The sequence below is a fragment of the Stenella coeruleoalba genome, assembly GCF_951394435.1.
Source record: "Stenella coeruleoalba genome assembly, chromosome: 4".
NCBI classification, from domain to species: domain Eukaryota; kingdom Metazoa; phylum Chordata; class Mammalia; order Artiodactyla; family Delphinidae; genus Stenella; species Stenella coeruleoalba.
The window spans coordinates 2618865-2689019 of record NC_137149.1 but is presented as its reverse complement, the minus strand read 5'-3'; the positions used below and the strand labels follow the sequence as shown (position 1 = coordinate 2689019).

The window sequence follows — 70155 nt, the reverse complement described above, 5'->3', positions numbered from 1 at the left end:
AGACCTCGGCCGTGCCCACCTGCCCTGGTGATGGGATCAGTGCCCTTGTAAGAAGAGATGGCAGAGTTTACCCCCTCACTCACTCTCTCCCTTCCTGAGGGCGCACAACGCGTGTCACACGGACACACGGCGAGACGGCTGCTGCCTACACGCCAGGAAGAGGCCAGAACCCAACCATTCCGGCCTCTCTGGGCCTCCGTTTCCCTGCCTGTGATGGGACCGGGCTGCATTGGGTACACCTTGATTTGGAACTTCCAGCATCTAGGACTGTGGGAGATAAATACTTGTTGTTTATACGCCTTCTCTCCTCCGGAGCTGCACGTAGCCGAGGTCTGCCCTTCGTCTCTCAGCGGGTCAGGGTGTCCTGCCCCACCACCCAAGAACCTTCCAATCTTGTAAAACAGACCTCACGTGGCCTAAGCAAGTCCAAGGACGGCCATCAACTGGGTGGGACAAGCAGGGCACACGGGCTGGGGGTCTGAAATGCCCCCGGGGCATCCGTGGGCACAGGTCTGGAGCTGGGGCAGCAGCCCACGTGGACACGCACACTGGGGAGTCCTTGACCACAGGTATTAAAACTCTGAGGCCGGGAGTGCAGATAGCTCGAAGGAGGGGTGTGATCCTAGGTGAAGACCGAGGAGGAAGCAGCTGGCGGGAGAGGGAAGAGCCAGGGAGCTGGGGGAGGGACCGCAGCTGGGGGTCCTGGGAACCAAGAGAAAAGGGCTTCGGGGGTGACGAGCTGCATCCTTGCATGCTGGAAAGTCAGGTGCTCAGTGGACAGAGAGCTGACCCGGCTCCTCGCCCAGAGCGGTGTAGGAGTGAGGAGACAGGAGGACACACGGGCGACCCGGCCCTGCACCTCTCGGCGTGCTGAACTGGGCGTTTTCCCACCAAGCGTGTCCTTTCAGCCTCGGCATCAGGTCACATTCTAATAATGATTATTATCAGAATGTTAATGAACACTCGCTAGGCGCCCTCCGCGGGGCTCCGACATCTCCGTGGCTTGAACATCTTTTTGATGAGCAGGGAGGGTCTCCCCGAGCTGGTGTGAGCCCGCGGCGGTGGCCAGGAACCCCACATGGGGCTTTGGGCTCCGGCCTGGCCGCCTGCCGTGTGTTGAGCGGCCCAGGGAGTGGTGAAGCCCAGGGGACCTGCCGGTGTGAGACCGCACCCCACACCCCACCACGGGGATCCCTGGCCTTCAGGGCAGGTCCCACCCTCCTTACACCCCGCAGAGGCCGAGCCCAGGGCAGGCAGAACCATTACGGTGGATTACGTGGTCCAGAGGCAGAGCTAGACGGAGCAGGGCGCTGGGTTTCTATTTCGAATACCTCTGGGGGCTTTGAGAAAAGTTTCTCATTTCCATTAAAAACGCCGGTGCCCGGGACGCATCGTTACCCCGCCCCGCGCTACCCAGCCTGACTTCCCACTTCCTCTGTGTGTGAGCTTCCTACAAATCACCCCCTGGGTGGTGTGTTGAAACAACACAGATTTAATCTCTAACAGTTCTGGGCGTCAGAAGTCTGAAAGCCAGGTGTCTGGGGCTCTGGGCAGGCATCCATTGCCTGGCCTCTTCCAGCTGCTAGAGGCCGCCTGCTTTCCCGGGCTGCCGGCCAGCGGCTCCCCAGCCTCTTGCTTCCGTGGTCACTCCCCCGCCTCTGGCACGTGTCCACTCCTCACCCACCTGGGTGGTCCCCATCTCAAGGTCCTTAATCACACCGGCAGAGTCTTGCCCTGGAAGGTGACATGTTCACAGGTTTTAGGCACTAGGACCTGGGCGTCTATGGGGCCGTCATGCAGCCCACCTCACTTCTCGGCCAGGACCCACGCGTCTGAAGGGCCGCTGTCCTGCCAGCTGCCCACATGCAAGTTCTGGATCCATGAAAACACGAGAGCTGGCCGCCAGGCCTCAGCTTTCCCAGGCTTCCAATGGGACTGACCAAAGCCGTGTGTCTTGGGGTTACCACGGGGATCAGAGGCGGGGGAGACTTGAAAACGGGGAATACAGGTCTCACCCACAGACGCCAGCTGCAGAGGGCGATGACACCAGGTCTGTGCAGGTGTCCCTGGGGTATGGGGCTCAGGCATGGGCAGAGGGTGACCGCTGAGCCCCAGCAGAGCCTCAGGAAGGTGCGTGCCTTGCGGGGAGCGGGGGTGTGGCTCGTCTGATGCTGCGTGCTGTGAGAGACCCTTTCTCTGAAATTCTGGATCTAAGGAGGCCCCTAACTGTCAGCCCCTTGATCAGAAAGCCCATCGTAGCATCAAATCAGCTGGGCACCTGAGAACGCTGAGCGGCCCTTCCAGCCTGACCCTCTGCTCGTCCCAGGGCTCCTGCCCCGACGGGGAAGCCATCCAGGCGAGGCCAGTTCCTCATGGGATCCAGGCTCAGCCATGGACGAGGTGACCTCGGAGCATATCCGCGTGGCCAGTCCGGCCAACCCCGTGTTTTCACCAGAGACGGATTGGGCTCAAACTCAAAGCAAATTAGTCAGACGTTTATTCCAGAACAAATCGGGGGGTGGGGGGCACATCTCCCCTTTAACTTCCAAATGCTCCTTGTCACTCTCAGAAAAAATTCCCAGACCCCTTGACGGGAACCCAGTGTTCCCCTACCGCATGTCCCACCCGTGCCCTGAGCGCATGTCCAGGTGACCATCACTGCTGGGCCACCAGCTTCCGGAGATGCTCTCCCTTTGGCCTGGACTGACCAGCTCTGGCCCCCTGGCCGCTCCTCATACAGCCTCCGGAGGCCATGTCTGACGTGAGAAACCCCGTGAGAAGACCCCTGCTGGGCTCCCCCAGCCCTGGGTGCACCTCAAGGGAGGCTGGGCTGTGAGAGCTTGAGGTCACCCACCTGTCCATCTTCCCGAACACGCCATGAGCCCCTGCGACGTCCACCCGTGTTGGCACATGGCCAGCATCCCTGGAATGCTCCTTAAACACCACCCGCAGTGCAGGATCGAGACCCCGTGCTCCCAGCCCTGGGCTCCGCGTGTTAGGGGCACCGCTTGCTCTATCCTCTCAACGGCCCCTTGGGGTACTAACATCCCCCCGTTCCACAGACGGGGAAGCAGAGGCTCAGGGGAGCCTTGCCTGGGCCACGGCCAGGAAACTGCAAGCCAGGGTGTGGCCTGTGTCTCGGGAATTGGGCCGTGCCCTGTGCCAGCCGTGTGTCGGGTGGATGGGCCTCGCCAGGTACCGGTGGTGCCGAGCACAGTCTGTAGATGCGGGCAGAGCAGGGAGCAAGCTCGGAGGCTGCCCCATCCACAGGGAGGCAGGGAGGACCGCACGGGCTGGGGTCCCTTGACTTGGTGGCATCCCTGCGCTAGCCCTGTTCGCTCACCAGTCGTCCCTGGAGTGAGCAACTCCTGGGCTCCTGGCCCCCTTTGGGGTATGGGGGACACAGAGGGGGCAGGCGAGCATCCCTTCCAGTAGGGCCCGGAGAAAGCGAGACAGGCTGGGGCCGATTGGGGCAATCAGGGAGGCCTGCTGGAGGAGGTGCTGGAGGAGGGTGGGAGGGAGTAGGGGGCAGCGCACCAGGGGAGCAAGCAGTGAGCAGAGGCTTGGGGTGCACACCCGAGGCCCGGGACCCTTGTCGTCGCTACAGAACCGGGGCGCACAGGTGGGCGGGTCAGCACAGGTCAGGAGAACCCTGCCGGCCCGGCCCAGGCGCTATGGTAGGATTGGCCGCCCTCCACAGGTACCTGGAAGGATCCGCACTGCCCCCAACCCCGCATACCGGCGGGGAGGGCAGACCTGCCCAGGACCACCTCGCTGGCATGAGCCGTCGGCTCTCGGGCAGGCGTTCCCACCAGGACTCACGCTGCTCCCAGGGGTCCTGCAGTCTGGGACAGATTGGGTGGGCTTCCCAGATGCAGCAGGAGCCTGGTAGGTCCCAGGGCCCCTGGGTTCCAGGGCACCTGGACAGGCCCCACCCCCAGACTCTGTTTCCTTGCCCATGATTGGGAGTCAGCGTGCCCACAGGCAGAATGACGTGTGAAGTCATCTGTCTGTGACTCCCACCAGGCTGGGCACACGGTAGGTGCTTAATGGCCCGGGACATTCCAGGGTGGGCTCCTCACAGGCCCTGGGTTCCATCCTGGGAGATGCTGACCTGCGTTCATATACTGTTGCTATATTTGTTCACTGTGTGACCTTGGGAAAGTTACTTAACCTCTCTGAGCCTCTATTCCAAGATCTGTTCAGATCTGTTCAATATCTCATCTCTGCTTCGCAACGCTCAGTGTGAGGGTCACATGAGATGATAATGTCCCCAAATCCCTCGTGAATGGTCACAAGAGAACCACGTGAGAGATGATGGCTGAGACTGGGTGGGGGTGGGCCGGATCCAGGCTCCAGGGCCATCAGAGTGATGAACCCATTACCCTGACTTGGCCATCAAGTTGGCAGCAGGCACTGGGCACTCAGCGCATGCCAGGTTTGAAGAGCGAGATCCAGCTGGCCTTGTCGCTCCCGCACTGGACACCTAAGCCCCAGAGGCACACGGTCTGGCGGTCAGCTTGGCCTCTGCCCAGTCCTGCTGGCCCCCATCACACCCCGGGCCTCTGCCCTCAGACCCTCTGATTTGCCTCGCTGGCCCCGGACGTGCTCTGACTCCAGGGTGCCTTGTGCCTTCCCTTCTTTCCAAGCTGCTTGTAAGACCACTGCCCACTTCCACGAAGTTTCCAGACCCTCCCAGCAGGGAGAACTGGAATGCGTCAGCCAGGGATGACAAACAGTGCTCCCTGCGTGCAGGTCGCTACGCCCCCTCGCCCTCACGCACAGTGAGGCACGTGCTACCCCATTGTACCCCATCTCAAGCTGGGGAAGCAGAGGCTGAGAGAAGCTGAGTCGCAGGCCTCTATCATTCCTTAGCTGTACCAGCTTCTGCCCCAGGGCCTTTGCACTTCCCAGGTAGGAGGTAGCAAAACTCAGGCAAACCCAGGCTCACTGATTCCAGCCTCTGAGCTCTTAACCCCTTCACTCCATCCTGGCTTGTCTACATGGGCTCGTGTCCCATGCACCCAGCTGCCCTTGGCCAGGCTCCTGGGTGTATGCATTCCATCCGCCCTGAATTGCCCCTCCAGCCTGGACCTCACCCAGAAACACCAGGTCTGCATATCTGGCTATCTTCCCTTGGTGGTCTAAGGAGCATCACTTAAAATAGTCAAACCTTTTGATTCCCAGCTCAACCCTGACCCAGTCTACCTCATCTGAGCCTGTGTCACCTCTGTTCTTCTACGTCCTGAAGCCATCCTTGATTCCTTTCTCTCTCACCCCACTTTCAAGCTGCTGGTAAATCCAACTGGCTCTGCCTTCAATACACATCTAGGGTCGACCGTCTCTGCTTCCCCCAGCCAGGTCCAAGCCACCTCCATCATGTCCCCGTGGTCTCCTCACCTGTGTCCTGATAAGCTCTTCTCCATGCTGCACCACCGGGAGACAGAAAGCAGAAACGTGCCACTCCTCTGCTCAGAACCTCCCGGTGAGCTCCCCTCCCACTCAGAGCCAGGTCCAAAGTCCCTACCATGGCCCCGAGGTCCCACAGGACATGACCCTGCTCTTTTCTCTCCTCCCCTGTTCACGCCTGCTATTTCTTGACCGCACAGCTTCTGCCCCAGGGCCTTTGCACCTGCTCTTCCCTCTGTCTGGACCTCTCCTGTGATGTCACCATAGCTCACCATCCCTTCCTTTAATTCTCTGCTCGAGTGACCCTCCACAGGGAAGGGACTGCCCCCGACCCCACTTTGCCCGGCACTGGTTACTCCCTTAGCACACGGCTCCTCCTGGCACACGCATTGCCAGCTTATGGTCAGCCTCTCTTCCATTCCTCTCTCCAGCTGGAATGGAAGCTCCAGGATGCAGGCATATGGCCCTTTGTTTCCTGCTGTACAGGACGTACAGACGTAGTACCTGCTCAAAACACATCTGTGGCACGAGTCCTCCTGTCCATCCTTCTCTTGCTAGAGACTCATGAACTTAGTGACAATTCATTTCAGGTTTGAAATTTGCCTCGAGGATAAATCTCTAGGGTTACACAAAGATCAGCAGAATTCATTCTCAAGGACCCAGATTAAATTTAAATAGAAAAGCACTATTTATCCAACCCAGGAAAACATTTATATAAACGTGCTTATATAATGCATTAAAACGTGCAGAAAAGCCGCCTGTGTGGTCACATTCCCATTTCTCACACAGACAGCGGCATATGCTAAAACCACTTAAATCCGCTCTGCACCTCCTCTCTTAAAGCTCTGAGATTAAACCGACATGGCTTTGCCCTTAAAAACATGTCCTTTCTCTGTCTTACTACGTGGCTGGAGGTTTTGCAATTCCAAAATGAAGCCGTCACAGGAGGTGGTGAGTCTAGATCTTTAGATAAACATCCTTCTTTCATTTCTCTCTAACTTGTGAAGACTCTGGCTCCACAGGGCTGGGGACACGGGGTCCCCAGAGGTCAGTCCAATTAGTCGGGTAGTCCCTGTGCCAGGAGGCGTGCGCAGGGGGACTCGCACAAGCCCGCGGCTGTGCTGCTTCCACAGGGCGAGGTTCTGTCCCTGGCGACAGCGCTCAGAGCTTCCTCAGCATCTTCCATAGGAGCTTCTGTTCTCGAAATAGCATGTGACTGACAATTTCTTCCTCCAGGATGAAAAATAGTTAAATGAATGAGACAGTCTCAGAAAACCCACATTTGAGCTGGGGAGTGGTGATTCAAACCCTGGAAGAGAAAGTAGTTTGATTTTTAAATGATGAAATCTGTATATTCTTTCTTTTTCTCTGGTATTTTTAAGATGGGTGACAGGGCTTCCCTGGTGGCGCAGTGGTTGGGAGTCCGCCTGCCGATACAGGGGACGCGGGTTTGCGCCCCAGTCCGGGGGGATCCCGCATGCCGTGGAGCGGCTGGGCCCGTGGGCCATGGCCGCTGGGCCTGCGCGTCCGGAGCCTGTGCTCCGCGACGGGAGGGGCAACAGCAGTGAGAGGCCCGCGTACCGCAAAAAAAAAAAAAAAAAAAAAAAGATGGGTGACAGAAAATCAGTGAATTTTTTTAAAAACTGAAATTGTTTTAAAAATGTACATCACTCGGGGTCTTCCCTGGTGGCGCGGTGGTTAAGAATCTACCTGCCAATGCAGGGGACACGGGTTCGAGCCCTGTGATGGGAAGATCCCTCATGCCACGGAGCAACTAAGCCTGTGCGCCACAACTACTGAGCCTGAGCTCTAGAGCCCGCAAGCCACAACTACTGAGCCCGCGTGCCACAGCTACTGAAGCCCGCATGCCTAGAGCCCACGCTCCACAACAAGAGAAGCCACCGCAGTGAGAAGCCCGCACACAGCAACAAAGAGTAGACCCCGCTCGCCGCAACTAGAGAAAGCCCGCGCGCAGCAATGAAGACCCAACGCAGTCAAAAATAAATAAATTAATTAATTTTTAAAAAATGTACATCACTCTGTGTGACAAACTGCTTTGTCTCTGGTTGCGTCAGGTTTTATTTGGGGGGGGATTTTTGGAAGCATAAATCCCGAGTCTTCCTATTCACTCTTTAGTGCCTCTCTGCTGGCAGAGGGAACTCTTCTGCCCTGGATCTTCCAGGGACCCGCTTACCTTGGGCTCCTGGAACTCTTTGTTTGTGACTCTATGTGAGGGGTCAGCTGTCTTCCTGGTGCTCCTGGGAATAGTGTGGAAACTGCCTTGGAGTCTGCTTGGTTAAAAAGGATCCAGAGGGTATAAATGACAGAAGGTTCATTTAAGCAGGTGGGGTTGATTAGAAAGGAATTTTAATCTTCGATGATAATAATAGGACCAGAGTGTCTGGAATAAAGGAGGTGGTCGTTCTGTTGCATCCTGGGTGGCTCGTACAGCCTTGGCAGTGTTGTAGTTGATTGTGGGTCCCTTTGGGTAATCTGGGCCTTGGCATGTTGAGCAGGTTGGAAAGGGGACCTGAGGCTGGGTCCTTGGAGGAAGGCATCCAGGAATCGGGGCTGCTTCACCAGGGCTCTGGGGACCTGGCCACTGTCTGTGATTTCTGAAGGGCTGTCGGGGCCACAGGGATTGGTTTTGTGTGGCCCGAAAGCTGGAGCCAGGACCACTTGGGGGTACTTTGGTCATCTACTGCTGCACACCAACCACCCCAAAAATCATTGGCTTAAAACGCCAACTTAGGGACTTCCCTGGTGGCGCAGTGGTGAAGAATCCGCCTGCCAATGCTGGGGACGAGGGTTCGAGCTCTGGTCCGGGAAGATCCCACGTGCTACGGAGCAACTAAGCCCTTGAGCCACAACTACTGAAGCCCGTGCACCTAGAGCCCGTGCTCCGCGACGAGAAGCCACCGAAGTGAGAAGCCTGCACGCTGCAACGAAGAGTAGCCCCCCGCTCGCCACAACTAGAGAAAGCCTGTGTGCAGCAATGGAGACCCAACGCAGCCAAAAATAAATAAATAAATTTATTTTTAAAAAACGCAGAACACTAATTTATCCCTATCTCCCAGTGTTCTGTAGGCTGAGTGGGGTCGGCTACGAGGCTCTCCCTCGTGGCACTGTGGGAACTTGGCCGGGTGGCGGTATCTGAAGCCTCGGCTGTCCTGGACGCCCTGGTTAGTCCCCGCCGTGGCTGGCAGCTGGTGCCGGGGCTGCTGACCACAGAGCCTCCACGTGGCCTCTCGGCGTGGCTGGGGCTTCCCTCGGATGGCGCCTGGGTTCTGAGAGCACGTGCTCCAAGACATCGGGCGGGAGGTGCCCGGCTTCTCATGACCCGGCTTGGGGGTCCCAGGAAGTCACCACCACCTCATACCACCGGGCGGGCTTGGATGGAAGGGAGGTGGACGCTGCGATGGGACAGTGGCGTGCACGTGCCAACGCCAGCTTTCGCAACGACGTTCCCCAAGGGGAGCCCCGGAGGAGTCCTCCCCCAGGCCCCAGGCCCAGCTGCCAACTGTGCCAGCCTGTGGGCCACACAACAGAACACCGGACCAGCGGCTTCAACAGCAAAAACTGTTGGGCCCGGTGTAAGTGAAAGTACAGGTCCTTCTCTCCAAAGGCAGGAAGATGGGGGGCCTCGAGGGCATCACGCTAAGTGGAACGTAGTAAGTCAGATGGAGAAAGACAAACGCTGTAGGATTTCACTCACGTGTGGAAGCTAAAATAGTAAACAGTCAAATCAACGAAAACAAAATAAATGAACAACCAAACCAAACAGACACAAACACATAGATAGAGAACAGAGCAGTGGTTGCCGGAGGGGAGGGCTCAGGGGAGGGAGAAATGCGTACGGGGCCAGCTATACACATGGCGATGGATGGAAACTATCTTTGGTGGTGAGCATTCTGTCATGTATACAGAAGTAGAAATATAATGATGTACACGTGAACATATAACGTTATAAATCAGTGTTACTTCAATTAAAAAAGAAATAGGCAGGAGAAAACCTGTCTGCTTTCCCTGACTGTCTCTTGACCTGTCTAGAGGTTTCCTATGCACTGACGCAGGGGCCTCTGAGGGGTGCGTGCGGACCCCAGAGCCCCACCCCAATACCGGGGACAACCAGGCCCTGCCCAGGGGGGATGGGGGATGGGGAGGGGTCACTGGTCGGGGCAGAGGGCGGGCCTCCAGAACCCATCCCTGTGAGGCCCAATCCAGGGGTGATGGGAGACAGGACCCACGTGAACTGGCCCCATGCGTGCTCCAGGTGCCAGGGGACTCCATTCACAAAACCACAGCACTCTGTAGTGGCATATATGGGAAAGGAATCTAAAAAAGAGTGGATATATGTATACGTACAACAGGTTCACTTTGCTGTACACAACATTGTAAGTCAGCTATACCCCCGAAAAAATTATATATTAGAAAAAAGATAAAACTGTTAGGACCGCAGAGCGCGGACCCCACGAGCTCGGGGACTGCACAGCCGCCCGGAGCTTCCCCCCGGGGCGTCCAAAGCCGAGAAGCGGGAGGACTTATTCTGCACCCACCAGTCCTGGATGTCGGCCGCCTGGTGGGTGGGCGGGGGGAGCTTGCGGGCCCTCCTGGGCACTGCACAGACCAAGAAGGCCTCAGCAGCCTGAGGGCCACCCTCCAACCAGGACACAGGGTAGCTGGCTCTCGAGAGGGACAGCGGGTGCTGTCCGAGTGCGCCCAGGGGCTCAGGATGCCGGGGTGCGGGTGGAGCTGAGGCGTGTCAGTCGAGGGGGAGGTGCAGTAGAGCTGGCGGAAGGGCCAGGCTGCAGCTCGGGGAGCGCCCCTGCCTTCCTGCCCAGTCCGTGCACGAGGAGGGCTGCGGCCCAGGGGAGCCGCTATTCTTCCATTACTGCCCGAGGGCGTCTGTTTTGTAGAATTGAGTGCTGGAAAGCCTCCCTTGCTGCTCTGTTCGCCCGCCTCTCTCTCTGGCTGTGGAGTCTGCAGCCTTCCCCCGTCAGACCCAACCCTCCCCGGCCAAGGTGCCCATCCCCAAGGCCTGGGCTGGGGCGGGGGGCACAGCTGTGCGCCCCCTCCCTGCTGTGGGGTGTCGCATGAGCCACATCCTCCCCCGCTGAGCTCCGGCGTCCTATCTGTAAAAAAGGAGGATGCGAATAACACTGACAATAAAAACTGTCCTCCCTGGGTCAGCCTGGGCTAAAAGAGGTGACGTGGAAACAGGGACATTCCGGCAGATCCGCGGAGGGAGGGGCTCTTCATCCCCTCCCCATCCTGTAGGCGGGGTGGGACCAGCAGCGCGGAGCCGGACACAGCGCCGCGGGGGCAAAGCGTGTCTTAACATGCAGCCCTCCAGCTGCCCGGAGCATTTCGTGCCACCCTGAGAGCAGCCCCTGCATAGATGCTCACGCCGGCCTCTCTCCTAACAGGGCCGCCAGATAAAAAGGGACTCCCAGTTAAATTTTAATTTCAGATAAACAAGGAAGACATTTTTAGTGTATTTCCTAATATTGCATGGAATACACTTAAGATCTAGTCATCATTCATTTGAAATTGGAATTTGACCGGGTGTCCTATATCTTCATCTGGTAAACCTGGCTTATTCCATCGTCCTGCTGGAAACTCAGGGTATCGGCAGGCTCAATCGCTGGTTCCCAGGGCGCCAGTGCTGAGCAGGGTCTCCATCTGGTGGGCAGCAGGGAGGTTGTGTTGTCCTGGACCGCCTTCTCTTGTTTGGACTAAATTCAAAGGCTGAGCGTAGGTTAGGGGGTGTCGAATTCTTAGGGTTGCATCCTGGGTTGGCCATTTTTGCTGTGGGTCTTTGGGCAGGTGACTCAACCTCTCTGGCCCCCAGTTTCCTCATCTCTAAAAAGGAGCACTGTTGGCATGAGCAGTGATGCAAGGATTGTTGGTGGGACCCAGCACTTGGCACATCTGAGGGCCCCTCAGGTGGCCTTTCCCACCCTGGTCTCGACTTTTCCTTGTCCCTCTGAAAATCCGGCATGATGATGTGAGCTATCTGTGGGGCCCTTCTAAGGATGGAATAAAGACATGTGGGTAATTACGAAGTCACAGTTTTGAATTGTCACCTCCAGAAAAAGAATGACATTTATTACGCATCATTCACGCCCGGTTCCAGGTGGCAAGCATCTTCCCCTCCTGGTCTTTTATTTTTTAATTGGTTCCTCTTCTGGCGACTCGTTCCTGGTTTTTCCCTGTGAGAGTAACTCCCTGCCTCTCTTGTCTCTGCCGTCCCCACCTGCACCCTCGCAGCCCCCGATGGGCTGGGTCTTCTCAGCCCAGGGGCGGTTCTCCCCGAGGAGGAACCCCCTCAGCTCCTGAGCCTGCAGCTCAGCTCAGACAGCTCTGCAATGATGCTTTCCGTCCCTTCTGTGGAAACACACACACACACACCCCACCCCGCTGCCGTGTCCCTCGTTGGCGGGAGAAGATGCTGGGGCTGGGGAGGAGGTGAGAGAGAAGGTGCCTGTGGTCTTACCACCCCAGCTCGGCTTTTAGAAACATCACTTTCTAGTTTTTTCTGTGTGCCATAGGCATTTCTATGAGTTTCTCCTCTTATCGACTCAAATTCCGTTTTTCTGATTGGTCGTCTCACGTGCTTCCCCATGGTTATGGCTCCTGACACCCCAGATTCCTCTGCATGGCAGCCCTGTCACTTCCTAAGCTGCCCTGCTGGAGCCGAGGGGACCAGGAGCTCCTGTGGTGGAGGGACCAGGCTCTGCGCTCAGCACAGGCAGCGTGGCCGGAACGAAGGAATGAATGAGCGAGTGATCTAAAGCCATTCTCTCATTCCTGGATAAGCCCCACTTGGTCCTGGTGTGCGATCCTTTGAATGTGCTGCTGGATTCTGTTCGCTAGTATTTCGTGGAGGATTTTCACATCTATGTTCATCAGTCATATTGGCCTGTAGTTTTCTTTCTTTGTGACATCTTGCCTGGTTTTGGTATCAGGGTGATGGTGGCCTCGTAGAATGAGTTTGGGAGTGTTATATATATGTATGTATATATGTGTATATATATATATATATATATTTTTTGCGGTACGCGGGCCTCTCACTGTTGTGGCCTCTCCCGCTGTGGAGCACAGGCTCCGGACGCGCAGGCTCAGCGGCCATGGCTCACGGGCCCAGCCGCTCCGCGGCATGTGGGATCTTCCCAGACCGGGGCACGAACCCGTGTCCCCTGCATCGGCAGGCAGACTCTCAACCACTGCGCCACCAGGGAAGCCCCCTCTGCTATATTTTGGAAGAGTTTGAGAAGGATGGATGTTAGCTCTTCTCTAAATGTTTGATAGAATTCTCCCGTGAAGCCATCTGGTCCTGGGCTTTTGTTTGTTGGAAGATTTTTAATCACAGTCTCAATTTCAGTGCTTGTGATTGGTCTGTTTATATTTTCTATTTCTCCCTGGTTCAGTCTCGGAAGGTTGTGCTTTTCTAAGAATTTGTCCATTTCTTCCAGGTTGTCCATTTTATTGGCATATAGTTGCTTGTAGTAATCTCTCATGATCCTTTGTATTTCTGCAGTGTCTGTTGTTACTTCTCCTTTTTCATTTCTAATTCTGTTGATTTGCGTCTTCTCCCTTTTTTTCTTGATGAGTCTGGCTAACAGTTTATCAATTTCGTTTATCTTCTCAAAGAACCAGCTTTTAGCTCTATTGATCTTTACTCTTGTTTCTTTCATTTCTTTTTCATTTATTTCTGACCTGACCTTTATGATTTCTTTCCTCTGCTAACTTTGGGGGTTTTTTGTTCTTCTTTCTCTAATTGCTTTAAGTGTAAGGTTAGGTTGCTTATTTGAGATGTTTCCTGTTTCTTGAGGTAGGATTGTATTGCTATTGCTTCCCTCTTAGAACTGCTTTTGCTGCATCCCATAGGTTTTGGGCCGTCGTGTTTTCATTGTCATTTGTTTCTAGGTATTTTTTGATTTCCTCTTTGATTTCTTCAGTGATCTCTTGGTTATTAAGTAGTGTATTGTTTAGGCTCCATGTTTTTGTATTTTTTACAGATTTTTTCCTGTAATTGATATCTAGTCTCATAGCATTGTGGTTGGAAAAGATATTTGATACGATTTCAGTTTTCTTAAATTTGCCAAGGTTTGATTTGTGACCCAAGGTATGATCTATCCTGGAGAATGTTCCATGAGCACTTGAGAAGAAAGTGTATTCTGTTGTTTTTGGATGGAATGTCCTATAAATATCAATTAAGTCCATCTTTTTTAATGTATCATTTAAAGCTTGTGTTTCCTTATTTATTTTCATTTTGGATGATCTGTCCATTGGTGAAAGGATTCTTCAATATACGCAAATCAATCCATGTGAAAAACCATACTAACAAATTGAAGGAGAAAAACCATGTAATCATCTCAATAGATGCAGAAAAAGCTCTCAACAAAATTCAACACCCATTTATGATAAAAAAAAAAAACCCTCCAGAAAGTAGGCATAGAGGGAACTTACCTCAACATAATAAAGGCCATATATGACAAACCCACAGTCAACATCGTTCTCAATGGTGAAAAACGGAAAGCATTTCCACTAAGATCAGGAACAAGACAAGGATGTCCACTCTCACCACTATTATTCAACAGAGTTTTGGAAGTTTTAGCCACAGCAATCAGAGAAGAAAAAGAAATAAAAGGAATCCAAATCGGAAAAGAAGTAAAACTGTCACTGTTTGCAGATGACATGATATTATACATAGAGAATCCTAAAGATGCTACCAGAAAACTACTAGAGCTAATCAATGAATTTGGTAAAGTAGCAGGATACAAAATTAATGCACAGAAATCTCTTGCATTCCTATACACTAATGATGAAAAATCTGAAAGGGAAATTAAGAAAACTCTCCCACTTACCATGGCAACAAAAATAATAAAATACCTAGGAATAAACCTACCTAAGGAGACAGAAGAACTGTATGCAGTAAACTATAAGACACAGATGAAAGAAATTAAAGATGATACAAACAGATGGAGAGATATACCATGTTCTTGATTTGGAAGAATCAACATTGTGAAAATGACTATACTACCCAAAGCAATCTACAGATTCAATGCAATCCCTATCAAACTACCACTGGCATTTTTCACAGGACTAGAACAAAAAAGTTCACAATTTGTATGGAAACACAAAACACCCTGAATAGCCAAAGCAATCTTGAGAAAGAAAAACGGAGCTGGAGGAATCAGGCTCCCAGACTTCAGACTATACCACAAAGCTACAGCAATCAAGACAGTATGGTACTGGCACAAAAAACAGAAATATAGATCAATGGAACAGGATAGAAAGCCCAGAGATAAACCCACACACATATGGTCACCTTATCTTTGATAAAGGAGGCAAGAATATACAATGGAGAAAAGACAGCCTCTTCAATAAGTGGTGCTGGGAAAACTGGAAAGCTATAAGTAAAAGAATGAAATTAGAACACTCCCTAACACCATATGCAAAAATAAACTCAAAATGGATTAAAGACCTAAATGTAAGGCCAGACACTATAAAACTCTTAGAGGAAAACATAGGCAGAACACTCTATGACATAAATCACAGCAAGATCCTTTTTGACCCACCTCCTAGAGAAATGGAAATAAAAACAAAAATAAACAAATGGAGGGCTTCCCTGGTGGCGCAGTGGTTGAGAGTCTGCCTGCCAATGCGGGGGACACGGGTTAGTGCCCCGGGTCTGGGAAGATCCCACGTGCCGCGGAGCGGCTGGGCCCGTGAGCCATGGCTGCTGAGCCTGCGCGTCCGGAGCCTGTGCTCTGCAACGGGAGAGGCCACAACAGTGGAAGGCCCACGTACTGCAAAAAAAAATAAAAATAACAATAAATAAATAAATAAACAAATGGGACCTAATGAAACTTCAAAACTTTTGCACAGCAAAGGAAACCATAAACAAGACGAAAAGACAACCCTCAGAATAGGAGAAAATATTTGCAAATGAAGCAAATGACAAAGGATTAATCTCCAAAATGTACAAGCAGCTCATGCAGCTCAATAACAAAAAAACAAACAAACAAATACAAAAATGGGCAGAACACCTAAACAGACATTTCTCCAAAGAAGATATACAGATGCCAACAAACACATGAAAGGATGCTCAACATCATTAATCATTAGAGAAATGCAAATCAAAACTACAATGAGGGGCTTCCCTGGTGGCGCAGTGGTTGAGAGTCCGCCTGCCGATGCAGGGGACACTGGTTCGTGCCCCGGTCCTGGAAGATCCCACATGCCGCGGAGCGGCTGGGCCTGTGAGCCATAGCTACTGGGCCTGCGTGTCCGGAGCCTGTGCTCCACGGCGGGAGAGGCCACAACAGTGAGAGGCCCGCGTACCACAAAAAAAAAAAAAAAAAAAAAAAAAAAAAAAAAAAAAAAAAAACTACAATGAGGTATCACCTCACACCAGTCAGAATAGCCATTATCAAAAAATCTACTAACAATAAATGCTGGAGAGGGTGTGAAGAAAAGGGAACCCTCTTGCACTGTTGGTGGGAATGTAAATTGATACAGCCACTATGGAGAACAGTATGGAGGTCCCTTAAAAAACTAAAAACAGAACTACCATATGACGCAGCAATCCCACTACTGGGCATATACCCTGAGAAAACCATAATTCAAAGAGAGTCATGTACCACAATGTTCATTGCAGCTCTATTTACAATAGCCAGGACACGAGAGCAACCCAAGTGTCCATCGACAGATCAATGGATAAAGAAGATGTGGCACATATATACAATGGAATGTTATTCAGCCATAAAAAGAAACGAAATTGAGTTATTTGTAGTGAGGTGGATGGACCTAGAGTCTGTCATACAGAGTGAAGTAAGTCAGAAAGAGAAAAACAAATACCGTATGCTAAGACACATATATGGAATCAAAAAACAAAAAAGGTTCTGAAGAACCTAGGGGCAGGACAGGAATAAAGATGCAGATATAGAGAATGGACTTGAGGACACGGGGAGGGGGAACGGTAAGCTGGGACGAAGTGAGAGAGTGGCATGGACATATATACACTACCAAATGTAAAATAGATAGCTAGTGGGAAGCAGCCGCATAGCACAGGGAGATCAGCTCCGTGCTTTGTGACCACCTAGAGGGGTGGGATAGGGAAGGTGGGAGGGAGACGCAAGAGGGAGGGGATATGGGGATATAGGTATATGTGCTGCTGATTCACTTTGTTATAAAGCAGAAACCAACACACCTCTGTAAAGCATTTATACTCCAAAAAAGATGTTAAAAATGAATAAATAAATGAAAATCAAGCCATTCTCTCCACAGAGCCCGTCTCGCCGACACAGCCGGTAGGGGAGAAACTGCGGGCGCGTTGAAAAGTGGCGGTTCCCACGGATCCTGCCTGTCAGCTGCATTCCTCTCTCCTTGCAGCTGAACCTGAGCCTGGCAGTTAAACAGGCACATTCTCCGGTGCCCCAAGCTTCATCCCCTGTAACAACAGGAGACCCTTGAGGGCTGCCAGGGACGCCCTCTGCTCCTGGCTTCCGGCCGAGCCCTCGGCGAACAGTAGGAGCTCAGCAGATGGCAACCTTGAAGGGGACACGCAAAGGCCCGCCCTTCACGTTCCTGGCCTGCCTGGTTTCCGACGTCTTTTCTCAGACGTTTGTTGCTGTCGCCAGCCCTGTGGGGAACGCTCTGAAGCTTGGTCTGCGGAGAAGTCAGGGAGGTAAAGCGACTTGTCCCCAGATTCGATTATTTGAGGCTCTGCCCACAAAGTAAAGCTAATCCTATTCATAGAGTCATTGCACATTTGCATAATTCCGGCTGGCACGCTATGCCCTTGCACTGTGCATGTGTGTGTAAACGGCTGCATCTGAGCGTGTCCCGGGGATGAGCCCGGGCAGGCCTTGGGGTCTGGTCCCCACCATGACCCTGTCCCCTGAGCCACGTCACTGTCCACTCACTGTTTGCACCTGGGAGCTGGGGCTGCAGGGCCCTCTGCAGAAAGGTGCCTTGCGGACGGAGCAGGGGCAGGCCCAGTGGGCGCATAGCCGGCTGGGGGCGGGGTATCTGGGAGGCCCCTGGAGCAGGGAGCTCGTCCTGCTGCCGCTGGTCCATGGCCTTGGCCAAACCTCCTCCTTCCTGGGCCTCAGTTTCCTCTCTTTCCAAACGGAGTCATAGAACATACCTTGCTGGAACTTTCTCACAGAAGCTGGGAGAGTGTGGCCAGGCCTGTTCCTCCAGGCAGGCAGTGGAGTCCTGCTCTTCCCCTTCTCTTTCTTTTCCCCATCCATTCAAGCACGTATTCTCCCTGGAGAACCCCTCTCTGCCTCTCTTGGCTCAAGGAGGGTTTCCAGAGAGATAGAGGGGTCTCCACCCGGGAAGATGGTCCCAATGACCCTCGGGAGACTCTCATACTTGAGATGAGAAAGGCATCCCCGGGGCAGCCTGCGTCTGAGTCAGTGAGTGGTCCCAATGGGGACAGGTCAGAGAAGAGAGAAAACTCATGGAGGGCTTCCTGAAGGAGGCGGCCTCTCAGCTTGCAATGGAAAGAACAGGACAGGCACACGATCACAGTCCAAGAGTCTCACATGGAGTTCAAACGGTCTCCAAAACTTCAGCTGGCACATTTAAAGCGTCTTTGCCAAGACTAACTGCCCAGGGACCTCTACGTGTTTCTGTGAAGAAACCATCCTTCCTCCAAGGGTCCCATCTGGCAGCTCAGTCCACAGAGGTCTGCCCCATGAGGTCTCCCAGACCCATACGTACAACCCAAGTCTAGAGTTCATATTGGGGAAAATTCATATGGGAGATAATTGTCTGATGACCGCCAGATTTGGACCAGCCTGGAGCCCAGTGGCTCATGTCAACAAAATGGATTTGTTTAGAGATGAGAGATGCTGGACAGCCCGAGCCCCTGGCATCGACCTGGCCTGAACTGGGTATTAAATGGATGCATAATTTATCATCTGCCCCGGACGGAGGCCGCTGCCCAAACCCCCCCGCACGCAGGCAGGATGGGAGTCCGGAATCAGAGAGCATCTTTAATTCGGGAGCCTGAAATCCAATTTCCACCCTGTTCTGGGGACTAAAAGCTTTCTGTAAACAGCCGCACCAGATTCACGGATCCAATTATCTACCGCCTGAGCCACTTGCCAAGAGCAAGGGAAGAAGCCAGACTTTGCGTGTCCACGGCCTCAGGCTCTGCGAAGCAGAAGCTGGGCCACCACCCAGAGGCGGGAACCAGCGCAGCACGGCTCCCTGCAGCCGCCTAGCCTGGCGAGCATCCGGCAGGTCCAAACCCCAAGCCCCCATGCCATCCTGTCTTCCAGACACACGCCCACCCGGTGCCCAAGGTGCCCCCCGAGCCGTACCTTGGCACTCCTGGTTGCCCTCAATCGTCCCCTCCTTCTTTAAAGACAAAGGCTCAGGTCTCCCAGCCCTGGAGCATTCTCTGCTCGGATACTCCCTGCCACTCCCTCAAGCACCCCCTTCCTCCCTCCTCCCCCCACCTCTGTCTTCTCCTCCCTCTTTCCTCCCTTGGGTCAGAATTTGAGGCTCCCTCCCACCCCCGAGGGCTCGCCCACACCCCCAGCCCCGGGCACCCCTGGTTGGTGTGCAGCAGAGGTGTAGGGCAGACACAGTGGAGACAGAGCAGTAAGGGTCCAGGGGCCTGGTGTCTTCCGGGGACGGGATGGTTGAGGTGGTGGCAGGTGGAAGGACCCACTTGAGCTGCACAGTGAAGGATGAGTGAGGTCACAGGGTGAGGGACAGCACTCCAGGTGGAGGGAGCAGCAAGTGCAAAGGCACTGAGGCACAGGATGCTGGCAGTGCTCTAGTAATACTCTAGAGAACTGGGGTGTCACCAGGAACCAGGGCTGCCCTCACTCCTCATAGCCACACCCATAATGCCCAACTCAGTCTTGCTCAGCACGTAGCACCTCTGCCCCCACTTCCTACTCCTGCCCTCGGCAGACATCACTAGTCGATTACGATCACGTTCCCCCACAGACCCCAGATGCAGCCTCAGATTCCTTGGCGTGGAATTGGAAACCTACTGAACAACCCGGCCTAACTCCTCTTCCATCACAGCGGCCCGTGACATTACTGTTATTATTTTTAATCTTTTGGCCACGCCGCACGGCATGTGGGATCTTAGTTCCCCGACCAGGGATCAAACGTGCGCCCCCTGCGTTGGAAGCGTGGACTCAACCACTGGACCGCCAGGGAAGTCCCCGTGACATTATTTTTAAACTGATTGTACGGCCATGAGAAGTCAGGGACAAAGGGAACGGTTTTCTTTGGATCTTCTCAGCCCGCAGAGGTGGCGCTGGCCCAGCTGGTCTCAGGAGAGGGGCTGATCTGACACTGCTTCTCTGTAAACCAAAGAAACAAAGAATTCATCCATATACAGGGAAAGGAGAGGGATGAGGAAGGTGGGAGAGCACCACGGGGTGCCTGTGCACGCAGATGCCAGACACGCGGGAAAAATCCGAAAAATCGGGAGAGCGCACATTCGCCGGCAGAGGGCAGTTGGCTGTACTGCGCTGGGAAGTTAGTGAGGCCCCCCTCGCGGTCGGGCTCCGTTTTGGCGATGCAAGCACCCTGCAGTTGGTTGGCAGAGGACGAAGTGTTTGTTTTGGTCGTTTTGAGAAAAGAGAAACTTGAAATGCTGCCTGCATCTTACCTCTGGATACATAACCTAAGGAAACCTTCATTTATATGAACGTATCAAAAGGCATGTCTGCACCCACACGCACGCCCACCGGGACACCATGCACACGCACGTGAGAGGCCCGCGTGCCTGCACAGGTTCTCCAGCCTCATCTGAGCTGAAACCCACAGCTGCCATCCTGCATGTCCTGTAACAGTCTCATTTCCTGTTGAAATTGGAGAAGCGGGATGTCCGAGAACGAGTCGCCCCCCCAAACCACCATCGAGGCCTGACCCGGGCCGGATGCTCTTCAGAAAGGCTTGTTCTGCGACCTCGAGGTCAAGAGGGGCCGGCGGCTCGGCTGCGGTGGACGGCCCAGCTGCCCTGCTGCCCCCTCACACCTATTTTGGGGGGGCTTCTCCTTTCATCCTAGTTCATTGGTCCACATGTTTGGGGTCCCCTCCATGCACAGGCAGCTCCTGTAAAGGGCGATGGGAAGTCCCGGGGTCTGGGAGCCCTCCCTCGGTGACCGTGAGCAAGCCCATCCCATCTCCTGGCCCCAGTGTCCACACTGGTCAACAGCGCTGGCCTCACAGGCTCGTGTGGTCACGGACGTACGGACCCTCCGGGTCACCGTCTGGCTGAGCCCCGAGATGCGGCGCCTGTGCTGCCCTGTCTGCCGCGGGGACCCGGCTGCCGGGACCCCCGCTGCCCGCCGCGCCTGCGGCTCCCACAGGTGCGCGTGCAGCCCACTCCTTCCTCGCATTAACCTTGCACACCTGGCGGCCACCTCCTCCCTGGCATGCCACACGAGTCTGCCCGCGTCCCACTGGCCAGCCTGCCCTCCGCGAGACCCCTCCACACTGCCCTCAGACCCACGTCCGACCCGTCGGCAAAGCCCTGTGCTGTCCCCCCACATCGCTGTTAGAACTGGGGACTGGACACGAGGGCCGTGAGAGGAAGGGGACGCACCGCATTCTGGGGCTGCAGCTGCTGGGGGTGGGGGACACCAAGAGCTCCGTCTAGGGCCTAACCCGTCGGGGGGCTGGCTTGACACCCAGGAGGGGTGCCCAGAAGGCGGGGGCGGGGAGGGGGCGGGGCCCCCGCTGCAGGGAGGCTCTCGGAGGGGCAGGACCCACCACGGGAGAGCCAGCACTGCAGGCAGAGGGCTGCGTCAGACACCACCGGGGAGGGCAGGAGCCCAGCCTGCGAGGGGCGTGGGGTGCGGGGTCACTGCTGCGCTGTCTCTGCCTCCCCCCTGCTCCCAGGACGGACCCAGCCTGTCCGGCGCAGCACGTCCACCACAGGCGTATCCGCCACGGGGGCTGCAGGGTGCTGAGCGGCCTGCCCTCTGGGACTCCCCGGGCGTCCTTCCCAGGAGACCCAGCGGCCTGCACACTAGTGCTTTCCAGAGACGTTCACACACTCTGCAAAGCTCAGGCCAAACGCCACCATTTCTAGGAAGGCTCAGCAGACCCCCCTGACCAATCTCCGGGCCCCCGGGCCTCCACGGTGGCTGTGCGGTCCAGGGGTAGGCCCCGCAGGCCTAGAGATGGTGGTTTCGGCCCCAGCGGGGCTGCCCGCCACCGGCTCTGACACCTGTGGGTGTGTCTGCTTCCCGCGGCCTCCGAGAGCTCCCTGGTGCGGTGGGGACCATGGTGACCCGAGTGCCAGCAGGGGAGCCTGGCAAGAAGCAGAGGCCCCTCCCAGCGCCTGGGCCTCCGGGTGGCGTGGGGGGCCAGCCCCGCCCACCGACCTTTGGGGCAGGGAGGGAGCTGAGGATTCGCCAAAGCCTCGAGGCCATAGCGCAGCCCCCAGGGAGCAGCTCGTCTACACAGCCTGCTGGGATCTGCCCTCAGCGGGCCTGGCCCAAGTGGGTCTCCTCTTGACCCCTTGCCTCTGCCGAAGCCCGGAGTGGGGCCCTGTGCACGGGGGGTTCCCAGCACTTCCAGACTTGCCCCCAGCCCTGAACCGGAGCCCAGACCAAACTTTGAAGTTGTGCTAGAAATCTCAGAGGTCAGCTGTTCTCATGTTTCCAGAATTTATTGATTCTGTCTGGGCTGGAAAGGCAACAAAAATGCTTTTATTGTTCACTTCTGAGCTGCCTCAGGGGAGCTGGGAGTGCGGTGCTGCCCCCCGCCCCCCCAGGCGCATCCCAGGGGCTGCGGACCAACATGGGGCCAGCGCTGCCCCGAGGGGCCGCCTGCCCCAGACTGTCCCTCCTCCTCACAACACGCTGTCCCGTGAGGCCTGTGTCCCCACATGTCTGCTCCCCTCTGTGTCCGTGAGCCGAAGACAGGCCCCCCCAGGCTTTACCCAGCGCGGCTGTGCACGCTCTCTGCCCCGCTCCTGCCTGGGCGAGTGCACAGCAAGCCGGACAGAACCCGGCTTGCCTCTCCACGCTCCCTTGGGCCGCATCTCCCTGCAGTGAGGGGGGCTCAGGACACCCCGGGCCCCTGGGAAGAGGTAGGAATGAGGGAAGGGGGCAGAGGGAGGGCAAGCAGGGAGTTCAGCCGGAGGCCAGCACATCTCCAACCACAGGCCCTGAAGTGTCCCTCAGTCGCTCATTCATTCTCTCACTCACTCATTCATTCACATGTTTACCTTTTATTCCTTGGTCTTTTCCCCGGCCGCACGGAACTCCCATCCGCCTCCAGCCCTGGGCTGGCCCTGTGCACCCTGAGAACCATCTGACCAGGGCAGCCCTCTTCGAGCCTCTGGTCCATCAGGTTGGTTCCTCGGGCCCCGTCCTTCTGGGAGCCGGGCAGGGAGGTGCCGAGTTGCTGCACCAGAGCCATATATGCTCCTCGTGTTTGTTTAATGGGGCCTTTTCTCATTAAACCCAGAGCTGGGTGGTCCTGGCAGGGCGCAGGGGGCGCAGCTCAGTAGGCCCGGCGCTCTGTGCCGCCGTGGACGTGCGTGGTGTTGAGCGAGGTTCCCCGCCCCGTGTCTGTGTCCCAGCTGGAGCAGGACCTGCCTCCTGATTCCCACTCTTCTGTAAAGTGGGACTTTGGTCCCGCTCTCGTGCAGGGTTCCCCCGGGTCCCTGAGATCCTGATTCCTTGGACCCACCGCATCTGCAGCACTGATCCCGACCTGGGTGTCGTACTGGTGGTTCCAGAGCCAGCCTGCCCAGTGCGTGTCCCCTGTCTGCGGTCTTCGCTCAAGCCATCCGTCAGCTACTCCCTCCCCTCCATCAGCGATTCCCTCGATCCCACACGTGGAATGCCCCCTCCCATGTGCTTCTCGGAGGACCAGAAGTGACCCAGCACTCCTGAGAAATGACAAGTGGGCCGTGGACTGGTGCCCACAGTGGGCGAGTCAGAGCCCAGCAGCCCGGGCCCCCGAGTGGGTGCTGCCTGTTCGCTGCCGCGGGCCAGACCCCTCCCCGAAAGCAGCCGCCTTGAGCTCATGTGTCCCAGCCCTGGCGCAGGGCCTGGCGCGTCATGGGACCTCAGCAAACGCTTGCTGGATCCGTGAAGAGATGGAGGGGAGCCCGTCGTCCTGACTCCCGCTGTTTCCTCTCCTTTAGTCTCAGCGATGGGCCGCGCCAGGACGGAGTGAGCACCCCGTCATTAGAGGTATGCAAGAGCACCTGGAAGCCTTCTGGTGGGGACGTTGCAAGAACAGCTGTGACATCTGGATCAGCACACATTTTGACTTCTTGGAACTCTCCCCCTTGGCTCGAAACAACAACAACAAAATCTTAGCCTTGCTTAGAATAGTCAAAATCATAAAGACAGAAGTTATCAGGGGGTTGCCAGGGATGGCGGGCGGGGGAGTCAGAGTTGGAGGGGGGCAGAGTTTTAGTTTTACAAGGTGAAAAGAGTTCTGGGGACGGATGGTGGTGATGGCCACACAGCGATGTGAATGCGCTTAATGCCACTGAACTATCACTTAAAAATGACGACAGGACTTCCCTGGCGGCCCAGTGGTTAAGACTTCGCCTTCCAATGCAGGGGGTGTGGGTTCGATCCCTGGTCGGGGAGCTAAGATCCCACACTCCTCGCGGCCAAAACACCAACGCATTAAACACAAACAAACAACAACAACAAAAAACCCAGAAGCAATATTGTAACACCTTCAATAAAGACTTTAAAAATGGTCCATGTCAAAAAAAATCTTTAAAAAAATGCTGAAGACGGTAAATTTTATGTCATGTGTATTTGACCACAATTAACAAAAATAGTTGAAAAAGTGCTCTGCTGGGCGCACAGGGCTCCAGGGAACACGGAGCTCGGCACGGGGGGCAGCAGGGCACGGACTCTGGCGCCTGCTCAGAGTTTAAGTGAAAGCTGTTCATGAGGGACGAACGCGAACCGTTGGCCAGTGGCTGTGGCCCCACCAGGAAGCCGCCGCTCAGAGCCGTGCATCGTCCGGGGACCTGGGCTCAGCAGCCCAGCGGGGGCTCATTCAGGGTGGCCTGGATTTTCCCAGACTGGGGACTGGGGACAGCGTGGGCCTCGGACAGGCTTTGGGGCTGGGAGCCCAGCCTCCAGCAGCTTCAGTCCCGTCCCAGGGCCAAGCAAAGCCTCGGCCCCCGTGCGGAGAGACATCAGAGTGGGGCTGAGGCGCGGGCCCAGCGCTGGGGAGGGGTCACTCCAGGAGGGGCCTCAGGGGGGGTCTTGGGCGGAGGACAGCCCTGCCACCAAGGACACACCCGTGTGCTCTAAGGAAGGACTTTCTCCAGGTAAAGACGCCAAGTGGACCAGAGGCTGGCTTACCTTTCATCACACCAGAAACAGCTCAATACTCCCAGGGGCACAGATGCCTGCCCTTGAGGGGTGCACCAGCTGGGGGAGCAGGAAGGGGGCTCTCTGCAGGACAAGGACATCTAAGGCCCAGCCGGTGACCGGCCTGCTGCTGCCCAGAGGCCAGAGGGGCTTCAGGGAGAAAGTGGCGAAGCAGGGGCCCTCGTGGGGCTGCCTACATCCACACAGTGCCCGCTGCCCTCCCGGCCAGAACACCTGACATTTTGGGGCAGAATCATCTCCATTCCCACCTTGGGTCCAGGTGGTCAAGTGGAGCTGATCCCCTTCTGGGCTTCTGGGACCTGATCCAGAGCCCACCGTCCCGGGGCTGCTGAGCGGGGAGGACATCCCGTCACCCAGGGGGGCTCTCAGGAGGAGGCAGGCAAGCAGAGGGGGGGATGGGAAGGGACAGACCTGGTGACAGCCACACCTGGTGCGGGCACACCCCTCCGCTCGAGCTTTCTCCTCTCAAGCTGATGTGAACGGGTTTCATCCTGGCTGCTGGCGGGGCCGGGGGCTGTTTCGTCTGGTGGTGTCCTCAGATCCCCCCACCACTCACCCTCCAATGCTCTCCCCTCCCCCAGCCTGATGCCCAGCAGAGGCCTGAGGAAACGTTTGCTGAGCCGTGGCTCACACTGAAATGTGTTTCCCAGCTGGCGGTCGGCCACGTGTTCACCGGGCCCCAGTGCAGGCCCAGAGCACCGGAAGCATGTGCCCCCGGAAGGAACTGTGTCCCCAGCTCTTCATCCCTGTGCTCTGAAGAGACCCCAACTCTGAGCCGCAGGTGGCGTGCGACTCAGGGAAGCGGATCTGTGGGACAGAAATCCCTGCGGCATCTGCCTGGGGCCCCCCAAAGCCGGTAGCTCCGCTGGGAGCTGGGAGACAGAGGGAGCCAGGGGAAGGGGCTTCTCCTGCTTCTCGAGCAGATTGCCCCGAGCGGCAGGGATCCTGGTGCACCTGACACAGGAGCACGGGCCCTGGGATGGGGGTTCAAACCCCAGCTTCAGAGTCGAGCAGCCCTGGGCGGGCCCCTCGTTTGCTCAAGTCTCAGCCTCCATGGCACCTGGGGGAGTTGTCGGTCTCTGTGCCACTGGCAGGTGGTAGGTGCTGAAGAAACACCCTAGTTGGAGAGCTCCATTCGGAGAGGTGAAGGAAGGTACCAACGTCACACAGCGGGGAGGTGACGGCCAGGACTTGAGCCCCAGCCCTGAGGACAGGCCATCCCATGCTCCAGGCTCCTGGCATCTGCCTGCAGCCCAGCTGGGTGGGGACCTGGCAAGAGTCTAGCCCTTACGCATGGTGGCAGCCGCCAGGGGTCGTGTGCAGCGACGCCGCCCTGGCTCTCCAGGAGCAGAAAGGGCCCCATCTTCTAGCCAGCTCTCCTGGCCTCACCGTTGCTGATGGGAGATAAGAGCCTGGCTCCTGCTGGAGCCTTGAGGACAAGCTGGTAGTTTTCCATCATTATAACGAACGATAAACTTCACGGGAGGCCAAGTAGGGCTGAAGGATCCCTCCTCCTCGGCTCTGAGCAGCCTGGCTTGGGGCACCTTTCCAGAACCCTCGGGAGCCTGCCTCTTCCACCATCTATAAGCCCTGGGGGCCGGCCAGCCAGCCGCCTCCACGAAGTGTTTATTGAGCCTCTGAGAACTACCCTGGCTCTGGGCGCGGCACCTGTAAGTTTCCAAAGCCTACCTGGTGGGATTCCCACGCTCCCTGCGGGATCCACGTCTGTGTCTCCTTTTGCAGATGGAGAACCCACCTTGGAGAAGTTCGCCGGTGCTCAAGGGGTGTCTGGGAACTCACTGTGTGTTCTGCTCAATCATGTTATGAACCTAAAACTGCTCTAGAATATAAAGTCTATTTAAAAAACCGTGTGAATGGAACCCTCGAGTCTCGCCTTTTCAGTCTGCCTTCCTTCCCTTACATAAGGCGTTAGAGAGCCACCTTGTTTTGCGCACGTCCGGAGCTTGTCCCTTTGTACTGACGAATAGTTTTCCACTGCTTGGACGCATCACAGTTTATTTAGCCATTTACCAGCGGATGGATTTTGGAAGAGTTTCCGGTTTGGGGCCCTTATGAATAAAGCTGCTCTAAACATTGTTTTTAACCGCCTGGGGGTCGCAGAGGTGATGGGCTGCAGGGCACAGCTCCACACACAACGAGCCTCTTTGGCTTGGTGACCGTTTCCGAGGCCCGCCGGTTTCCTACCAACCCGGGAATGTGAACATGGGATTTCCCGGCCCTGACTCCATCGAGCTGCGAGTCCTTGGGGGGTCGCCTGAAGTGCTCCAAAGGACCCCACCCATTCAGGGTTGGTGCGCAGACTGAGAGCAACCGCCCTGGGAGCCTGACCTCCCCTGAGGGCAGGCCAAGCCCCGGGCACTCTTCCAGTGCTTTCTGGGACCCCCATGGCACGGGGGTAAACAGTCCTTGGGCTACAGGAGGGGAAACTAAGGCAGGAGAGCACGGGAACTTGCCCACGTCACATGCCACGTGTGCAGTCCGGAAATGGACTCAGGAGCTGTGTCCCTTCTGATTCATTTGTTGAAGCCCGAGCCCCCAGAACCTCAGAATGTGACTGTATTTGGAGAGAAGGTAAAATGAGGGCTTCAGGTGAGCCCTGATGCCATTTGACTGGTGCCCTTATAAGAAGAGAAGATTAGGGCACAAAGGGATGAGCACGGAGGACACAGGGAGAAGACGGCCGTATACACGCCAAGGAGAGAGTCCATCATGCGGACACCTTGACCCCAGCCTCCCAGCCTCCAGGACTGTGAGGAAATACACTTCTGCTGTTGAAGCCCCCGTCTGGGGTGCCGAGTTGCAGCGGCCCCAGGACACTGATCCAGGCCCAACCCCAGAGCACATTCTCCAGCTATTCCACCTACAGGTGAGACTGTGTCCCACACACACATGCCAGGAGGGGGCTGCTCACCGTCAGCTGGCGCCCCAGCCCCGCCGCTCGCCCCAGCGTCTGTCACCAGCACACCGTACACCACACTTTGTCATGTTGTATTTGCTTGAGTGGTTCTGTGGCCCCTGTCCTCCCAGAGACGGCACGCTCCGCGGCGGCAGGGGCGTATCCTTATTTTGCTAACCTGGTTCCAGGTGGGCCGTGGGCTCCTCAGCAGATGTTTTTTTAAAGGAATGGTGATCAGTGTGCGTTGTTTTTGCCATACCGACAAATCATCGTTACAGGAGGGCATTGAGTTCTTATAGGATCGCACTGGCGTTTCCCCCACATGCCCACATGCAGCTGGGGTCGCATAAATGCTTCTTGAATGAGTGAAGTGGGCGACTGGATGGACCAACAAATGAATGAATGAACGAATGAATGAATGAATGCCTCTCCACCCCCGTGACCTGAGCCAGAGCGCCAGAGGCGGAGTGGCTGCGGGCGCCTCACAGATCCGGGTCATTTGAGACAAAGTCCTGCTGGAATTAACGTCAGATCTGGATTCTCTCCGCCTTCAGAGAAAGCCCCTGTTATGCTCCTGCCGTGTGACCAGCATGTCCCACCGGGCCTGAGCTTGGAGGGCCCCAAAGGGCCCAGCTGGGGGGTCGATGCTCTGTGGCCTCCGTCTTGAACTTCTCAACCTTCTCCACAACTGTCTTTGACGTTGCATTTGTCTGAGGTCCTCTGGGATGACGGGGGCTCCGTGCCTGTGTGTGACCCCCTCCCTCCATCTCCCCAGGATGGGTTCCTGCTGCCCACTCCCCTCTCCCACCCTGTCACCCTCCACCCCAGGAGGGGCTCTGGGTGAGGGCACTGGGAGGGCGGTGGCTGGTGGGTATCCTGCAGCGTCTCAGGGCAGGCAGGGAGAGGTCATCCTGTCCCGGCTGGCAAAGGTGCCTTGGTGAGGGCCCCTGCCCGCCCCCATAAGGGTACTGAGCATACCAAGCTCTGAGGTCACAATTCCTTAAGGGGTGGCCTCCCCATCCCCCAGTTGGGACCCCACATTGGCTTCTTACGCCGAGCCCACAAATTATGTCATCGGCCCTGCCTCCGGGAAATCCATCTCTGACACCCAGGGGACCCCACCTCTGATGCCCAGGGGAACCCACCTGTGACACCCAGATGACCCCCAGCTCGGGGCTTCCTCAGGCCTCCCGGCCGCCTGTCCACCCCGGCTGCTCAGCTGCCTGGCGTTGAGCCCACTGACAGGCCAGCCAGCTCGTCCCCAGGGTCCCGACCCCTGGTGTCCCGCAGGCTGTGCTCCCTGGTGGCTTAGTGAGGGATAGCCCAGTGAGCTGTCTTCCTACCTCCCAGGCCTGCTCTGGCCACAGCATGGGCACAAAAACAGGTCTAAAGAAAACAGGGGAGAGGGGGAAAGACATGTACGCAAGGTTGGCTGGAGTTCTTCTGACCCCAGATTTCCTTGGCATTTTATCCTAAGGTCTAGGGTTGAAAGTTCAGGGTGGTAGTTTCCCCCTTCATGAAATGGAGAACTCGAAAAAGTCAGGGCAGTGCTTATAAGGACTGGATTGTCTCGGGGAAGTAGTGAGCTCTCCGTCCGTGGAGGTATGTAGGAGGGAGGCGATGAGCAGCCCCAAGGTGAGGAGACCGTCTGGGGGCAGGGAGGCGGGACCTATGGGTGTCCTCCATCCCGAAGCCTGTGCTGCTCCACCCTGTCTTCCTGCTGTGGCCTCACGGCCCCAAACACAGAGGGGACAGGGTGAAATCAGGCAGGGCGTCCCTCCAAGCCCCCGCTGTCCTCCCCCTGTGGCTTTGTGGTTATTTAGGGAGCCAGCAGGGGGAGCTGGGAGGAGGACGACCCCATGGCCTGGACTCTGCCCCTGAGTGGATGAGTGGCCTCAGACCAGTGCTTGATCCTCTCCGAGCCTCAGTTTCCCCATCAGTAAAATGAGTCTAGGTGGTCTCTGAGTGCTTTGAGCTCCAATTGCCCCCAAGCCCTGGAGGAGGCCAGTGGCCCGGCCTGGGCACCCGCTTCTGTCCTGCGAAAGGGCCAGAGCCCTTGCCATCCAAGGACCCCTCCCCGCCGCTCAGGGGCTAGTCCCACCACTGGAGAGGAGGGCCCGTGAACCTGCCACCCCCCGCCCCGTGCCCAGGGCTTCGGAAGCCACTTGCCTCCTCCGATGGCCACCCCCAGAACCCAGCGGGAAAGGCTTGTGGGGCTAAAGCCGGGCTAGGTCTGCCCAAGGGAAATGCCCAGCCGAGCAGGCTCTCACCACCTGAGCGGTTCAGTTGTCACCGGGGTCTCCAGGTTCCCACTGGCTCTCCACAGAAGGGGGGGACACTGTGGCTTGCGCCCACTCTCCAGAGGAGGAAACTGAGGCTCAGGGATCACACAGCTCAGTTGGGTCCCAAGCCCAACTGGGGCCTCAGGAAGCCTGGCATCACACTGCACGCCCAGCCTTAGCCCCCCGGGGACACCTACCCCTCACCAGGCACGGGACCAGACTCCAGGCACGTTTGCAGTGACCCAGGGCCGTGATGGGCAAATCCCACCCCGGCTGCGAGGGCCCGGGGCCGCCGGGCCTGTCGATTACAGAGCAATGCCCAAAGGGAGAGAATCACTCCATTGTTTTGCTTCCACTTGAGTCCTTGCAGAAAGGAACAACAGCAATCCAATCTTGAATAACAGTTTCATTGGAACCAATTAAAAGAGGACTGATTTTGCTTTCAGTTCGATCTGCGGTGGCAACACACCCTAGGAAACGGGTAACTGAATTCTTCTTCACCACAAACATTTTGGCATTTTATATCCTGGGTGGGGTGATCTTGAAAAGCGGGTTCATTATTCAGAATCATTTCTAAGCCGGCAGAATAAAACCAAGCCAGCCCCTTATTCACATCATGAAGGGATAGGGATGTGGTGGGTTTATGCAGCAGCTGAGGTTTCAGAGGGTGGATTACATCAAAAATAAGGAAGCGACACCAGAGGTGTGTAATTCCTGGGCCCTGTCAGATCTTACTGGTGTAACATTTAACCTAAGGGTTGTTCCCAGTGGAAAAGGATGGAAAAATAACTCAAAGGCCGATTCTGTGCACAGAACGCCCAAGACTTGGTTTTCTCTTCTGTGAAACGAGGCTAATTAACATCTACTTGGAGGGCTTGCGGGGGCTTCAACAAGGTGGGGGGAGTAACGCGAACAGCCCAGCGTCTGGCTTCGAGGCAGCGTCTCATCACGGCATACCCTCTCCGGAGCTCAGTTTTCTCGTCTGTAAAATGGGACCATCCACGCCCACCTGGCAGAATCCTGAGAAGCAAACACTCAGCGCCCCGGCCACAGTTGGCAAGCAGAAGGCGCGTAGCAAACCGGCTGCCAGGCTCACAGCCATTCTCTGTAACGACTCCCCTCTCTGGGCCCCTCTGTAAAATGGGGAGGGGGCTACTGAACCGGAACACCCGTGGGGTAACTTCTACCCAGAGCTCTCCGAGGAGCCCAGTCCCACCCCCAAAGGCCGCATGAAGATTCTTCTGTTTTCAGAGCTGCTGCACAGTCAGTTAAAAGCTAATTGAATGGGGGGAAAAACCCGCCCACCAATATTTGAACAGACGGCTGCGGCAGCCGGGCCGTGAGCCGAGGCCCGAGCTGTCGCCAGTTCTCCTGCCTTTGCTCCTCGAAATTTCTCCCCAACGGCCTGAGAGCGGACGTAGGGTGTCCACTGCAGCGCCCCCTGCACGGCCTGCGAGGCAGTGTCCTGGCGTGGTGGACATGCCCTGGGTGGCTCTCGGGTTTGGCGTCCAGGGATGATCCTTGGGGGTTTCATCGTGGGAGAGGAAGGACAGCCCTGCATCCCCGAGGGAGGCCTGCTTGGCCGTTCCCCTGGCCAGAATGACACACTGTCCCCGCGTTCAGAGTCTCTCTGCCCCCATCCCACCCCCAACCCATGCTGGGCTCCCTGCGCTAAGGGGAGGGGCCGTGCCCCACCAGGCTTGAGGACCTGCAGCTGGGGAGGGTGGGGGGTTGGAGGAAGCTCCCAAAGGTTTCCTGGGGATGAAGCCCGCTCTGAGTCTCGCAGAGCCTATGAGAGGAGCTCGGGAAAAGATGGGAAAGGCACTCCTGGCAGAAGCAGAGAATAAACAAAGCGGGGGCCGGGACGGGTGAGCGCCAGCCTGAAAGCCGGTAGAGCGTGGGCTTGACGGCTACCAGGTCGGCTTTGCGGCCCCGAAGGCTCACTCTGCCCCTGGGGTGAGAAGGCCACAGTCCCGGACCCCAGGCAGGCCCCTCCCCCTCAGCCCTCGCAGCTCTGGGCCAGGGCCCGGCCCAGGGAGGCGCAGGCTGGGGGTTGGTGGGATGAATAGGAAGTGGCCTTGTCTGGTGCATCTGGTGATGGAGGCTGGATCCAGGGGGCTGGGAACTGGCCATTCCCCCACCCCAACAGGGACGATGGTGTGACTGCCCCCCTAGGGTTCTGCGTGGTCCCCAAAGTCCCCACCCTTACAGGCACACACCCCCAAGCACAGCGGCCTGCAGGATAGCACCCGGCACAGGCAGTCTTACAGGTGGTCTTCCGGACGCCGGCCCACTGGTCCCCGCTTCTCCTATCAACCTGGCAGCAGACAGCAGGTGTACATCCTGTTTCCTTCCTCTCTGTCACCGCCAGGCAGCTCAGGGCACATTTTGTGCTCAGCCAGGAGAGCAGATGCCCTTAAACGGGGCTTTCTCCCTCTCCACCCTACATGGCAATCCCTTATCTTGACATAAGGACCCCATTGTGCCCGAGGCTTTTACTGGGAGCAGCCATAAATCCTTCTGGCAGGAAGAAGTGCATTTGGTCCCCAGGGCTTTCCTCTGGCTCGCGCTTGGCAGTCGACTCTGCTCCCTGGGCAGGTTTCAGAGGCACTGTGCCCCGCCTGGAGGTCCCGGACCCTCTCCCGTGCGCGCCTCCGCCCAGCCAGGAGAGGATGTACACCCTGTTTACAGGTGGCGGGAGATGGGGTGGGGGTCACGCAGGGGGCAGACCTAGGGTGCCTGCCGGGTCCCTCTCAGGCAAACTGGATGCTTCTACCATCCAAACCCCCTCACCCTCACCCCCAACCCAGCCGCATTTGATGATCTCAACAGTCCAGCTGGTCAAATGGGAGGCTGACCTTCTGTTTGGCATGCGGGGCGGGGCGCATGCTGAGGTCCCCCGACCGTGCTCATGGCAGACCCAGAGCAGGGACTCGGGGTCCCCGGTGAGGGTCTCGCCATTCTCCTCTACTCCCCAGCTCCAACGAGCTGGGCTTCTACTAACGCAGAACGCGTACCCTCCTAGCCTGGCAGGGTGCAGGGCATCTTCAGCCGGGATGCCTTCCGCCTCCGCCTTGCGTGACGAGGGCTGCGGGGGGCTGCAGGGGACTGGGGGCCGGGGGCCGGCTCAGCAACGCACCGCAGCTGCCCAGCCAGACTCAAGATGGGCCTGCAGGCGCCGAGTGTTTTGATCCGAGGCCGCGCTGGAATATCTGCGCCCTGCCAACGGATGCGATATAAAAATATAGCCGCTGCCAGCACAGCCGGGAAGGGCCGCTTCCTCGCCAGCAAGTGCTTCGGCAACGAGTTTTCTCCCATCCCTCAGCCCCCACCCCCAGAGCCGGGGGTAGGATTCAAAGACTGGAGCTGCTCTTCTAAAGTGCCTGCTCCCAGTGTCTTTCTTTTTTTTTTTTTCTGAATTCCATACCGAGCTGTAACAGAATACTTGGATTATTCTTTTCCCCCTTTTCTACAAACTCAGCAACTGAATGTAAAAACTACAGGAATTAATTTATAAGAATGTGTATCTACACACGTCTGTGGAAACCACATCAGCGGTGGGCTCCGGCCAGCCGGGGGCAGCGCTGATCCCCTGCTTGGGGCCCTGCCCTCCTTAATCTCGTCGTGGGTGTTTTTTTATTTTGCTGGACATCTCCTGAGAGAGCCGAGGGGAAGCCTGAGGCAGGAAGGCGGCTGTGGACAACGTTTCTCCATCAGCGAGGTCCAGAGATCGCCGGTGCGCATAGGACTGGAGCCGGGGTGCTCGGGGCACAGCTCTCCTGACCTGGGCGTTTCTGGGCTCGTGGCTGGCTCTGCCCCTTCAAGCCTGTGGGTCCTGGCCCAGGTGGTCAGCTCTGGGCCTCCGTTTCCTCAGCCACAGACGGGGGTTGACAGTGATAGCACCGTGGCGTAGATACGAAGACGCGCCTGAGAGAGGAGAGCACTGCGCGGGTGATGGTGCGCGGTGGACGGACCCGCTGGACGAGGATGGGCAGAGGTCCGGGCCCCTCCCCTGTACCCCAGAGAAGTCCCCCTGCACGACGGCTCCCGGACCGCGCTGGGAGCAGTCAGCGCCCATGGGCACCCCCGGGGGTGTCAGCGCTCCTGCTTCCTCGATGGAGCCAGAGACTCAGAGCAAGGCGACTGGCCCGTTACCCTGCGGCAGGCGGGGTGAGAAGCCCGGTTCTGTCTCTGTTTGTCCAGCTGAAAAGAGAGTCTCTCCAGGCGGCAAGTACGATGAAGTGGTGAATACCTGTTGGCTGAACGGGTATTACGCACCGGGCGTCTGCAGTCCCAGCCACAGCCCTGGAAGGCGCAATTCTCGGGATTAGGAAAGGGAAAGGTGGTTTGCTGACATTCTTCCGTGGGCCGTGTTCCAGGCTACGTGATCCTGCTGGAGTCCCGGGGTTCATCCCCCCAAGAGCCGGGGGGAGGGTATGGCATTACCCCATTGCACCAGGGAGGCGATACCGGTGTTAGCCAGGCTCTCGCTGAAGGGAAGTTCCCCCTCTTTGCTCCCCCCATTCAGCTGGCCAGTTGGACCACAGACTACAGGCCAGGCAGGGCCTGAGGTTTCAGCCCCTGCCCCACTTCACCGGAAGGGTGCTGAGGCCCAGAGAGGGCAGGGGTTTATCTGAGCTAGCTCAGTAATCCTGCAACAGAGCCGGGCCTACGACCCGGACACCGTGTCCAGGCCCCTGCCCATTGGTGGGAGGTCAGGGATGTTCCCATCGGCCCTGGCTGGCTGTTTCCTCCACTGCTTTCCCCACCATTGCTTGAGTCTGGGAGAGCTCTTCCCAGTTGGGGTGTCCTGAGGACCCATAACTTGGGGTGAGAAGGCCAGGCAGCTGCAGGGGAGGACTTCTCCAAGGGACAGCCCTGAGAAGTCAGACCAGGAGAGGGGCCTGCTGATTCAGGGCACGGGGCCTTGAAATGCAGGACCCAGGGCCGACTTCTCCTCGAGAGAGAGACCCATGGCCACCCCAGGCCAAAGACAGGTGGGTGGTGATCCAGGAGAGAGCTGGGCTGGCAGGCAGGGGTTACATACAGGAAGGCCAAGACGGGCGCAGAGAGGGACAGGAGGGTTGGACGGTCACAGCAGGGATCCCTGGCCTGGGCCCCTCCAGCCCACTAAGCCTGTGTATGTGTGTGTGTGTCTCAGGGGTCCTGTTCCTACCCCTCCCCCCAGCTATCCCAGGAGCTTCTGGGCTCTGTGATGAGGGCTGGAAGAGCCAGGAAGGGACCCTCTCTGACACCTGACTCTCCCTCCTTCTCTCCTCAAGCCTTAGTGCGGGGTGAGCGCGGACTCCCTGGGGGTGGTGAGGGCTGAGCAAGGGGACCAGGCTGGGCTGCACTGGGGGAAGCCTAGACTCAGATCTGGGCAGGGGGAGGGTTATGAAGGGAGGACAGCCCTCCAGCATCTACATTTGGAGTTAATTCAGAGCCCTTTGATTTCCTTGGTCTCTCAGCCGGTTACAGCACAAGAATTCTGAGTATATATTTTGTAAGTCTGCGAAACAGTCCCCCTTAAGCAAAGACCCCCTCCTTCTCATGCAAAAGGGGAGGATGGAATCTGGCGACCTGGAGCGCCCTCCTGCCACCTTTGGTGGGAGGTCGGGCAGGGTGAGGGTCTGAAGGACTGACTATTGCACCCACCACTTAGATTACAAAGGTTTATTTAGAAAAGAGTTTGGTTGTTTTCGCTGTCAGTCATTGTTGGCAAACATTTAAATACTTTCGTAACCAAAGATGGTCGGTGCCCTCCTTCCTCCCCCAGAAAAACCACCCCACGAGGTCTTGGGAAGTCAGCCCTTGCTCAAAGGGGGATGGGGTGGTGGCCTGTGGTGGGGGCAGGGCAGGCTCCTTCTTCACCAACTTGGGAGGATGCGTGTGCTACCTCACAGACACACCTTGGCACGGCCCCCAGAGTTGGACCCGGGCCTGCAGCCCCAGAAGCAGCCCCTTGCTGAGACAGGAAGGCAGAGGGGTCTCCCCTCTCTCCTTCCCCCTCCCCGGGGGCCCTGCAGTCTCTCAGCCCTCCCTCCGGCCGTGCAGCACCCTCCCCTGCGCCCTGAAGGCCTATCCATCCCTGGGTCCCCGGGAAAGTTGCTCCCACTTTCTCCTGGGAGGCCACGCCTGCCCGCCCCCTCCGCTGGGAGCTGTCCAGGGTCTCTGAGCCGGGTAGAGTGAGCGGATCACTGCCTGAAGCCCTTTCTCCTCCGTCGGAAGAGGATGTGCTTGAAAGAGCGCCGGAAGTCCTGATTGAAAACGGTGTAGATGACCGGGTTGAGCGAGCTGTTGCAGTAGCCGATCCAGAAGAAGAACTTGAAGAGCGGGCCGGGCACCCGGCAGGCCTCGCGGCAGATGCCGTACAGGCTGTAGCTGAAGAAGAAGGGGAACCAGCAGAGCACAAACACGCCCATGACCACCGCCAGCACGAAGGTGAAGCGCTTCTCGCGCGCCTGGGCCACCTTGCGGCGGCACACGCTGCTGCGCGCCCGGCGCCGGCGCGACAGGAAGAACTCGACGGAACGCGAGCTGGCGCGCGACAGGCGCCAGCTGGGGACCGGGGACCTCGCGGCGGCCATCGCGCCCGGCTCGGCCGTCCCCGTCCCGGGCCCCGACCCCTCGCCGTCCGCGGCCCCCTCGCCGCTCGCGCGCCGCCGCCTGCCCCGCCGCAGCGCGCCTCGGCGCCGCCTCCTCTCGGCCGCCACGCTGATGTCCTCCGGCTTCACATCGGCGCGCGGGCGGCGCGGGGTCGCGCAGTGCCCGTTCTCGCCCGCGCCAAGCCCGTTCTCCGTGGTCGGGGACGCGCCGTCGGGGCCCGCGGGCTCGCGCTTCTCGCTAAGCGTGCGCGTGCGCAGCTTGGCCACCCGGTAGATGCGCGCGTAGACCAGGCCCATGATGAGGCAGGGCGCGAAGAAGGACCCGATGCAGGAGGACAAGATGTACCAGGTCTCGTCATTGAGGCCACACTGCGGGTAGGCGGCGCCGTCGGGCTGGCGGTAGAGTGAGACAAGCGGCGGGAAGGAGATGACGGCCGAGATGAGCCACACGGCCACGATGGTGGCCTTGACGCGGCGCGGCGTGCGCTTCAGGTTGTACTCGACAGCCTGCGTCACGGACCAGTAGCGGTCCAGGCTGATGGCGCACAGGTGCACAATGGACGAGGTGCAGAAGAGCACGTCGAGCGCCAGATACACGCCGCACCACACCTGCCCGAAGTACCAGTAGGCCATGAGCTCGTTGGCCAGCGAGAAGGGCATGACCAGCGTGGCCACCAGGATGTCGGCCGAGGCCAGTGACACCAGGAAGAGGTTCTGCGGCGCACGCAGCGCGCGGCTGGTCAGCACAGCGATCACCACCAGCACGTTGCCCACCACAGTGAAGACGATGAGGAAGCCCACCACGGCCGCTAGCCCCGCCACGGCGCCCGCCGAGTACTGGCCCGGGGGCGGCCCCCAGGCAGCCCCCGAGGCGTTGGCGGCCCCGCCGCTGCCCCCCTCGCCGGCGCCGCTCACGTTGGGGCCCGCCGCCGCCGCCGCCAGCGCCGCCGCCAGCGCCGGGGACGCCATGGTCCTCCCGCAAGCTACGCGGTCCCGCCTGGAGCCGGGGCGCAGCCGCGGCAGCTCGGGCGCCCCCCAGCCCGGGTCGGCGCCCGCATCGCCGCCTGCTCCTCGGGCGCGCCCGCCGGGGACCGCGGCACCCCGCTGCCGGCCCTCGGCCGTGGCGGCTCAGCGGGCGAGCGGCGCGCCCGAGAGCGTGGCTGCCGGGCTCCCCGCCGCTGCCGCACGCGTAAGTGCAGAGCAGGAGGCGCCCGGAGAGAGCGGCGACGCGGCGGCGGCGGCGGCGGCGGCGGGGGGGGGGGGGGGAGGGGACAGGTCCCGGGGTACTCGCGCGGCCCCGCCCTTGGCCCCGCTCACGGGGAGCGCCCCGGCCGCGAGCCCACGGCGACTCGGCGCCCGAGCGGGCGTGCCCGGGCGGCCCGGCGGCCCCAGCGCGCGGCCGGGGCGCAGGCTGCGGACAGCGGCAGCGGCGGCGCGGGCGCTCCGCCTCCCATCCGGCCGGCTAGGGCTCGGCGCGCCGGGGCGCAGGCCGCCGCTCCTTGGGGCCCCCGCGCCCGCGCGCCGCCTCCGGCTCCAACTTTACTTTCCCGGGCAGGGCGCCGGCGCCGCCGTGCGTCCTCCTCCGGCTCCTCCTCCCGCTGCTCCCGGCGCGGGCGCCCCCCGCGGTCCGCGCTCGGCCGTGCTGGCGCCGCCTCGCCTGCCTGGGCTCGCCGGAGCTGCGCCGCCGCCGCCGCCGCGCGCTCGGCGCGAGTGTCGCCGTTCGGGCTCGGCTTCCAACTTGGGTAGAGTTGCGCAGCGGGGCGGGGCGCGGACGGGCGGGGGCGGCCTGGCGGGCAGGCCAGCGCCGCCGGCCCGTGGGGAGCGGGCCCGGGAGCCGGAGCCCGCGGCCGCCTCGGCGAACCTGCCCGCGCGGCGCCGGGGAGGAGCCCGGGGCGGTGGCGTGGGGCGCGCGCGCTCGACGAGGGCGCCCCCTCCAGGGCCGTCCGCAGCCTGTGGGACTGGACCGAGTGCCAGCTGGCCTGGGCGGTGAGTTCCAGAAGCCTGCTCTTTCTAAGACGCGAGCCTCCTCACCTCCCCCGGACACACGAACACGCGGGAGCGCACACTCGCGTGCCGGACGGGCGGCTCGGGGTCCGCGGCTTGATTGGAGAGCCAGCCACTCGCAGCCTGGCGGAGAACGCGTCGCTGCTTGGGTGCGCAGCGGAGCTGCCGAGGGCGGGTCCGGCTCCAGCTCCCATCTCTGGTGGATGCTCCGGTGCAGAACCACCACCCCACCCCCGGCCTCAGTTCCAAGCGCTGCTGGAGCGTGAATCATGATGGCAGTGCCTGTGGAAGCCCTGGGCAGGCTCCCAGGCTCTGCACCCATGTTGACGATTATTGAAGTTCAATTCTTATGCCCTGTGGCCCTGCTTATAAAGGCTGGGGGACGTTCAGCATCACCGCCTCTGACAAACGCCCCAAACTGAATTGCCGGATGAGGGGCGGTTTGGCGTGGGAGCCTCATTCCTGCTTAGGGGCAAGGTATTGGGGAAACCCCCGCTTACCCCTGTCCCACGTCCCAGTGCATTCGTTCCTCAGACGTGCACTGTTGCTCCCAGCCGTGTCAGGTGCTGGTCCCCTCCTCCAGACACCCTGAGGTCTGTGGGAGACAGACCCTGGAGAGGAGGTTGGAGTTCCCAGGCCTGGCATTTCTCACTAAGACCAGCCGGAGGACCTTTCCTCCCAGCAAAGCAGAACCACACCCAGGCTGGCCCTCAGCTCTCCCTGCATCCTCAGATGGCGGGGAGCGGGGGGGGAGCTGTGGTTGTGGGATGCCTCTGGGTACTAAGAGGGTGACTCAGGGAGGGATTGGAGCCACACGCCCCCAGTGATGCCTAGAAACGTGCGTGGCTTGGGGGCCGCTTCTCTCTTCTCTGAGCTCTGGGAGGGCTCGGAGGCCTTACCAGGAGAGCACGCTCTCCTAGCAGAGAGGCCCACATCCTTGTTAGCTCTGACATCCTTGTTAACAACGTTATACCAAGGAGCAGGCCAGGACCAGGTTGGAAATCAAAGACTCCAGATGGCAGCCCTGCCCAACAAGGGCCAGTCCTTGGCAGTTATGCCATTTTGGGAGCGAAGCCACGACCGCGTGTAACCCAGGAACGGTAGAGGCACCATACTTATGAAAGGTCCTCTGGTCCTGGAGGCGTAGAAGGTGCCACCAGTCAGGGTACTCAGGGGTGTATTTTGCAGGGAAGGCCCCTACACACCTGATCCTCCAAGGTTGGCACGCACCGGCCCTGCCCGTATCAGGCCTTCTGCCTTGAGTGCTCACCGTCTGGGGTGGATGGTGCCACACACTGAGATCAATGCCATCAATGCCCTGGGGCTCCTCCTCCAGCTTGAGAGCGGGGTTATCAAGGAAGGCTTCCTGGAGGAGGTGGCCTCTGGGCTGTGTTTGGAGAGTGAGAGGAGTTATTAGGAAGGGAGAGGCCTGTTGGTTGTGCTCCCTGGGGTGGGGGCGGGCTTTGTCCTAGTGGGCATGTCCAAACAAGGGACATGGCCGTGGTCAGATGTAGGTTTTGGAGAGATCTGTCCTTCTCCCAGCAGCTGGACAGCCATGTGGGCCTCCTCCTGACCTTGGGGGGTTCTTAACTTGTGAAAAGCACTTTGGGGGATGCATTCAAGGGTCCTGATGCCTCACAAGCTCACGAGCCAGGCCAGTCTAGCCTGAGGGGTCTGAAGGAAAAGGACCCAGAGCTCCAGGGGGCCCAAAGCAGACAGGACCTCCCACTGCCCAGGCAGTGACTCTCTGGCCAGGCCAGGCCGGGGACATTTGGAGTGCCTGGCCAGCCAAGTGACCCAGGCCCCTGGGGACGCCTGCCCAGGAGGAAGCAGAAAGAAGCACCTCTCCTGTGGGTCCAGGGCCCGGAGCTGAGGGGCGGCAGAGGGCTGGGCCCCCGAGGAGTCCTTGGGTAGAGAGCCCTTGCCTGGCCTTCAGGGAAGCACTACATGCAGGCCTGCTCGCGTGCGCCAGAGGCCCCAGGGACCAAGCTGTTCACAGAGGAGCCGGAGAGGCCTCTTACCCCGACGCTGGAGGTTAGGCTTGACAAACTGCTCCCAACTGCCCTGGAACAGACAAAACGGCACGTGCCCGGGAAGACTGCCCGTGCTGAGGAGTCGCTGCCGGCCAGGCCTGGGCTTGGCAGGACCAGGAGGATGATGGGAGGACGCTACTGGGGAGTCAGGCTGCACTGGTAGGGGGTGGGGTCGTTGCAGAGGGTGTATGGGCCGTCTCGGCAGGAAATCGTAGGAAGCGGAGCATCCTTGGGCTACCGGGGTGTACTCGCCTTCATCCCACCGTGACCCACAGCCTTGGGACACCGGGGCCTGGGCCCACCGCTGAGAGGAGGAGTTTGGAAGCACGCCTGCTGGGTGCGGTGCCCGGTGCTCCTCGAGTGGCCTCAGCTCAGGTAAAGGGGCTGGTCTCCTTGAACCACGTCCCTGTGTGCACAGTTATGCATGTGCGCACACACACACGCACACGTAGCCACACGTGCACACATGCATGCACACATACCCACGCACACCTATGCTCGCAGCCTCACACGCCGCCAGGAATACGTACCACGAGACGCAGAGCCGTATGCGTGACAGTGCGTTAACACGAGTATCCACGTGTACGTGCACCTGTGAGCAGCATGCATGCACACCCCCCCACGTGTGCACACGTCACACACGCTGTGCCCGTGCATGTGTCCAGGCACACGCATATCCACACACACAATCACACACACGTGCTGTGTGCGTGCACGCGTGAGTTTGTGTGCACACCTCGTCTGTGCATATGCAGGCATCCAGCACGCAGGCGTGCATGTCCACGTGTGCACACACGTTGCTGCACACACCCACCCATGTGCCAGCACACGTGCGCACGCCCACACACGCACGTGTGCCTGTGGCCTCGCTCACCCTCTCAGGCTGCAGGGAGGGTGTATTTCTGCTACCCCCATGCAAGCAGCTCTTCCCAGATTTCAGGCTGGGTTCTGCTTCGCCTCGGCCTGCTCTCTCCTGGCTGGGAGCCCATTTGTCACTGCCTGCCATGGACTCCGGGCCGGGCACGTGACGTTCTCCAGGCTGGCGGCTCTGCCCTGTCCATCCCTAGGGCTCTCCTCTTCCTTGAAACCGTGTGGCATGAGATTCCTCCCTGGGAGGCCTCGCTGCTCTCGCAGCCTGAGGTAGACCCCCTTCACTGGCCTCCTGTATGCCCCTCGAGGGCGAGCCATCCTCAGACCACGTCTCTGCTGTGGGCTCTTGCGGACAGGCCACATCTCCGTCCCACAGTCTGGTGTGGGGACCGGTTCACGGCTCACAGTAGGAGCTCAGTCAAAGCGTGGGGGAGGGATAGGTGGTACGAAGGGCCAGGTATCCTCCATCCTCCCTCGCCACACTGGATGCCTGCGGTGTAGCCGGTACAGGTGGGGCCCGGCAGAGCACAGTGGTACCTCGCCCAGAGCCAGACCCGGCATTCCCCCACCAGGCCCTTTTTGCATCCGTTCCATGGAGGTTCTGGACTTAAGCTCCCACTTAGCCCCTTACCTTCTGCCAGGCAGCCTGAGAACCTCCTGCCTCCAGGGACCTCAGCTTTCCCACCCATAATGTGGGAAGATTGACTGGATGGTTCTAAGGTCAGTGCCGGCTCCGCCCCCCACTTGGCTTCGAGCTCCTGGGGCTGGCGATGTGTCTGCCTGCTGTCTTTGCCCTCGGTGGGTACCTGCGGGGAAGGGGAAGAGCCCTTCCACTCAGCTGCCGCCCAGTCTCGGACCCAGGGACTTGTTTTCTCCTTAACTGGCCTGAGGGTAGTTTTTGCCCCACTTTATTTGAAATTTCATTTTTAAAGCTGAGGCAGGAAAAACTGAAGCTCGCTTCTCTCCCTGTCCTTCCCTGAAGAATTCCAGAACCGCTCGGTCTTGTCAGAAAATGGCTGGGATCCGCCGGTGGAGCCTGGCTCTCCGTGTACTAACTCCACTGCAATATTGATCACACTGGTGCACTTGGCACTGCTGAGTTCTTCCCGAGCTGGAGGAACTCTGGGGAAAGAATTGCTTCGGGGACCGTCTTTGACTTGCAATGGGCGTAATGGATGGAAGCAGCGGGTCAGCCTGTCTTTCTGAGCACCAGCTGTGTACCTCGCCCAGCCCGGGGCCTGTTGGGGTTCAAGCTTGCACCCACCCATCACCCGTCCTGGCTGCCACGTGGCCTCCTCAGGGCTCCCCTCTGCCGGCCCCTCCAAGCCGGACCCGTCCTCCCTCCAGGGCCTTGCTGGTGCCCAGATGCCTGAGCCTGGCAGTCGAGGCCCTCCTAAGCCTGGCCTCGACCCTGGACTCTCGGCTCAGACCAATCAGGTGTCCCTACATGACCTTCCCTATCCGAGCCCGTGAATGGGGATGACAGAGCGCCTCCCGTACGGCAGATGGGCAGGTTCTCCGGAATGATGTGCGCAGAGCTTTCAGCCCTGCGTGCCCAGGCATTCTCCCACCTCTGGGCCTAGAACACCTGCTCCTGCCTCTGCCTGTCACCCATCTGAGCAGGTAGGAGACGGCTCCATGCCCCTCGGCACCGGGCTCCTCCTAGGAACGCCCCGCGGGGTTCCATGGTCTGCAGCAGCCGCGAGAGCCCTTAGCGTCTCCCGAAGTCACTTCCCCGGGAAGCGTCACGATGCAGCTTCCATTCTGGCCACCCTCCTGTCCCTTGGCCCCTGCCCATCAGCAGTGCTCATGGGAGCCACCCTCAGGCCGTGTCCTGTCCTGGGCAGTCCGTGGGAGGTGGGCCCACCTCACCCTCCTGGCGTCCCTTCAGGGTGTGTGCTGTGTGGCCATCCCCTTCTGCAGATGAGGGTGGAGGCCCAGGTTCTCGAGATCACGTGTGGGAGTGAGCCTGGGGCAGTGTGGTCCCCATCCCGCTGTCGCCACGCTGCCTGCCATCCTCTCGCCCTTGCCTCCCGTCTCCCCAGCCTCTGGCTTCAGTCAGTGGGTCTTGGAAGGGCTCTTGGGAGTGACCATTAAGCAGAGGCCCAAAGAGGGAGCGTTGGAGGGCCTGATGGCCCCGTCCACCCCTCTGGAGGACCTTCCCTGCCCTCCTGGACCCAGAATTCTAAGCCTGCCCCCCATCGCTTTTCCAAGCTTCAGGGTTCTCCCAGTAACACGAAGACTCCACGTTCATCCGGCGGGCATCTGCTCTGTGTCAGGTGTGGACAGAGTACGGCACCCCTCAGGCCCAGGCCCCGACCTCCAGGGAGGGGCCGGGAGACCAAGAAACACCTGGTGGGGCCCGAGGGGGGCTGCCGGGGGGTTCAGGGAGGACTTTCTGGAAGGAGCAGGGGCTCAGCACAGACGGCAGGGTGAGTAGGCAGTCACTCCCTCCTCGCCCCTGAGGTGCGCAGCCTTCTCAGGTGGCCCCCAGGGACCCAGGCCTGTGAATGGGCAGGGGCATCGCTGCCTTGACTCAGCCCCTAAGCGGTTGACTTTGAGTTAATCAAAGCAGATTCTCCTGGCTGGGCCTGACCTCATCAGGTGAAGCCTTTACAAGGTGATGAAGCATCAGAGGTGCTCTCCTGCTGGCCACAAAGATGAAGCAATGATGTGAGAGGCAGCCCTGGGGTGAGGACACGAATATGGCCTTTAGGGGCCAAGCGGTCCCTGGCAAATGGCAAGAAAACGCACCTCAGCCACTCGACCTCAGGGAACGGAATTCTCCCGACAGCCGTGTGAGCCTGGAGGGGGTCCCTGGGCCTCAGCTGAGAACATGGCCTTAGCTGACACCTTAATTTCAGCTTCCAGACCGTGAGCAGGAGAGTCAGCTAGCCTGCACCAGGACTCCTGGCCCATGGAAACAGGTAAAAAATGTTGTTTTAAGCTGGTAACTTTGTGGTACTTTTGTTTCGCAGCCTAGATAACTAATACACCTGCATACCTAGTTTGTTCTGGTGGAGGAACAGTGATGTGCCCAGGAAAGGGGGACCCCCCTTCCCATTTCTGGGGGAAGATGGTGATGCCACTAAGGCTGTCTTGACAGACCCATTTCCGTTTCCCCTGTGGCTGGAGGAGAGAGGTCACATGACCCAGTCTCAGCCAATAAGACCTCCCTGATGTCAAGTGAGAAATGTACAAGAAGACTCACTGCCTGCCTTCCTGTTAGGTCATGCAAGTGTGAGGATGTGATGCCTGGAGCTGCAGCAGCTCTCTTGGGACCAGGAGGAGCTGAGGATGAAGATGACAGTCACAGTAGGAAAGAGTCTGTGTCCCTGATGCTGTTGTTCTTGAGCCTCTAAATGAACCCACCATGGAGCCAGCCTTTGGACAGATTTCCTGCCAAGGGAGACACCAAGTGGCCTCACTGTTTAAGGCCCTTTGGGAGGAGGATTCTGTAACTTGCAACTGAACGCATCCTAGCTGATTTGCTGTCCACAGCCCTATCCTGCCTCCTTTGAGAATCACCGTGTAAGTCTGCAGTAGGTAAAGTAAGACACCCAAAGACATCCACGCCCTAATCTCCAGGACCTGTGGCTAAGTGACCTTACATGGCAGAAGGGATTTGGCTGATGAGATTAAGCTAAGGACTTTGAGATGGGGGATTATGCTAGATTACCTGAGTGAACCCTACATGTAATCACGTAATCACGAGGGTCCTTCTAAGCGAAAGAGAGAGGCAAGGGGGTCAAGTTAGAGGATAGGTGATAGCAGAAGCAGAGAGCAGAGTGATGTGAGAAGGGGCCACAAGCTCAGGAAGGCGGGCGCCTCTGGAAGCTGGAAAAGACAAGGAAACAGATTCTCCCCAGAGACTCCAAAGGGAGCCAGCCCTGCCAGGCCATTTCACCCTTGTGGACTCCAGAACTGGAAGATAATAAATTTGTTGTTATAAGCTCTTAAGTTTCTGATCATTCGTTAGAGCAACAACGGGAAATGAATACAGACCCCATGGGTGTTTGGGGATGAATGAATGAATGAATGAGTGAGTGAGTGAATGAATGCAGTAGAGAAAATGGAACTGCGTAAATTATCAAGTTAAACACAAAGGATGGCCGTCACCACAGCCCTGTCTCAACCATCGAGTCCTCGTGTGATGGTACGAGTCCCCCGCCCTTCCTGAGCCTCAGTTGCCCCGCCTGTGAGTTGAGGGGCAGGACTCAGTGGTCTCACGGGGCCCTCGCAGGCACCCTGAGGGCCCTTCTGGAGCCAGGGAGTCCGATAGAAGGAGATCAAAATGCCAGCCCTGCCAAAGCCAAGTTGGAAGGTGGGGGCTGGTCTGTGGGCACATGGGCTGGTCAGCTGTGGCTTGTCTGGGCTGGTCTAGGAGTCTCAGGGCATCTTGGGGGGCGGGTCTGTTTCTCCTGCAGGTCGGCAGGTGCCACCAGGAGAGGAGAGGAGAGCCAGGCTGAGCTGGGGACCTCAGGGCTCCTAGGAGAGCTTGGAGATGCAACTTAAACCTGCTTGCCCTGCAACCTCTAAGCAGCTGGGGGGCTTTGGGCAAATGGCTTCCCCTCTCTGAGCCTCCTAATAGCATCTGAAGAATTAAGTGGGATTCTCTATGTCGGGTGCCTAGAAAGATAACACCTTCGCCTGTCAGCCTGGGGTACCTGGCTTGTGGGAGGGAAGGAGGCCTCGGAGGAGGGCTGATGTTAATTTTTCTTTATATATCTCTGTATTGTTTAACTTGTTCTGAGAGCTTGAGTTACTTTGGCAAATAAAAAAAAATCTAACAAAAGAGAACGAAGATCTTCCCGTTGCTGGCGCTTAGCAGGCCCTCAGTACATTATAACTGATATCATCATCGTGATGATTACTCTTAACTTGTATCTCAGCTGAATGAGTCCGCTTTGCGATGTCCCTTCAGGCCCGCCCCCAGCCTCTGCTTGCACACCCCGACAACGGGGAACTCACTACTGAACATCCAGTTCATCCTAGGGTAGCTCTGATTCTTTTCAACATTGAGCACATGGTCCCGGTGCCTCTCCATGCTGGCCCTGGGGATGTAGGGAAATCAGCCTCGTGCCTGCTGTCGAGGGAGGTGGTTGGTCACTGGAGGGGCTGAGCAGTGAGGGGGGGCTCCCTGAAGAGGGGGCATCTGCACCTGCCCTTGACAGGAGAGGGGAGACTTCCTCCAACAAGCAAATTGCTTCCGGGCAGCTCTCCCCACTGCCCCACCTCAGCCAGGATGCTCCCAGCTCCCAGCATGACCCCGGAGATGGCACTGGGTCTCCTGCAGCGGCCAGGCCACCGCCAGGTCCCCCCGTCCAGGGCGCTCGTCTCTGGAGGCCTCCAAGGGGATGTCGGGATATTCAGCAGATTCAAAGCCTCACATTTTATCCTACTCTCCACGGGACCTCTCAGAGTTGGGCACCATCAACACCCCCACTTTGCAGATAGATGAGAAAACAGAGGCTTCTGGGGGCAGACGTGGCAGCCCAGGTCCCCAAGGAGCGTCCTGGAGGACTGGGGCTCGGCCTCGCGCCCCTACCCCATCCGGCCTCGCTGCCCACTGTGGACGCCTCCGTGGTGACCACCCACTCCAGTAGAGACTCCCGGGGGGCCTGGCTCCATTGGGGGGCTTCTCTTCCCAAAGTAGTATTTCTGGGGACTCCCAGTTAACCACTTCTGTCCCACTGCGGGAGGCTGCTGTCTCCCTGTCGCCTGTTTAGGATGGGCACCCCGGTGCTAATCAACCCTTAATCCCAGCACCTGGAACGGTGATGAATGAATGAATGAATGGGACTTCCGTAGACCCCTGTGCAAGGAAGTCTCTTTTGTTCCTGCTTCATGGTTGAGACGCTCCAGGCCCAGAGACTGCGAGCCTCACTTCTCAATTAAAGCCACGTCCTTTCCCCTCTGCTTTGCTGCTTCCCGTTTGCCGAGCACCAAATACATGCAGGATTCAGAGGGGGCGAGAGAATGACACAAATCCTGTCCTTAACGGCAACGAGAGGTGACGGGAGCCTGGGATGCTGCCCGCTCTCCTGCGTGAGGGGAAAGCGCAGGCCGGGCTGCCCAGGAGCATCTGGGTACCGTGTCCAGCATCCCTGTGTTCACTAAGGGGCTGCCCTCACCATCCTGAGACCTGACACCTCCCACCGCAGTGCCCCCTCTTAGAACCTGGGGAACATGCCTGGTGGGAAAGATTAGACAAATGAAAGCAATCTCATGCCCACGATTTGTGAATCTGACCGTGGATACGTGTCCCAGAGCTGGAGGGGGTTCAGAGAGTTTTTCGTTTTGTTTGGCTCTGATTTTTCTCAGATAGGAAACTGTAGAAGAGCCCTTGACATGTTTGGGAAAGTAAACTAAGAAATGCTGACATCCACCCTGACCCTGTGAAGCTGCTTCAGCCTCCTGTGTTGACCCTGATTCCCAAGTATTTCTAGAAGGAGGGGGCAGGCCCAGCAATCCTTACCACCACCCGGAGTACTGGAATGTTTGTGCTGGAGCCTGGACTGCGGGCTCAAACTCAGCAAGATCAGCTATGTTTTCTTCTCAAGTTTTTCCTTCCCAGAAAGGCTCTGATTGAAACCAGAAATTTGTCACGGGAGGGAATGGAACTGGCCTGGGATTTAGGGCTGTGAGTAAGTCAGGGTACAGGTGATGCTGCTGTAACAAGGTGACCCCCAAACACAGTGCCTTGAACAAGAGAGGGGCTGGTTTCTCTCCACACAGAGGTCTGGGCAGGGCCAGCAGGCAGCCTGATGGGGTCCAGGATCCTGGGGCCTTACACCTTTCCTTGGCCATCCCAAGGAGGCAGCTCCCACCTCGAGGTCTCATTTGGCTGCTCTAGCTCCGGCCATTGCCATCACATCCATGATACGCTCATGGTCTGCCAGTGGCACATGGTCTGCCAATCACAAGGCATCCTCAACTGGATTTTGCACGTAGCCCTTCCGCTGACATCCCATTGTTTAGGACGTGGTCACATGGCCTTACCTACAGCAAGGGAGGCTGGGAAATGTAGTCTTTAACAGGGCAGCCATGAGCCAAGATGAACGTATTGAGGGTTTTCCAACCTGGGCATCACTGACGTTTGGGGCTGGTTACTTCCTTGTCACGGGGGCCGCCCTGTGAATTGCACGATGTTTAGCGGCATCCCTGGCCTCTACCCACCAATGACAGTAGCGTCCCCCAGTTGCAACAACCAAAAATGTCCTCAGACGTTGTCAGATGTCCCCAGGGGTAAAATCACTCCTCGTTGAGAACCACCGGACCAGGTCAAGGGCTCCAGTCTCCAGTGTTCACAGCACGCAGGCGGGAGGAGGGCTGGGTTGGGCTGGGGAGAGCCCCCTCAGGAGGGGCGGCTACCTCTGGGTTCCACTCTGCCAGTGTGGTGCTGGGAAAGGCCAGTTTTTCATGTGAAATATCCTAATTGCTTACTGATGACACTAATTAAAAAATGAAAGAAGCTGCATGGTCATCATGAATCGAAATGTGTCCCCACCCCCCCCAAAAAAAACAGACACGTTCAAGTCCTAACCCCTGGAACCTGTGAAGGTGACCTTATTTGGAAATAGGGTCTTTGCAGAGGCAGTCAATTTCAATGATGTCGTACTGGACCAGGATGGGCCCTGATTCGACAGGGCTGGTGTCCTTACAAGAAGAGACACATGAAGAGGCCACCTAAGACAGAGGCAGAGATTGGGGTGATGCGGCCACAAGCCAAGGAATGCCTGAAGGCCCCAGAAGCTGGAAGAGGCTGGAAGGACCTTCCCCTAAAGCCTCCAGAGGGAGGCAGCCCTGCCAGCACCTTGATCTGACCTCCAGCCTCCAGAACTGCGAGATTAAATTTCTCTTGCTTTGAGCCGCCCAGCTTGTGGTACTTCGTGCTGCAGCTGCGGGGACCTAATACAGGGGGCCAACGCCTGTCTGCATCTCTGGGCTGGAGGGCTTCCTGGAGCCCCCTGCCCACGCCCCCAGCCTGATGGGCTGGTCTGTGGGTCTGACATCAGCATGTCATTTGATCCCAGCTGCACAAAGTGGATGCAAAGCTGTCAGACCCTTGCACCTGGGGTCACTGAGACAGCGAGACAGGCCAGACAGATGAGTCCAGTCACAGAGCACCGCAGTCCAAGCCTGTCACCCCCCAGAACCTGGCCGGGGGCAGGATTGGTGTTGAGAACGTATAGTCGGAGGTCCCTCCTGCTTTGCTGCAGCCTCTGTGCAGTGCTGCTGGGTCCTCTCAGACCCTCAGTTTCCTCGTCTAGCAAAAGGGGAGAATCAGTTTTCCTGGGGATCGGACAAGGCCTGCCCGCACGGGTGCCGCTGAGCGGGTGTGCGCGTCACGTGGCCGTCGATGCCATGCTGGTTCACTCGGGTGACCGGCAAATACCGGTGCGGGGATCACGGTGTGTCTGGCCCCATCTGGGACCAGGGGACACAGAAAACTAAGAAGGACCTGAGAACACTCGGAAAAGTGCCAAGCTCTGCAGTGATGGTGAGTTTTCCTCTGCTTTGAAGGTGGTTGGGCTGGGGTCAGGGCTAGGGTTGGAAGGATGGCTGGAGCTAAGATTCAGTTAGGGTTTAAAGTGAGTATAAAGTTAAGCATTTAGATTGGAGTTTAGCTGGGATTTGGTTGGGGTTAGTTTATAAATAGAATTTGTGTTGGGGTGGGTTAGGGTTAATTTTGAGGTTAGATCCAGTATTTAAGATGTGGTTTAGATCAAGAGTAGGATGCGGTTCGGGTGGGGGTCAGGGATGGCGTGGGCTGAGGTGGGGTTAAGGCGGCCGTAGCTGGGATTTGAACCCAGGCCCATCGCTGTGGCTTCCCCGGCTCACAGAGACCAGCCTGTGTCTCTCCACAGCTCCCTTGGTCCGACCACTGAGCACCCGGGTCTTACCTTGATCGAATGCTCTGTAACCTTTGGTGTCTCACCACACCCTGCGGCTCAGTTTACCCTTCTGAACGAGTGGCTAAGCTCTGATTTCCTCAAGGCCCTCCCAGCTCTAAAAATTCTAATTAGGCAGGATCCTCTCCAGGCTCGAATTGTGAGCTATTGCTATGCAGGAACACATGAGTACAAAGATACTTTTAAAAATGGAGCAGAACAAAAGATGAAGTAGATAGCGTCAGGCTCTGGTATTATACCTAGAGAAATTATTTAAAACCCAAATACTTTTTACTGCAGTGTTCACAGGAATTGCCCCGGGAAACCGTGTGTGACTTTCACCAGAGGTTTGTATCGACAAGACACGTTATCGTTCAATTTCGAGGAAAGAGGAGTAATTAGATGCCTCATTCCAGATATTGTTTCAATTACAGCAGAAAAAAATATACGAATCCCAGGAGGAAACAAACACCTGCTTTTCATTCCTGAGAAGGCACCGTTCCTGAGGTAGAACACAGTAAAGGAACCCGGCGTGTGGCCCTGGGGGTTTGGCGGCTCCGGCCCTCTGCTTTGCAGGAGAGAAGGAAATCAGGTGCATTTTGGACATTTAAAGCATCATCACTTGGTGTGGTTGCAAGGCAGGCTGGTGTCCAGGAGGGGGCGACATTCAAGGCCCCGCTCCTCCGGACCTGCCCCAGTGCTTGAAGCTTTGGGAGGACAGGAGAATTAGTGGGTCTCAAGCCTTAGACTGGGATGTCATCCTCAGCCCCCAGGGATGGCCTGGCCATCGATTCTCACCCTACCCTCCATCAACCGTCCATGGGAGCTGCCCTGAGCCCAGACCAGATTTGCAGCCTGGCCTCCAGCCTCCCCGCTGCCCCAGAGGGAGCCTTCCAGATGCAGCTCTGAGCACAGCCTCCCTGCTGCCTCGAGGGCAGGAGGAAGACTGAGTTGGGACCCAGAACTCACCTGGCAGTGTGGTCGGGCCCTGGAGCCCCCATCGTCCATCCTGGCCTCACACACTTTGCTCCAGGAAGGCCGACTGCTCTGCTCTTCCCTGAAGGCCCCCGTGCTTCCCCACCTCCACACCTTCATGAGTGGGACCCCCCCACCCCCGCCCAGAGAAACTTTCCCAACATGGCCTTCACAGCTCTCTCTTCCTCATCCATCAAAATTAGCTCAGCCACCTCCTCCAGGAAGCCCTCCCGGGGCTCCTAAGGACACCCAAGGGCTGCCAAGGTCCCATCATGAGAGCTCGTTATCTCACTCTCCTGGGTGCCCCTTCGTACACTCAGGGCTCCTGGGGGCAGGAACCCGGGCGCTTCACCTGCAGCATCCTGGGTCCGCTACAGGGTGGAATCCTTCAGAACGACGTTGCATGGATACGTGAGTGAGCGAGCTGGTGAGGAACACAGGAAAAGCCCACCCACGTGTGTGTCTCCAGACCCGGCCCTCCCGGCCCAGGCTGGGTGCCGCCCCACCATCGCCGACCCTCCCTCTGCACAATCGCCCTGTCCCTGTGAACCCCCCCCCCCCCCGCCCCCGAGTGTGCTGTCTGCTTGCTGACCCACGCTGGCCTGGGCTAGGAATGCCCATTTAGCTAAATCCACCCCTAACACGTATGATGTGGCCGATAGGGCCTTCCAGGCTTCCTGGAGACGCAAGGGCACCGGCTCTCACGCCCGTGGGGCTTGCACTTGACCTGTGAACTTGAGTCTCTGATGCCTGTTTTGCAGGCTCCTGTGAGGATCAGACAAGGTCCACGAGGTGGACCCCCGGCCGCCTGAATGTCCTGCTCGGATTCGGAGACTGCACCAACCTCTCTCCACTGTCGCTTTAGTTTAACGTAAATTCTGCTGCGGAAGCTTCCCTGGTGGAGGATGCTTTCCGGACGACTGGCCTGCTCACCGGCCACCCTGGCTTGAGCCCCACGCTGTTTAAGTGAAAAGAGTAAATGCACTTGAATGTGTATGAGGAAGCCAGCGCCGCCAGGGGCCGGCCTGTGGGGAGACGTCAAGGATTGGGGTGCTATCTCCCCGCGTCTACACTCGCCGACTCAGTGACACCTGCCCGGCCCGCTAGCTGCACCCAGGCCTCACCGGCAGCCGAGCTAGGCTCCTGGCCAGTGCAACCCACCTGCTCCCGACAGACAAAGAGACCCACTCGGCCCAGGGGCCGTCCATGCTGGCAGGACCCTCCATCTCCCACCCCTCATCTCCTGAGGGGCCAACGGAGGTCCAGGGTAGTCCTGGGTCAAGGGTGAGAAGGTCTGTGGGCACCTCAGCACAAAATTCTTTCTTCTCTCCCCTCCACTCCCCAGACGTACACCCTTCCCAGCTGGTCTCTGATCGGCTCCTGCCGAGGGCAAGTACTCAGATGAGGTCTGGAGGGAGGGGGCGTGGCTCAGGTGTGCTCCCTGGGCAGAGGCGGTCAGGCTTTCAGGTTTGTTTGGACCGGACACGTCCTTGGTTCCACCTTCCTGGTGATGCCAGTGGCGGCCAGCACCCGGGCTTTCCTGCAGCCCCTGACACTGACCATCAGATTCACGCTACTCGTGCTGGTGTCAGCTGGGAGACAGACAGAGAGAATCCAAGACTGGCCAGCATGAGAAGCCAGGGTGGGCCAAGGACGCAGGTCAGAACAGGACTGGACGGTGCGGGGCGCTGACCCCTCAGATACCGCCCAGAGGCCTGGAGGGGGCAGGTCCTACCCAGCCCCCCCAAACACCGTGGCTCTGGGGGCGGCTGGGGCAGTGGCAGCAGGAGGCCTGTGTTCTGGGCCCCCCGCTCCCAGCATGTGACATGCTGGGCTCATGGTGGAAACCAACCGCAGGGGGAAGGGAGGCAGGACAGACAGCATCCAGGAAGGCACAGGCGCTGGGTCCCAGTGACTCAGGACGCTGCGGTCAGGTTCAACGGAAACATTACCAAGGCCACATATGGTGGGGACCGAGTTCTCTGTGTTTCATCTCCGCTCCAGGACTCGCAGCCTCCCCTGCCTCCCCTCTCTGATGTTTCTAGACAGAAGTCGGCAGGGACCGCCCCGTGGGATGGGGACGCTCGCATCAGCGCTGGTGTTCGTGCAGGCCTTGAAAACCCAGTGCCCTTGTCTAATTAAGCCATTAGGAGCGGGTCTCCATGGAAACCACCGTACTTGGGTACTCGACACAGATGAATATTTATTCAATTAGCGGGGTGCAGGGTGCTAGGGAGACCTTGGCGTCCTGCCATGACCAGCCCGGGGGCTCCTGGGGGACTGAGTCACTTTGGGGAGGACACATCTAGGCCAGGGCCTTTCATCCCCACAATCTAGTCACCGTCACCCCCGTTGTATGGGGCGTGTCCATACAACACCCCCGTTGTATGGAACAAACGAAGGTTCAGAGGAGTGGGGCCTCCTCCACAAGCCCAGAGGCTGAACGTGAACCCCAGATGATCCCCTAGGGGGCGGGGAAACCCACTCGCACAGCCTGGACACGAGGGCCGAGTGGCCTGGAGCAGCTGAGTGACCTGCGCCTGGCCTGCGGTCATCCTTGATGGGGCCTCTTCGCAGCACCTGTCTTGGTCTGTCCAGGCAGCTGCAACCAGATGCCGCAGACCCGGTGGCTTAGGCTGGACGCCCGGGACCAGGTGTCAGCCTATGAGGTCACGTCCTGGTGAGGACCCTCTTCTGGGTCACAGCCGGCGTCTTCTCACTGAGTCCTCGAGAGGTGGAAGGAGTGAGGGGGCACTGTGGGCCTCTTCTACAAGGACACTATCCCATCCACAAGCAGTGAATCAGAGCACCTCCCAGGCCCCGCCACAAATACCATCACACTGGGGGCTAGGATTTCAACCTGTGAATTCTGGGGGACAAGCATTAAGACCATGGCCGGACCTCCTCAAGCTGCCGGTGGCAGGGGCAATGGGGTGGAGCATGTCCAGGGCCTGGCACAGGCTGGCACATGGAAGGAGTTCTGCTGGTGCTAGATGAGGACCCAGGGGAGCCCGGCTGCAGCCCCGGGACATGCTCCTCCCAGTGGCACGTGAAGGCCAGGGGCACGTGTCACCCCATCCGCACTTTCCGGACTTTATGTCCGTGTGCAATTCTGCATTTGTGGCTGCATTTTTGAACAGGATGTCCTGTGGGATCCCAGCCTGGGGCCCAGGTGGGGGTCAGGGGGCTGGGACCGGTCGTCAGAAACTTCTCTGAAAATTCCATCTTTTACCAGAGTGCGAGGCCCCCTGGAGGCCTGAGCTGTGCCCGGTGCCAGGTGTGCTCCCAGGGGAACTCGCTGCTGCACAGGTGCTGTTCAGATGCTGCTGGAGTGGGCGTGTGCACGTGCACGCACGTGTGTGCGTGCGTGTGCGCATGTATGTCTGTGAGTGTGCTGTACGTGGGTGTGCGTGCGTGTGTGTGTCTGTGTATATCTGTGTGTGTGCACCTGTGCCCCCCGAGGGCTGGCTCTCAGTCGCCCGCCCTGGTGCAGGAGCTGTTCTCCTTCATAGGAAGCAGGTAGTCTACCAGTCGTTTGGCTTCTGGTTCCCCCCGGGTACACCTTGTGTGACAGGCAAGGGGTGCCCCCTTTCCAGCTGTGCCCCGTTTCCGGCGACCAGGGGCTCTCTGCACTGGACCTTGGTCCGAGGTTACATTTTGTAAAAGGAAAATACTTTCGTTTTAACTGTTGCTACTTCCCACCTGGCAAGTGGTGTTTGGTGCATAAAATCCTCCAGAACTGGGGGTCTCTTGTGGGAAGCCATCTTTGGCGGTAGAAGGTGCTAAGTCCTGGGCATGTTCCCTTCATTTATTTGAAGGCGGTCTTGGCGGCCCTCCGAGCAGAATTTGGGGTCACCGGGCAGAGTCTGGGTCCTGGCTCTGCTGCTTCAGCGCCCAAAGCCCCGATGTCCTCACTGTACGGGGGTGTCCGGACACCCCCAGCACAGTGCAGGCGCACCTCACTTCATACAAACGCATGAGCAGGGGTCCCTCCCGTGTGCGCGTGCGTGCACGTGTGCGTGGGTTGCATCTCTCTGGGTGCCCGGGGAGCTATGCCCGCAGCACCAGAGGCAGGTGGCTCCTAGCTAGACCCCAAGCTCCTTCCTGGCCGGGTCCCCCCCCGGCAGCAGCTGCTCGGAGCCTCTGTGAAGGGCTGGCTGCTCAGCTTGGGAACAAAATCACTGGTGTCTCATTATCTGCTCACCTCCAGGTCCTTCACCACCAGCGTTGTTGTTTGGGACAAAAGCGAATCACGGGGACAGACACGTAGTTAGAGAGACGGGTGCGAACACTCCTGTGTGTACGGCCAGGGCCTTCTCTCCCTGCCTCTGGGGTCTGTGCACCGCCTGTGCACCCCAGTTCTGAGTTGCCCTTTCGAGGGATGGTCCAAAAGCCACCAGTTTGAGGAAAGACAAATCAGGTCCTAAAAGGGTAGAATCGGGGTGACTCCAAAGGAAAAGCAGAGAAATACGGAGGCTCCAACGTTTCCCAGAGGCGGGCACGCGTCCACTTGCCTTCGGCCCATCCCTCTGGCCTGGGAGGAGCCGCCAGGACACGGAGCCCAACCTCCTACCCAACCGCGAATGCCCCACTCCCGGTGAGGTCCAGCCTGTGTTCACCTGCCTTCAATGATGGGGCACGAGGAGGGCCCAGGAGACGTGCTCGTCAAGGTGAAGAAGGCTGAGTCGGGCAGTGAAGAAATGAAGTCGCGTCCATGGGGGGGTGGCTGGGAGGAGGGACGGGGCAGGCCAGGGCTCTCCCCAGACCAGCCCCCCAAGGCCATGCGGACTGGAGCATGTGTTGGGGCTCAGATGACACCCCTGTCGTAGTGTGAGACCCAGGTTCAAATCCTGGCTCTTCCCTGTGGTAACAGGCTCTCCCCGCTCAGTGTCATGGTGGGCCAAGTAGGAATAAAAATAATGACCTCTAAGGACTGCTGTGTGGACATCTGTTTTGTGGGGTTTTGTTTTGTTTTGTTTTGTTTTCTTTGTGGTACACGGGCCTCTCATTGCCGTGGCCTCTCCCGTTGCGGAGCACAGGCTCCGGACGCGCAGGCTCAGTGGCCATGGCTCACGGGCCCAGCCGCTCCGCGGCACGTGGAATCTTCCCAGACCGGGGCACGAACCCATGTCCCCTGCATCGGCAGGCGGACTCTCAACCACTGCGCCACCAGGGAAGCCCTGTGGGGTTTTTTTAACTAAGAAAGCCAAGTCTGGAACAGGATGACCCACACAAAGGTACTTCTACCCTGACTCCGTCCCTTTGGCATCCAGGGACTTCTGTTTCGAGATGCCGACTGCATACACCCTGCTACCTCCTGCTCCAGATCCCACAGACAATGGCAAAGCTGGATGAGCCAGGTGAACACCTTCCATGCTGGCAGCCAGGACAGATGCTCTGAGAGCGGAAGGTGACGGGATTGGATTGGACAGGGAGCCCCATCACACAGCACTTCTGGGGGTTTTGCCACAAAAGACAAAGGAAGTCCTTGTCCTGCCAGGTGTGGGAAGCCAGGAGCCAGGTGCTTGGCCTCGTGGAACATTTCAGGAACAGCCGGGCGCCCTGACAGGCTGTCTCCCCTCCTCCTCGCCGGGGCCACGCAGCGGTGAGGGCAGGTCGTGCTTCCAGGTGGCGGCATGAGTCCGGAGCCCGAGGCCAAGAGGGGCTCGGAGGAGAGACAGGGAACCCTCGCGTTCAGAAGACCAGCCTCTGCCCAGGAGCCTCGGGCACCGGGGTACCCAGTCTGTTCCTCAGTCTCACCAAAACTCTGAGATGTGCAGCCGCGGCCCCGGCTCTCAGCCCTCCGTGGAGCAGGCAGTGAAGACAGAGCTAGACGTCACCGTGGGAATTAGAACGGCAAGGGCAGAGGGCAGCAGGGCCAAGGATCAGGAGGCTTTTGAAGGAAAGCGAGACCATGAAGTAGCGCTAACACCCCCCCCCCGCCCCGAGAGCGGAGCTACGGAACAGTCAGCATAGACCTCCCGAGTTAGACAGACGCTGCCGGAGGCTGGGAGGAGGCACTGCGGCCATGGAACGAGAACGGGCTGTGATGTGTACACGTGTAACTGAATCACCCGGCTGTACGCTTAGAACTAACGCAACGTTGTAAATCAGCTGTACTTCGATTTTAAAATAACTCCATCAATGCCGAGGAGAAGAGCTAAAGGATGAGGTGGGACGGGGGACGCACTGGACACGCACGCCCACTGGTCCGGGTCCGTGATTTTGGCATAAGGAGGACGCAGAAGAATTCGGGACCGAGGAAGAGTTTTCTCTCCAAAAGGTCGGGTCCGCTCTCTCTGATGAGGCACCGGTGACTCTGTCCTCTTCTCCCTCTTCTGTCCCGGCCACCACATCTCACAGGCGCCATTTCTCTGGTGTGGCTGGCGTGTCTCCACCTCCTCGATGGTGCGTGAGCCCTGCCTGGTCACACCCTCCCTCCCGCCTGCCTCCCGTCTTCCTCCCCTGCCTCTCTCGCTCCCCAGCCACACCGCTGGCTTGGCGACCCCGCACTTCCTCGTCTGTGCGGAGGGACCCCGCTGCCTATAAGACTATGTCAGCTTGCTGGGGCCGCCAAAACAAACCCCCAAACACTGGGAAGAGGGCAAAGTTCTGGAGATGATGCAAAGCAAGGCGACCCTTACGCTTAAAAATGGGCTTAAATGGTCCATTTTATGTTATGCGTATTTTACCGCAATCAAAAATTTAAAATAAAATACAAGGGAAAGGGGAGCTTCCCTGGTGGCGCAGTGGTTGAGAGTCCGCCTGCCGATGCAGGGGACGCGGGTTCGTGCCCCGGTCCGGGAGGATCCCGCATGCCGCGGAGCGGCTGGGCCTGTGAGCCATGGCCGCTGAGCCTGTGCATCCGGAGCCTGTGCTCCACAACAGGGGAGGCCACGGCAGTGAGAGGCCTGCGTACCGCAAAAAAAGTACAAGGGAAAGGCCTCCTGCGTCTCTTAGGTACGAATTGGCATGAACGCCCTCTCTGACAGTCGGCCTCCACCAGGGCTGCCAGGGGTCCTAGGCTCTGGGGGTGGCCCCTGCAGCTGGGCCCCGCTGAGCTGGCAGGAGTGGAATGCAGGGCGTGTAGCCCTGCTCCTGGGCTGTGCTCCGAGCTCCAGCCCAGGCAGCCAGGGGACTGGTCAGGCTCCAGTTGGGGGAAGCAGGGGCACCCGTTCGCTGTCGTTCCCACAACTCTGCTCTGAACCAGCTTTCTCTGGGAAGCCTGCTAACGTGGAGACCCCAGTCCCCAGTCCTGAGATCCAAGGATGGCACCCGGGAATCTGCATTTCACATGTTCCCTGGCTGATCGCAAGTGGACTGGGTCCACAGCTGGAGAAACTGCTTTAGAATTCCCAAGGCTTCCAGTTGTGTGATTCCACTTCACCTTTACCACAGCCCAGCAAAATAAATGTTATGAACCCTCCCTTTTAAAAATTGTTCTACAACAACTTTTTTGAAGCATAATTTATATAACACAAATCTTAGCTATTGTAAGTGTATCCCAGAACTGCTGTGAAGATCATATAGGGTCTGGTAAGTGCTTTATAAACTGTTAAGTGCTGGACACACAGACGGGTTTCTTATTAGAGTAGATTATTACTGTTTTTACTAGACACGTTGTACTATTATTATGGCGGGGCGTTCTGGCATCGTTTATCTGAAGAGTTCCTAGAAGGGGCTGCTGGGTGGGAGCATGGTTGGCTGCAAACAGCAGAGATTTACACGTAAGCAGTATCTCGACACCTCACTTAGATACTGGTAGAGAGCAGTTTGTTGCTTTTTAAATTATTATTTCATTTGGAAATAATCTCAAACTGCAGAAAAGTTATGAGAATAAAAGTAACACAGAGCCCCACCTACCACTGACCTGGGTTCCATTATTGCTAATGTGTTACCCATTGATTTCATCTGTTGTGTCCTCCTCCCCGCTCCTCCTTTTTTCTCCCCCCGCTTCTCGCTCCCCATGAGAATGTGTGATTTTTCTTTAACTGTTTGAGACCTACCTGCAGGCATCACAGCCCTTCACCCTTCGAGAGCAGATGTTCTCTTGTATAACGTCAGTGAAATTATCAACACTGCTCTGATACCTTTATCTAATCTGCCACTCAGATCCCCAGTTTGCCAATTGACCCAATAAAGTCCTTTCTCGCCCTCTGTCCCTAGCCCGGGATCACTCAAGGATCAGGAATTGCATTTATTTGTCTGTCTCTTTAGTTCCCTTTCATCTGGTACATTTCCATAATCCTTCTTTGTCTTTTATGTCACTGACACTTTTGAAGACTCCAGTTCTGTTTTAAATAGAACGGTGCTCCTTGGGGTTTGTCTGATGTTTCCTCGTGATTAGATTCTCGCCGCAGTACCACATAGATGATGTGTCTTCCCAGATTCCTGCCTCTCACCGGTGGTGTTTTGATGCGCTGGTCAAGGAATTGTCTGATTTACCTGCCGTATAAATACTCTTTATCTCCTTGCAACTAATACACAGTCTGGGAAGGAGACACTTTAAGACCGTGGAAGTAATCTGCTTCTTATCAAAACCTCCCCCTAGATTTAGCAGGGCGTCTAGACCAGCACCGTGTTCAAAAGTCACCTGGACTTGTTTTTATTTCCTTTTTGGGTTTCAGGGTGCCTCTGTTCTTTATGTGAAATACAATGGAGTTTGGTTTTTACCAGTTTGCATTCAATTTTATCTTCCCCTTTCTCCTCCTCGTTAACTGAATTGAGTTGAGTGTGTCAAACATGAACCTGCTTCCTGCACAGAAGTTGTCGTCAGAAGAGTGGCCCCCGACCCCCTCCCCTGGCAGGGGACACATCTCATCGTTGCCTTGTCTGTTTGCCCTGAGTGTCTTCCTGTAAAGACAGGCAGTCTGCGTACATTTATCCTGTTCCCTCTCTTTATGACACACAAGGTAGCACACTTTTGTGCAGTTTTGCACTTAGAGGTTTTTCACTTAATAATACATCCTAGAAACCACTCCAAAGCGCTTGGAGGAGACCACTTTCACTGGTGTCCTCGCCCCGCCCCGCTATGAGTGTGTGGCGCTCGGTCCCCTGTCCCCGCCTTGCGCCTGTAGCTGTCACTGTTTTGCAGTGGCGAATACTGCTGCAACGAATACCTCCTGCCTCTGTATTTTGTGTTGTCAGAGGCATATCTTCAGGGTGAACTCCTAGAAGTGGGGTTGCCGGGTCAAAGGGTAAAAGCCCACGTAGATGTGTGAGATCTTGTCCACCCACAAAGGGGACACCAGTCTGCGTTGTCACCAACAGTGTCTGAACCTGCCTGTTTCCCAGCAGCTTCTCCGGCAGGGCGTGTTGTCAAACTTCTGCGTTCTTGCCAACTGGATGGATGAGAAATCGTACCTCGGCTGGCTTCCGTCTGTACCCCTCTTATATGGAGAATTTGAATGCCGTTTTGTTTCTCCAAGGGCCATTTTTTTAATCCCTTTTGGGGGGAACTGTTTTTCTTGTCGTTTGCTCTTTTTTCTGCATGACTTTTGTGCTTCCGTCTCTCAACTTTTAAAAGTTCTTTGTATATTAGAGCCATTCACCTTTTATCTATGAAGTTGCAGATGTTTTCTCCTAGTTTGTCTTTTAATTTGCTTATTTTTTCATGCAAAAGTGGTTTTTAGGGCAGACAAATTTATCACTGGTTTCTTTATTGGATCTGGGTTTTCACGCACAGCTAGAAAGCCTTTCTCTCCACTTTGCTCGCAGAAGGATCCACCTGTGTTTGCTTCTGGTATTTGTATATCGAAGCTTCGTACCTCTAGAGCTCTGATCTTGTGAGTGTTTCTGCCTGGTGGGAGAAAAGGATCTAAGGTTATCTTTCTCCAAACAAGGATCTGCTCGTCCTAGCACCATTTTACTTGTGGGGAATTGAAAGACATCCTTCACCACATGCCAGACTCCCTGCCGCAGTTGGCCTCCGTGGCTCGTGCGTCTGCGCCTGTGTCATCACCGCACTGCCTTCGGGAGAGGTCTGCCCAGCGTGTCGTAACGCCCGCCCCTCACTCCTTCCGCTTCGCCGCTCTCTCAGCTATTCTTGCCTGTTTATTTTTCCAGAAGAATGTTAATAGCAACCTTAGCTTCGTGAAAAAATGCTCCTTGGAATTTTTATTAGGAGTCCATTAAATTTATGCCCTAAATTAGGGAGAACTGACATCTTGATGATGTCGGGATGTCCTAACCTTTCTATGCTGGGTCTTCTTTGTGTCTCACAAGAGTGTTTTATGGGTTCTTTCACACGGGCTGTGCACATTTGTTGTTGAGCTGACTGCTGTGGGCCAAGGAACAGGGCTTCAACTGCGAGCTGCTGGCTCCCCGCCTGGACCCCCTTCCCCTCCCGCCCCTGCCCTCTGACTGGTGTGGCCACTTCAAGAGGCCCCTTGCCTCCAGCTTCTCTCTGTGTTTGGCCAGTAGGAAGCCCACGGAGAGAACAGGATGGGATGAGAGAGACTGGGGTTTACTCCCTGGCTCACTGCCCGCCAGGCCGCGTAGCCAAGGCAGCAGCTTTTCCGGGTCAGCCCTGTCTCTCAGCCACAGCCCTCCCTCTGAGGTCTGGCCACACTCCTTCCTGGGTTCTTCAGGCCTGGGTGATCCTGGCTCCCCTGCTGCCAGTCCCAGGGGCTTCTCTGTCCACGGCTAGTTTGCTTGGACTTCACCTGCTGCTGTGGGCCCCCTACCCTGCCCCCGGCTCTCACCTTCCTTTCTGCGGAGGGTCCACCTGGAGCCCCCACCTGGGGACCCCTTCCCCCCTCTTCCTTCACGTCTTTGCCTGCCTGTGCCCAGCCTCGCCCCAGACACGGGGAAAGAGGGGATGATCCATCCTTAGTACCCGACGTGTTGAGATCCCCTCTCAAGCCCATGGTCAGCTTCACCCTCGTGCCCCCGGACACTTGGGTAGCCCCCCTGCCCCCCTCCCACTGCGTGTCCCCTTATCCAGACCATTGTCTGAGGGCCCTCCAAGGGCCTTTGCTCCCCCCTAAAATGCGAACTTCATCCCGCCCTCCCCTGCTTGTCAAACCCCAGGAGACGTCCTGCTCCAGATGGCGGACCAGGGCCTGTGCTTGCCTCCCATCTCCCCCTGGGACCCCACGAAACTACAGTGACAATAACAAGCTCTCAGGAGGAAAGAGCTTCGGAGGGACGGAGGTCGCCAACCATGGGAAGTTGCAATAAACGTCTGGACCATGAAAAGGATGAGAGTAGGTTGATGGATGATACAGAAGGGAGATCTAGAGCCTAAAATCTCCAGGAGGAGCTGCAGAGGAGGGGGAAGCCCACCTGCCCAACAGGAGTGCGCGACGGCCCTGGGCTCAGAGCCCCCAGCAGGGAGAGGTGGGAGAGGACCACTGCCCCCAGCCCCAGCCATTTCCTCCCTGAGAGGACATCAGGCTGCTTGCGCGCCCAGATGATAAAATGCTACCTGGGGGAGATGATCTATCAACAAAAATGAGCCTTCAGTAGACACAAGTGGTCCCCCAAAAGCCTTTCACACTCCAGCTCTTGGGCCAACCAGTCCTGAAAGTGGTTTCTTGTCATTCTGCTAAAGCCAAGCTTCCAGAGGACTTGGCTCTTCTGACCCAGAGGAGAAACAGCTACTGAGACACCGGCAGAGGAACCTGACAGCAACCCCTCAGGTGCTCACTCCTAAACAGGAAGGCGTTGCCGGGATCCGCAGGCAGGTGGACCAGCTGCCTACAAAGGAAAAACTGACCCCAGGGAAACAGACTATTGAAGGAGCCCAAAACATTTTCAGAATTGCAAGAGCACACTGCCTAGTTTTCATGCATCTGGTGTGAGGACGTTTCTCAGAGACATACTCCAGCGAAAGCAGGGAGTAAGACCAAGATGGAGGGAGATGGGGAAACTGAGAATCAGCGAGCCCGGCTCTGTGCGGAGGTGAGGGAAGGCCCAGGGCAGCACCGGGAACGGGCCTGGCCAGCCACTGGTCCACACTGGAGCAGAGGCGGAAGTCTCTGGAAAAGGCGACTTGCAGAATGCATGTTATAATGCAGAAGCAACCATTTTGAGGGAGGAAATGATGATATAATAAAGCACATATCTAGGGCTTCCCTGGTGGCGCAGCGGTTGAGAGTCCACCTGCTGATGCAGGGGACGCGGGTTCGTGCCCCGGTCCGGGAAGATTCCACATGCCGCAGAGCGGCTGGGCCCGTGAGCCATGGCCGCTGAGCCTGCACGTCCAGAGCCTGTGCTCCACAACGGGAGAGGCCACAACAGTGAGAAGCCCGCGTACTGCAAAAAATAAAAAAATAAAATAAAGCACATATCTAAAAATAAATGCCATTGAAAACTCCAGGAAAACAAGAAAGCTGTACTAGAGGGCTGGGGAACAATTAAGAGACGTGACCTTGAGCAAGTGTGGATTATGAATAGAAAGAATGCATTGGGCCTGGGATCACGGGAAGTCTTGGAAATTCAGGGCCTGTGGCAAGGGACCTGTGGAAAGGGGACGTCATCTCAGCACTGGCCCAGGCCAGCTCCAAAGAGTGTTGACACCATCAGAACAATCTAAAAGTTCTTCACTGATTTTCACATTCCCAAGCCAACCTAGGGTCAGGTGTGGTCACAGGTTGGGTGTGAATGTCAACTGCTTTGACAACATAAAAATAAATAATGTTGCTGACAGATGGGCACAGGGAACAGGGACACCAGTTTATAGTGATTTTGTTCATCTTGTCCACTTGTCTTTGGGCTTCTGTCTGTCTCTCCACTGGAGCACAAGCCCCGTTGAGGAGCCCTGGTTCCCTCTTGCCTGGGCCCTCATACAGAGTCTGGGGCCAGATGGGTGCAAGGCCAGATGCCAAGTCAAACCCAAGGCCAAAGCCCACCGCTGGGCTCCCTGCTTCAGGTGCACCTCACACCTCCCCTCGTGAGCCTCCCCTGATCCCCCTCCCAACTGCCTCACCTTTGCCGTCTGCCCATGGCTGGACCTTCTCCTCTAGGGGAGCTGGGGGCTCCCCAAGGGCACCAGACCGGACTCGTGGCTTCTAAGAGCTCAGGGCAGTACTCGTTAGTTTCTAGTAAGTTGGGTTTGTCCACCGAGAACCTGGTGACATCGTCTTTCCAAGCCCTACACTTTGCCTTAATTGAGGGGGATTGGGGTCCAGTTTTTGAGCCAAGTTTTATGAAGACAACTGGGTGAAATCCCCACACCTCTAGTCTAGAACGGGGTGAAGTTTTGAATCCCCCAACGTGGCTGGGCCTCCAGGAGTGGCCCCCGTTGCCACTGGGGGAGCCTTGAGTGGACACCTTGTTTGTGGGCTTTGCCCTCTTTTCTGGTCATCCACCTCTGTTTTCCTAGTTTGGCAGATGGCTGATCCCCACGGCCCCAAGGTCTCTGGGTGGTCACGTGGCCTGGATTTTACTCCCCGCCCCCCCAAGGTGATTGCCCTGAGTGTAGTCAACCGAATCTTCCCAGGGCATCTTTCCAGAGCCACGGTGCTGCTGAGCTGGGGTGACGTGGTGACCCAAGTGGACAGCAGCTGTGCTGGGGCAGAGAGGGTCCTGCTGTGCCCGCGTCTGTCCTGTCCCCAGATCCTCAGGGATACAGGCCCGTACAACCTCAGGCTGTGTTTGGCCTCAGCGTAGCCGAGAGGTCCTGTGGGTACGCGCTGGGGGACACCCCTCCCTGGGGGGAACAACCTCATCTCCACCTTTCATGAGAGCCCCTTGCACTCCGGCTGTGATGATACAGGTCTTTGGGTCCCTGTCTGTGGTGGGTGCCAAGCAGAGCCTGGCACACGACGGATAAATGACGGGCGTGGTCACGCCATGGTCCCCCACTGCCACTCGAAGGTCTGCACCAGGAGCATTGCAGCACTGCCCACGAGAGTATTGGCTGTGGCTACGGGCCAGGATGGCGGTCACCTCATGGGGACCTGCTCTGTGGCCCAGCCAGAAACACCTCATCTTATCTAATTCCTAAAGCCCCTCAGGATGGGCACAGCCCCTCCCCTTGGCCTCAGGCAGGTGAGGAACTCGCCTTACGGGCTCAGTCGGATTTGAACCCGGATCGCTTTGCTCCAGCTGCGTCTCTACCAGTGGGTTTGTCTCTGACATCCACCTGCGAGGCCGCAAACTGGACTGATGTTCCCCTGGATGTTGGGTCGAGACGTGTGAGGCGTCCTGAAGGCCCCGCTGGCTCTGGTTAGAGCTGCGTCCAGATCGATGGCTTTTGAACCACTCCGGTCATTGCAGCCCTGCCGCTTCTGTCCCAGCCACAGTCCTCTGCTCCAGGCTCCTGACTGCTTTTCATTACTTGGCCAGATCTCTCCAGAGGCAAATAAATTTCCTCCCCAGAGTTATACCTTTGGACCCTTTAGAAGGAGCAAACATCTTCCTTTTTTAAAAATGTGAATGCCTTTAATATTCTTTAGTGAAGAAGTTGGGGATGCAGGGCTGTCTGGGGAGGATGCGGCAGCCCTTCTCTCGGGCCTGGGGGCTCCCCCGTGGAAAGGCGCCCACCCAGAGGTCCTGAGACACGTGTCAGTGCTGAGTCTGAAGTAAGACTTGGGGGGCGGGGCGGGAGACGGGGCGGAGGCGGGAGGGGCGTTTGGGTGGCCCTTGACCTGCCCCACTGCTACCCCCAGGACAGGCCCGGCCCTGGCTCTGGTTTCTGAAGCATCTCTGTGGTCCCCCTCCGGTGCCGAGCCAGTCCTGAGCACGCTGTATACGTACCGAGAGCCCCGCCCCCTGGCAGGTGGGTGAGGGCTGCAGGTGTCAGGCTGCCCCGGCCCCAGCTTCAGTCTCTCCTTCCCCAGGACAGGGCCCACTGGCCAGCCCTGCTCGGACAAGCCCTCACCCAAGGTGGGGCCCTGCCCCCTTGAACTCCATTCCAGACTACTGGGGAGGCCCGTCCTGCCGTCCCCGGGGTTCAAAACCACCTCTGCCCAGACATCCTGCCAAGAGACCCTCCCAGGGGGGCGGGTATCAGCCAGGAGGGCAGGGGAACACCTACTGTGCACGTGCACCAGGGAGGTTCTGCGTAAGCCTCCCCACGTTTAACCCTCCCCAGGGGCGGTAACTGTCTCATTCAGCACCCGGTTAATCTCTATTGAGAATGTATTCTAAACCAGGGGATGTCGTGTACATCCGTTAACTCATTTGGCCTTCAAACCGACCCTCTGGGGTAGACACTGTGATCGTCCCGATTTCACAGATGAGGAACAGAGGCCCAGAGAGGTTCAGAAACTTGCCCGGAGACACACAGCAAGGAAGTAGCAGAGCCGACCTTTATACATTTTACCCACAGTCTGCCTCCTGGCTCACAGTCTCGACTGTGCTAAACCGGGAATTGCACTCTCAGCCCGGGCCATGTGCCCTTCGGAGGGGACCCAGGCTCCCACAGTGTCCGAGCCTCCCTGTTCCCTTGGACCAGGGGTGGCCCCCCACCGGGCACACAGCCCACCCAGCCCTGAGGCCGCGGCGACCGACGTGCTGAGCTGGTGAGCAGTCCAGCGTCCGGAAACACACTCTTGTTGATTTTCCGTTTCGCTGCCTCTCTGTCCTCAGCGAGCCCAGGGAGGAGACACGACGGTGAACAGCCAGTGCTGTCTGGGGAAGTTCCTGCCAAGTTTCCTTGGAAATGGCAGCAGCTCTTCTCCCGTCCCGGAGGCGCACAGCCTCCATCGGGGCCTCCACGGCTCCCGGTGCCCAGGCCTGCCCGCCCCAGGGGCTGCGCACGAGGTGTTGGGTTTGAGCCCCTGCATGAGGCTGGTCACGGCTCAGCAAGGAGCAGGACACAGGGCTGTTTGCAGGAGCCCACAGCTTCCCCTCGGTCTGTAAAACAAGAAACTAATCCTGAGCGCTGCTCCCAGAAAATTACGCAGGATCGCGGGAAGGGGTGCTGGCGGGATCCAGGGCCCGTTTCTGGCAGGGAGATGACCACCCAGCAGAGACTCACAGAGACGGGATGAGGGAACGTGAGCCCCAGAACACGGCTCATTGCCGACTGCCTGAAGGAACCAGAGTCAGCTCGTGGGCTGGGGACCGCGGCCATCCCTGCCTGAGGTCTCCTGAGACAATCAAGCCTGGGCTCCCGGCAGGGCTGAGCCTGCAAGGGAGGTGGCGCCTGGCTAGGTCACCCTCCTAGCGGAGAACTCGCTTCTCGCGGGGGGTGCTCTGCTGATCCCCTGCTTCTCCGAGAGCCCCTCTCCCCAGCCCTGTCAATGCTGGGCGGTCACAGGGGTAGGACGGGCACCACGAAAGCAATTCCGCACGAGGATCTGATTTCTTCATTGTAATTGCCTTTTTCCCCCAAAGTGGAAGGTCTAAACCTGGCTGAGTGAGCCGGCTAGTTAATCAGACCTTGTTACGCAGGGCACAGTGGAGGGGGGAGGAGAAAGCGCAGGGAGCCCCCAGACGGGGCTGGCAACCTCGTGAGCTCCAGCTTCTCGCTGGGCACCAGGACCACGGTGCAGCTGCCCGGGAGGCTTAGTGCAGGGAGAGCCGGACTCCACCCTGCTCCTGAGACGCCCATGGGCGCCCCGCCAGCCACGTGCCCCCGAGGCTCACTTTCTTCCAGCTGAAGGGACTGTGCACCCTCAGCCCTCCCCCCTCCCCCCGCCCTGCACCCCTGCCCCAGAGGCGGCGCTGTGGATGCCCTCGGTGTGGGCAGAGGCAGGGGTGGCCCCGGGGGTTCTGCTCTAGGTGGGTGTGGCCCAAAGCGTGTGACACCCTCTCTGCTGCGTGGCTATGAAGGGGACAGAGGTGGAAACCCAGCTGCCGCAGGGCTGAGGCTGGGGCGCGCCGCCCGCGGGTGTGTGGGCGCACACATCTCTGCCTAGAGCAGTTTCAGGCTCACAGCAAGATGAGCACAGACATTTCCCACATGCCACCTCCCCCAAGCTCAACATCCACGCCAGGGGGTGCACTTTGCAAACGCCCTGGCCTATGTCTCCGCGTCAGTGCGGGTAGAAATGGAGAATCGACTGACTTTCTCCTGAACCCCAAGAAGCCGAGACAGAGGACCAACGGACGGGGGGTCTCGGGTTCGTCACGGTGCTGTCAAGCCCCAGCCGCCCCGAAGGATCTGGGCTGAGGATGCACGGGGGTAGCGTGTCCTGTGAGACCCCCCTCGGGGATGCAGGAGAGCGGGACCAGCCCCCAGGACCACCCCAGAGCCAGGGAGCAGAAGTGTCCCGAGACCCACAAGAACCAGGACCCCCGACCACCTGCATTTGTTTCTCGGCGGGAGCAGGGTCTGTCTGCCTGCTGGTCTTTGGGGACCGCAGCAGCGGGAGGGTGGGGTCACAGCACCTGACTTGGAGGTGGGGAAAGAGCTCCAATGTTAGCAGGAGTAGCAGCGTGAAAGGAAGTGGGAGGTGGGAGGAGAGGGAAAGCGCGTGGCCCTGGGGGCTGAGATGAGGCCCGATGGGTCCCTCCGAGGCCCTCCCAGCCTCCGGGGGCCCGGGACCAGTGTGAGCTGTGCTTTCGGGGCACCAGTGCCTGAGCTGTTTGCTTTGCGAGGAGGCGTTCAGCAAGAGGCGTGTTGGCTCAGCCACGCTGGGAACGAAAGGCGGCGCACGCGGGAATCCCAGAGCTTCAAATAGTCACGGGCCTGCTGCATCCTCCCCGACATCCTGTCCTCGGCAGCCCGTAGCAGCTGTGAGCTGGGGATGGACAACGAGCAACAGAGACGGGAATTCAGTCCAAAACACCGTTGGCACCTTCACCTCTGAGATCTCGCAGAAATTCGATGATCAATTTATCAGTGACTTTAATGGAATATTATTTCCTTCTCTTTTGAAATCAATTTCACCAAAGCCAAAGCTTTAGATAAGGTTAAATAGCTACTGAAATGCCAGGGATGGGGGTCAACCAACAAACAACAGGCTTTGTCTGGAATTGACTGAGGGAGAAGGGGGAGGAGTCACAGAACTGGGAACCATAGACGGTTCTGTGGCCTCAGGAGAGAGCAGGACCCAGGTTTACTCATCAACCCCTGACACAGGGGAATGGCAGTAAATGCTAGGGAGTGGTTGTGAGCACACGTGAGTGAAGGGATGAATGAGTGGGTGTGCAAGAAGCGAGCCTGGGGCTTCCCTGGTGGTTGAGGGTCCGCCTGCCGATGCAGGGGACGCGGGTTCGTGCCCCGGTCCGGGAGGATCCCACATGCCGCGGAGCGGCTGGGCCCGTGAGCCATGGCCGCTGGGCCTGCGCGTCCGGAGCCTGTGCTCCGCAACGGGAGAGGCCACAGAAGTGAGAGGCCCACGTACTGCAAAATAAAAAAAGAAGCGAGCCTGTTAACCTCCATCATGGGCGTGATAACACTTGCTTTGCCTGCCTCAGAGGCACGAACTCAAGAGCCAGTGATGCCAGAGCTCTTCCAGGTGGGCCACTGTGACCATCTGGATCATCTCCAGGGGTGCAAGACCTGCTGGGGAGAAGCACGCCCCGCTTCTACGTTCTGACTCCTACCCTGGCCCAGGCACCCGGGGGATGACAAGGGTTAAGAACATCCCGGCTCTGTCTACGTGGAGCAGAGACAGGAACACGGTCCTGCCCTCGAGAAGCTCCGTCTATGGGGGGGAAGCCTGCACAGAACGAAAGGCAGAGGAGCCGGCCAAATTCTCGAGCGGTGGAGGGAGGAGTCTGCCCAGAGGGGTTCTTTTCGGGGGAATCACAAAACTTTTCCCATATTTTCATGAATTCCCACTCTCTGCCTGGGGGCAGGAATACCAGGTGAGGCGCGAACCAGGTGCCAATGCTGGGGCGGAGGCAGGGAGAGTGAGGGAAACGACTTCCAAGGTCACCGCCGACTCTG

The 70155-nt window shown here is 57.8% G+C and overlaps 1 protein-coding gene across 1 annotated transcript; it reads right to left on the bottom strand.

Moving 5' to 3' along the window:
• Positions 1-35583: 35583 nt before the first annotated feature.
• Positions 35584-37628, bottom strand: ADRA2C (adrenoceptor alpha 2C). The gene has a single exon (XM_079919872.1). The coding sequence runs from the start codon at positions 37556-37558 to the stop codon at positions 36179-36181; it is 1380 nt and encodes a 459-aa protein (XP_079775998.1). The 5' UTR covers positions 37559-37628; the 3' UTR covers positions 35584-36178.
• Positions 37629-70155: the final 32527 nt, after the last annotated feature.

Bases quoted from the DNA above. Each gene is read 5' to 3' on its own strand.
- ADRA2C (XM_079919872.1), bottom strand. From the start codon at position 37,558: ATGGCGTCCCCGGCGCTGGCGGCGGCGCTGGCGGCGGCGGCGGCGGGC.